The 72,089-nt window shown below is 46.3% G+C and overlaps 2 protein-coding genes, 1 long non-coding RNA gene and 1 pseudogene across 3 annotated transcripts; 2 read left to right on the top strand and 2 right to left on the bottom strand.

The window, feature by feature from the left end:
- Positions 1-2,806: 2,806 nt before the first annotated feature.
- LOC109784707 (cationic peroxidase SPC4-like) lies at positions 2,807-3,890 on the bottom strand (annotated as a pseudogene).
- Positions 3,891-31,669: 27,779 nt separating this feature from the next.
- LOC109784706 (cationic peroxidase SPC4-like) lies at positions 31,670-33,140 on the top strand. The gene is made up of 2 exons (XM_020343307.4): positions 31,670-32,007; positions 32,095-33,140. Exons 1-2 carry the CDS (start codon positions 31,753-31,755, stop codon positions 32,926-32,928), a joined length of 1,089 nt encoding a protein of 362 aa, XP_020198896.2. The 5' UTR covers positions 31,670-31,752; the 3' UTR covers positions 32,929-33,140.
- Positions 33,141-37,391: 4,251 nt separating this feature from the next.
- Positions 37,392-43,074, bottom strand: LOC109784691 (anthocyanin 5-aromatic acyltransferase). The gene is made up of 2 exons (XM_020343293.4): positions 42,323-43,074; positions 37,392-38,370 (listed from the first exon to the last, which is right to left on the bottom strand). Exons 1-2 carry the CDS (start codon positions 42,974-42,976, stop codon positions 37,681-37,683), a joined length of 1,344 nt encoding a protein of 447 aa, XP_020198882.1. The 5' UTR covers positions 42,977-43,074; the 3' UTR covers positions 37,392-37,680.
- Positions 43,075-43,801: 727 nt separating this feature from the next.
- Positions 43,802-53,435, top strand: LOC141021100 (uncharacterized). Its single transcript, XR_012181107.1, has 2 exons — positions 43,802-44,000; positions 53,323-53,435. It is a non-coding gene; the product is annotated as an uncharacterized lncRNA (long non-coding RNA).
- Positions 53,436-72,089: the final 18,654 nt, after the last annotated feature.

The raw sequence follows: 72,089 nt of genomic DNA, 5'->3' as shown, positions 1-72,089 counted from the left end.
ATAATATCCAGTACTGCCAATACAGCACACCTCGTAAGCAAAAGAAACCATAGTTCTGATTCTTATTAAGTATGCATTCATTTGTGTGTAGCAGAAAAAAAGGGGTGACCTAAATACCAAATAGTAATGCCCCGATTTGTTTGCCATACCCCAAAACATGTGAACATATTATTGCAATTTTTGCATGCGTGAATTATTCAGACATTTTTTTGTGATTTGAATTCTTTTGATTCAAGAGCACAAGACCGAAAGAAATCTCAAATTTCATATGGCCCCATTTTATACTTTAGTTCAGCATGGTATTCCAATATTTGCATGCGTGAATTATTCAGATTTTGTTAGCGATTCGAATTCTTTTGATTCAAGAGCACAAGAGAAAAAGCAATCTTCAATTTAATATGGACCTAATTTATACTTTAATTCAGCGTGGTTAATTCTTTAAGATTTATTATTTGGGTACAAGTAAATTTAAATGCCTTTTTAAAACTCTGGTCTAAGCGAACAATCTCAATACCTTTTAAAACTCTGGTCTATGCTAACAAATAAAATGCTCTTACAAGCCAGCCAAGACACAAATACATGACTATGCCCATGTCAATGCTAAGTCTAAGTTCATACCATGTATTCAGGTGTGGTTCAACATTTCAAAGGAAATATCAATATTTCGTCTTTTTTGTGTCAACTTTGCTTCTTTCTGTTTCGAGTATTCTATGTTTCTCTTTCAAGTTGTTTACAAAAAGTAGAAGTTAGAAGTCCCGCGTCAATGCGCTGGGTGTCATCTAATATACACACAAAGCACATATGCAAGGAGAGCATCTTAGCTGTGTGCTTCCTGATCTCTATACACCAGGATTTCAAGCCATTTAGTTTCAAGAGACAAATTTATCCTAGGACCAAATTATTCACATGTATAGGGATTGAGATCCTCTACAATATTTATGTTGATGTAGTGCGGATGACATGTGAGGTCGGGTCCACACGACAGTGACTGTACTGCATGTTGAGATCCTAACCCCATGTATACATATGCACATGTGCCTTTCTTTTGGAAAGGAGGTGGTAAAAAGTGATGGCACTTGCAACTGGTTAAGAGTATGTGCTTATACCATAAGATTCCTTACTAATCTCCACGACACATGTGTCCAAGCATTCTCCTATTTTGGTTTGTCCCATCGATGCTCGCGTCTACTGGCCCCCATGCTCACCGATCATGTCGCTCCTGTGCATCCATGTGTTGTGCTAGCCAAATACGTGTGAAACAGAAGAGGAGCATCGTGTATCTCTATACTACTTAATCTCTATATCTCTATATCTCTACTACTCAAAAAGAATCTAAGGTTCTCATTTCACCTTTCTTCCCACCACCTCTTCGTCCAACCTTTCATATATATGATAATCAATCACCTTAATTTATTTACCTTCTGAACCAATTCTATTTTAATTACCTATCAAACTTTTAATAAAAATATAAGGTAATTCATTGTCAGAATTTCATAAACATTTATTTACATAATCGCATTATTATTGACAGGTAAATCACAAACTAACGTATTAAAATATTTATATCCCGTTGCAACGCACGGGCATTGTTCTAGTACTAGTCGCTACTACTTGAAAGAACGTAAGGGTCCCATTTCACCTTTCTTTCCACCACCCCTTCGTACAACCTTCCATGTATATGATAATCAATCACCTTAATTCACTTACCTTCTGAACCAATTCCACCTTAATTTACTTACCAAACTTATAATCAAAATACATGGTAATTCACAGGCAGAATTTGATGAACATTTATCTACATAATCGCATTATTATTGTCAGGTAAATCACAAGCTAACACACTTAAATATTTGTATCCGTTGCAATGCATGGGCAATTGTTCTAGTACTTAAAAAGAACGTAAGGTTCCCATTTCACTATTCTTCTCATCACCCCTTCGTCCAACCTTCCTTATATGATAATAAATCAACTTAATTACTTACCTTCTGAACAGATTTCCACTTTAATTTACTTACCAAACTTCGAATCAAAATATAAGTTAATTCACGTGTATTTATTTACACAATCGCATTATATATACAGGTAAATCACAAGCCGACATATTAGAATATTTATATCCCGTTGCAACGCATGGGCAATGTTCTAGTAGTCTATAATTTTTTAAGGATAAATCTATATTGTGCAAACTTATGTTGACATCCTTAATTGCCAAGTTAAAAGATTCCCTTTGAAATACTTGGGTGTGCCTATTTGTTCTACTGGTTTAAAGATATCTGGTTGGAATTTTTTGGAGGACAAGTTAATATTTATAAAAAAAAACGTGGTACTTCAAAATGCAATTCCCATGTCCATTGGATCCAGAACCATTATCCTTAATTCTGTGTTAACTGGTATCCCTTCGTATCTCATGTCTTTGTTCCTGATGAATAGTTTTGGTGAAGAAATGAGATAAACAGAGAATGGGTGGAAAACAAAACTTAAGTCTCCTGGTAAAATGGTGGTGACTTAAAACGCATGATGGATTAGTAGAACGCATCTCCATGAGCTCGCTTAGTGATTAATTGTACGTGGTACCACTGTATCTGCGTTGAAAGAAGTTGTACTACCACCTGCTTGTCGTGTTCCACATTTTGAAATAAAATGGAGATCTCGCAACTTCGCCTCTAGAATTATAATCAACTTTACCAGTGGTTTAGAAACAAAGAAACATAAGCTTCGATCAATTGAATTAACTTGTCACCCTATGATCATGGCTTGTCCTGGTCAGTTCTTATTTCGGCATGCATGGTTAACAGCTACTACTACACTAGATAGATTCTAGAACCACGAGGCTCTTGGCGGTGGCGTCGATGACGGTCTGCACGATGGATGATCGCTCGAGGCCATTGACGGTTCCAGGGTTGCGGACGGCGCAGTTGCGGCGGATCTGGCCCTGGCCGCCGTCTGGCCCATCTTGACCATGGACACGCTGAACTGGTAGAAGAAGTCGCGCTGGCTGCGCGCGAAGCGCTCAACCATGGGCCGGGTGATGGCGTTGGTGAAGAGGTCCTGGTCGGACACGAAGAGCCCCTTCCGGTCCAACAGGTTGAGGAAGTACTTGTTGTCGAACACTTTGGGCGTGCCCACGTCGGCGACGGTGCCCTCGGCCGGGCACATCTGCTTCAGCCTGGCGACGAGGGATGGGTTCATGGTGGGGTCCGGCCGCGGGTAGAGCCGCTTCTTGAAGGAGGTGTAGTGCCCGACGCCGATGGTGTGTGTTAGAATAAAACGCTAATGCAAGATCATAGACGACACATCGAGGCATGATATTTGTTAACGAGGTTCATCGATATGGCTACATCCCCGGAGCATGACTACGGGCGCTCCTCCCCAAGATACCGCAACACCGGCCGCCCGGGCGTCGGCACAAGCCGTCGGCTTCCCCGCGTACCTGTTGCTATCAAGTCGTCATGGGTTACAACGTGTGGTGCCCCTCCGTATATAAGAGGCCTAGGATACAATGTGTCTGACTCCTACACGACTCGTACCTAACCACACCAATTACAACTCCAAGTCCACGTAACCCCTTGCGTGCATAATATTCGACACAAATATAACAAACTCCACCTTGACGAATATTCTCCACCACTTAGAGGTCGTCCATGCTCGAACCTCCATGTACTCCGGATTTGGGTTGTCTTCTTGTACTGAGAGCTACCTGACGGGTCAGACCCGCCGCCACCGTGAGACTCCACTGCTACTCGTGCAGCTCCACTCTCCATGGATCCACCTGCAATAGTGCTCCCTTGCAACTTGTAAAGATGCGAAGCCGTCCTCTCTTCTATCATCACAGTCACCCCATCTTCCATGATTTTCATGGTCTTCTTATCCCGATCAGAACGGAATTCCATACCACCATCATGAAGAACACCAAGCGAAGTTAGATTCCTCCTTAGCCCTGGCACATGCCTGACTCCCTAAAACATCCGCTCAACTCCGTCAAACATCTTGATTTTGATGTCACCTACTCCAGCAACACGATAACCTGTGTCATCGCCCACATAGGCTAAACCAAACTCACCAGACTTGTACGAAGAGAATCACTCCCTGTTGGGCGTCGCATGAAAAGAGCAAGCTGAATCCAACATCGACGCTTCAGTTTTTGTTGACCGTTTGTTTGATACTACGAGAACATCATTATCACTGTCCGAGCTATCACCATGAGTAGCCGCATTAGCACTTGCCCCACCCTTCAGTTCTGGGCATTCCCTCTTTATATGTCCCCAATCATTGCACCTGTAGCACTACACCTTTTTCTTCTTTTTCTCCTCTGCCTCTTGTCCCTTCCTGAGCTGATAACCTTTAACTGCCAACCCCAAACCTTGAGTACTCTCCCTTTCTGCAGCATTCTTTTTCTTCATCAACTCATGTCCAAGCAACGCTGCAGTGACTTCCTCCTTATTTGATTGTCTTTCCACGTGTCAATGTAATGACCAAATGCTCATAGGACAGTGGCAACCAAACAAGAAGAAGTAGTGCCTTATCCTCATCATCAGTCTTCACATCCAGACGCGCTAGATCCGTGACCAACTGATTAAATGCATTCACATGCTCCACAAGATCCGACCCCTCCTGCATCTTCATCCCATAGAACTTTTGCTTCAAATACAGCTTATTGGTCGCTGATCCGTGTTGCGAACTGCCCTACGCGGCAGTCGCATGCGTGAGAGATGCGTGCCGTGCGCTGAGTACTGGGCTGAACTTATTGCTACTGGGCTTGAGGAGATCACCATTGGGGGGGGGGGGGCTAATTAGTTCTAATTAGTCCTGATCGTACAAAAATTATGCTATGACACGTTGGTTCGACGCGCAGGTTGGGGGGGGGGCGTGGCCCCCTCGTCCGGAAAGTTAGATGATTTGGAATGATGAGGGGTGATTAGAGATTAGAGGATAAATTGAGCAGTGATGAGGGTGGTGATTAGAGATTAGAGGTTAAAATAATTCAGAAATTTGAAAATAAAAAAAAATTCAAAAAAAAAATTCAAAAAAAAAATTATAAAATTTCCTTTAGTCCCGGTTGGTGTTACCAACCGGGACTAAAGGTGGAGCTCCACGTGGCCGCGGCCTTTAGTCCCGGTTCGTGTAAGAAACCGGGACTAAAGGCCCTTACCAACCGGGCCAAAAGCCCCTTTTTCTACTAGTGATAATGATCGTGGGAGTGTGGATGTGAGAAACGAACAAGAGGTGGAGGTCCAATCTCTTCCTTACGCCCAGATTTAGCATATAGCAGTTGAACACAAGAATTAATCAGTGTCCGCACTCCACGTCTCCACCTTCTCCTTGCCACTAAAAAGTTTTCTTTTTTAGGTTCTTGCCACTGAAAAGTTTGCATGTGAAGGCGAAGGGCAGCCAAAATAGGAGAGTGCTTACATATGTCGAGCAGATTTAGTAAGGAATCTTACGGTGTAAACGCGTACCCTTAATCAGTTGCAACTGCCACCACTTTGTACCGGTGATAGCAAACTGATCGACGCGCCACCAGCCGAGCAGGAACCAAGAATGGTAAGATATATATTCTGAGTCAGTTTAAAGGTAAGTTGTCCGCACTCCACGTTTCCACCTTCACCTTGCCGCTGATAAACACGTACAGTACATATATGTGAAGGCGCGGCAGCAAAAATAGGAGAATGCTTACATATGTCGACGAGATTTAGAAAGGAATCTTAATCAGTTGCAACTGCCACCACTTTGCACCAGTGATAGCTACTAATCGACGAGCAACCTGCCGATCTTAGGAACCAAGAATAGAATACTGAGCTATATATTCTAGTTTAGCCAATGGTAACTTGTGGGAATGGAGGGACGAGAGAATGAAATACATAAAACCACCAAACCAGTGTTCTGATTAGCAAGTATACACCACAATAAAAATTATGACAAAATGCACTGCATACAAATAATTAAGGATAGGCATAGATGAGCGCGTACTTTTTTTCCCGGCTGGTGAGCTTGGTTGACTCATGGCCGAGAGAAGAGATTGTAGACTTGCAGGTGACGCCGGCTGGAAGAAAAATCACCCGAGAGACTGACTGTACGTGAATATAACAGAATCGGCTAATAAACATGAGGTATAATAGAATTGGCCTACGAGATAATAGTCAGAGGATAAGTAGGAGGCAATCTCATCTGATTTATCTCAACGTAGATGACGATGTCAACTGCGCTCCGTTCGGTTAGAAAAACAGTCTTGCTAAGTCTCATTTGGCTTAGACTTTGTTAAGACGTAGTCGATGCTATATGCGTGAGAACTTACATTAAGAACCGTGCAAATTTTTTCTTCAGATTTTTCTTTTCTCTCTTGCATGTTATGTCACTTGACAGAGATTTGGCTAAATCTCAGTTGACCGAGACCTAGCCGTACCCTTAGAGAAAAGAACTCTTTTTCCGATACAACAATAATCCCATGGTTTCTAGGATACTTTGGTTTACAGAACTTTAGTTTTTTGTTGAGGCCATACACATCAAAGTATTCAAAAGCATGTTTTTTCCAGAAACCGCAGTATTCTCAAAAACTTAAAAAAAAAACCTTGCTACCAAACGCAGCCTGATAGTGACAAAAAACACTGACCAAAACGCAGCCTTACGGGGTGGCCACAAGCCTCTCAGGCACACCCTGGGTAGGGGGGCACACCCCTATCAGTACTAGGAAAATGCTTATACACAGTAATATAGTAGTAGCGCTGTGAAGCAGAAACGCGCTACTACTATGTGGGACCAGACGAGGCCATCGACGGTCGCTGGAGTTGTAGCGGTGTACAGAAAAAAGCGCTACTACTAACAGTTTAGTAGCAGCGCTTGGTTTTACTGCGCTGCTACTGCTAGTAGGCCCCACTTAGTAGTAGCGCTTTTCCTGGAGAGCGCTACTACTAAGTCCAATAGCAGCAGCGCTTTTTGAAAAGCAGCGCTACTGCTAGTTGCGGCTAGTGCCACCTTTGTCACCCCCTCCCCCTCCTCTCCCCCACTTTGCCCTCTCTCCCCCTCTTTTCTCCTCTCCCCTCTCCACTCTCCACTCTCCATCATTGTTGCTCTTCTTCTCTCTTCCTCCTACCTCTCTTCTATCCTCATTAATGACACCCTCCTCCATAAATGGCCTCTCTCTTTCTCCTACACCTCTCTTCTCTCCCCCATTAATGCCCCCATCCACCATAACCCCTCTCCATTAATTAGCTAGCTAGATTCACCTCTCCTCCCCAACAGCTAGATCTAGCTAGCTATTTAGCCAACCACGCGTGCTCTCTCGATCGTTCTCTCTCATCATCTAATTAACCACGTGCTCTCGGTCTCTCTCGGGAGATATATAGTTGAGTAAAAAGTTGTTCATTTCAAGAATGGGAATATATGTGTTTGGGATATATATATATATATGGAGAGATTTGTGCTAGTGACATGCCCTCGAGTTGCTTATGTTTTGCCGAAATGTCGATTTATTTCCGTTTCGGTGAATTTCGAGCAAACTCAATATGTCCTATTTTTAGGCAAGGTCATGCCAAAATTATATATATATGACTTTGAAGCATGCATTATTTATTTTATAACCCTTTTTCTTGTTATACCGTGCAGTCGGTCATGAAGGTGAGTGGATGGAAGGTGGAGCAGTACATGCAATCCGCGGTGATGGACATGTATGCAAATAATCGGACTAGGATTAGATGTCCGTGTGCAAGATGCAAGGAAGGAGTCCTTTTGGACCCTTTTGATCATGGCACTTTGAAGGCGCACCTGCTGATGAATGGTTTCATGGATGGCTATACTCAGTGGATAAGTGAAGAAGAAGATGATGACGAGGACGTCCACATGGCACGGAATAACGACATGGAGCTAGACGAAGAGATGACCGATCGACAAGAAGACGATGGCGCCGGACATGTCGGCGGGGAAGAGTCCGGAAATGACGACGGCGGCGGAGAAGATTCCGGACACGGCGAAGAAGAGTCCGTACATGGCGGAGAAGAGGCGGCGGTCACGCCGCAGTCTTCGACGCTACTAAGTGCAATCGTACAGGACCCTCATGTTCGAGACCTCCTTCGCAAGAGTACGACTAGCGAGAGAGCTGCTTCTAGAGAGGAGGCCAAGCTGGCGCAACTTGAAGTAGACTCGAGGACTCCATTGTATGACGTTTGCGATCCTGAGGTGACCCCCTTGAGTTTCACGCTCGAACTTCTAAAGACGAAGGCCAAAAACAAATGGACAGACAAAAGCCTCGATGAGCATTTGAAGTTTCTACATAATAAAGTTCTTCCCGCGGGGAACCTGTGTCCTACTAGTGTCGAGCAGGCCAAGAAAATCGTTTGCCCTTTTGATTTGCCGCACATTAGGTACCATGCATGCATCAACGATTGCATCATTTATCGGGGGGGAGCACGCGGAAAAAATCAGCTGTCCAGTGTGCAATGCTTCTCGATACAAGAAGGCTGGAAAGAAAGCTCCTCAGAAAGTTGTATGGTACTTTCCGGTCACTCCCCGTCTGCAGCGGTATTTCATAGATCCTAAGGAAGCAAAGCTCATGCGCTGGCACGCAGAGAGGAAGAAGCCTGACGATGGAGATGATCCGAGGCTGAGACACCTCGTAGATGGTAGCCAGTGGAGAGCATCCAACGCCGTATATGGATTTGCTGCAGAAGATCCAAGGAACATTGTGCTTGGTGCGAGTACCGATGACATGAATCCGTTTGGAAACCAGAACACCAACCACAGCACATGGCCCGTGTTTGTATGGATGTACAACCTCCCCCCATGGAAGTGCATGAAGACAAAGTACATACACGTGAGCATGGAGATTCAAGGGCCAAAACAACCGAGAAATAGTATTAACCTGTATGTGGGGCTTCTGCAAGAGGAGCTAGACACGTTATGAAAAACACCAGCATGGACATGGGACGCCAGCAAAGGAGAATATTTTCATATGAGAGCCGCGCTGATGACGACGGTGCACGACTATCTCGGTTACGGCTACACCTTAGGCCAGGTGTGCCACGGATACTACGGATGCACGAGGTGCATGGATGATACAACGTCTCAGCAGCTTACGTCAACGAAAGATGGCGGGTCCAGAAAAATCGTGTACATGGGGCATCGTATAGATGGCTCGAGAAGGATGACCCATGGAGAAAGTGTGGAGATCTATTCAATGGGTTGGCTGAGCTTCGGGGACCTCCACGTAAGAGGAGCGGCGCCGAAATCGACGAGCTGTTGAGAAACTGGGAACAATGCCCCGCGCAGGGAAAGATCAAAAAGGCACCGGAGCCGCTGCTGAAGGTATGGAAAACAAGGTCTGTTTTTTGGGACTTGGAGTACTGGCCCAATCACGACACGCCTCATTGCCTAGATCCAATGCATATCACGAAGAATGTCCTTGAGAGCTTGCTTGGCACACTGATGAACATGCCGGAGAAGACCAAGGAGGGGCCGAAGGCAAGGAAAGACTTGGAAGAGTTGAAGATCAGGAAAGATCTCCACCGTAAAAAGTTGATGGAGGAGACGGAGACGGAGATGGAGGAGGGGGAAAGGGGCAGAAAAGTCAACAAGAAGGAGGAGAATTATTGCCCCCCTTCTTGCTTCACCTTAAGTGCGAAGGAGATGGATCAATTCATCAAGTGCCTTATGGGAAGCAAAGTCAGTTCCGGTTACTGTGGGAAGATAAGCAGATTTCTAGACCCCAAGAAGAACAGGTTCAGCGGGATGAAGCCTCATGACTGTCACGTTATGATGACGCAGATACTCCCAGTTGCCATTAGAGGGATAATGGAGAAGCACGTCCGTGACACGCTTACTGGTCTCTGCAACTTCTTCGACGTTATATCTCGAAAGTCCATAAGTGTCAAGCAGCTCCGAAGGCTACAGGAAGAGATCGTTGTCATACTATGTGAGCTTGAGATGTACTTCCCGCCCGCGTTCTTTGACGGATTGGTGCATCTGTGTGTCCACATCGTGGACGACATCATCGACCTCGGGCCGCCATTCCTTCACAGCATGATGCCGTTCGAGAGGATGAATGTGGTCATCAAAGGATTCGTTCGTAACATGTCCCGTCCGGAAGGGAGCATCGTCCAGGGGTATCTGACGCATGAGTGCGTCTCCTTTTGCGAGAATTATATAAGCGTTGGAGACCCTGTTGTTGGTTTGCCCGTCAAGAAGCACGACAGGAAGCTCGAAGGAGATGGTCACAACAACGGCCGGAGGGAATTGCACGTGGACTACTCGGATAGACGGAACGACTTTGACAGGGCTAACTTAGTAGTGCTACAACACCTAGATGTGGTAGATGATTATGTGGCACAGCACAAATTGTGTGACTGAATATATTGAAATGTTAAAAATTGAAAATTGTGTGAAAATGAATGTAGAGTGCTTCTGAAATTGATTGAAATATTAATGGAACTTTTGAAATGGTTGTGATAAATTATAACCTGCATTTGCAACTGTTTTGGAACAATAAAGAGTCACTGAAAAATTCAAACTTTTTGAATTCCAAAAATTTGAATTATTACAATTTCACTGGAATTATCAAAATGTTTTGAAAATATACTAATATCAAATAAATTGCATTTCTAACTCCTTTTCAAACTTTTTTGGAAATTTATGAGGTGGATGCATGCACGATGGAATCAGCCTTGTTGCATGCATGCATGATTGCACGGTATTTTTAAGCTGGCGAGATACGTTCTGAATTGATCGTCACGCATGCACGCGGCGTTTTGATTGCACGTTTTGAGCATGCAGAGGGGCGAGCAATCGTTGCAATGTGGAAACAAGCAGAGATTGACCCTTGGTTCTCGAGCATGCACGCGGCATCTTGATTAACGTGCGTCGGTGACCCTTCGTGCCAAATGCAAATCGCCGCCCGCCCCTTGGAGTCGCCTGTCTTGGGAACTCGCCGCCGGGGAAGCCGAGGCATTTGCCCACGGACCAGTACAAAAGCACCAGCCAGTACACGCGAAAGCCAAACCTGCTCACATTCCTCACCCACGCCTCACTCCCACGCTTCCGCCGCCGGCCATGGACTGGTCCTCCCTCCCGCCGGAGCTGATCGACCGCATAGCCTGCGGCCTGCTGTACACCGCCGACCTCGACTGCTACATGGCTCTCCGCGCCCTCTGCCACAACTGGCGCGCGGCCACCGACGACCCCACCAACTCCATGGACCACCGCTTCCGCCCGCACAACTGGATCATGCTCGACTACCCGTCCCACGGCGAGGAGACCCGCGTCCTGGTGAACACCGAGACTGGTCGCTTCCACGTCAGGGACATCCCAATGCTCCGCCGCTACTTCGTCGTCTCCGTCACCACCGACGGGCTCCTCGTCCTCGCGGAGAAGGAGGCGCCTCACGCCGCGTGTGTCCTCAACCCGTTCACGGGCTACATGGTCCGGTTCGTCGCGTGCATGCGTCCCAACGTGATGGCGGCCGCCGTCTCAGGCTCTTTGCCGCTCTACCTCGTCATCTACTGCAGCGATTCCAATAAGCTGACTGGCCTGGTTGTTTCGTGGTGGAATCCGCTGGAGAAACGCTGATCGTCTTTAAGCTTGAGAATCATCGCATCGAGGTATATAAGATGGACAAGGACGGAAATACGCTCGAGCAAGTGAAGAGCATCGGCAGCCGTGCAATCTTTATAAGCGGTGGTTCCAGGTGCCTTTCTGTCGACGCCGCTCAATTTCCGTCCATTGAAGCCAATTGCATATACCTTACGCCTCATCTGGGCTGGCCGTGCACTGAGATTTATCATCTCGAGCACGGGGCACAAGGTCAGACCAGCGTGAGCCTGATAAAGAAGATGGAGTACCAAGATAATCTTCTTGAGCAGATCCTGGATGGTGAGCTGTTGCTGGAGGACCTGCCCCCCTTTATCTGTAATCCATTGAATGCACATCCTTTGAACATCATTTTTCTTCTTTGCGCCTACACTTTGAGTGCGCAGTCTGTTGAAGTGTCCAAGGTGTTAGAGTACGAAGATAAGCTTCTTGAGCAGCTCCGGTCGGGTGAACTGTCGCGTGAGGACCTTCTTCTCCGAGCCTCGCAGGAGGATACTGATTTCGATGATTGATCATATATCGATCCCTATATATTTTTACAGCTTTGTATGAGTAATCTGTTGCAGCACTTTTGGTTTTCTCCCGTGGTTTGTGATGTGTGCAACAAGCAACTTGTTCTGTCTTCAAAAGTATTGTGAATGCAATGTTCTATCTCTTCTGTTATACAAGCTTCTAAACTGCGGCAATTCAATCTGCGGCGGTAGAAATGTTTGAGAAAATTTTTGGAATTTGTCGTTCTAATACAAGTGTTTCAAATATTTACCTCTCACTAGGGCGCATCGTCGCACACCTTGATCCTACCAACAACCACCCTTGCACGATCGGAGCAGTACAACGCACCCGATCTCCAGTTATCGACATGGTGCTCGCTCTAATTTGCTATCGTCCATTATTTTCCCTGTATGTTTCTGCTCCAGATTCTTTTGTGGTTAATAAGTCAGGCCTTCTGCATTTGAATCGATCAGACAATTGCCTGTTTGTGGGCCTATCGCGCGGGGCAGAATAGATCGAGGTCTTTTTGTCAGGTTAACCATGACACGCTTCGAAAACTAGATCGGTTGTTGAAAACCAATGCCCGAGATCGCTCTTCCCAAACACCATACTTTCATCTATGAAGTGTTTCATTTCTGACCACGTTCCCAAAAAATACACGTCCACGCACGCCTCATGTCCGAAAATTTAGAAGGGCACCAAAGTGCGGGGGCATGCACCTGCCCGGTCACATGATGCTTCGTGATCCCTAAACTCATTTGAAAGATAAAATTGTCAATGCATGTATGTTTGTATTTAAGTAACCTTAGTTTCCCCCCGAAAAAACACTATTGTATGTTTCAATATATTTTGTTAAGCGTTGTATGAGTAATCCGTTGCAGTACTTTCAGTTTGAGGTCCGTCTATGTCATATCTGGATGAGAGATAATACTTCACATCTAAGTATGATGTCAGTGCCACCTCATTTTTTTCATTGCTTGTCATATTTGTTTGATTTTATTTTTTCAAAGCCTAAAACTAAAAAAATGTGCACACCGCATCTGCCTGGGTCGCCGACCTATACGCAAATCTGGTAGCTAGCTCCCATAAAAAAAACCTAGTCGCTAGCTACCCGTACAAAAAAAAAAACTCTGATCGCTAGCTTTTTCTGGTAAGAAAAAACTAAACGCTAGTGCTAGCATCGATTTGTTAGCTTTTGCGTCTGATCGTTATACATTTACATGTACGAAGCTCATCCCTAGCTACTAGGATACCAATGCTTTATTTTTTTATTTTTTTTTGACTTTTGGTTTTTCGTTTTCCACTCCTAAATTTTACAACTAATTTTCAGTAAGGAACAAAGTTTGGTCAAGACATACTTCAAAAAACATGTTCAGGAATTTACATACAATTTTCAAATTAAAAAAATATGTCAAAAAATACAAAAAATGTTCAAATATAAGGTGAACAATCCTTTAATATATGATGATCATTTTCTGAATAGACACTAACTGCAATATACATAGAACATTTTCTTATATACAATGAACTAAAAGACAACTTTTTTATATACATTGAAATAAAAGCGAACAGGAAAAAACAAGAAAAAGGAGAAAACCACATAGAAAAAATAGATAAATAAGAAGAGAACAAAAATGAACGCATTTTTAAAAAAAAATTGATAAACACGAACAAATTGAGAAAAATGAACAAATTTATGAATTTTGGAACATTTATTGAAACTTCTGAATTTATGAAATAGGAAAAAATCTGGAAAAAAGAAAGAAAAATGAGATCAACTTTTGAAAAAAAGAAAAACTAAAAGAAGAGGAAAACCAATGAAGAAATAATGATAAAATAAAATAAACAGAAAAAACTTGACCAAACAAAAAATGTATCCTAGCTACTTGGGCCGGCTCTTCGGCGGTTTGTTCATTGTCGAGGTTACACTCCCAGTGGCAACTTGAGGGTGGACTCGCAATTGGTACTAAAAAAGGTCGGGCCCCAGTTGCATGTCGATTTTGGATTTGTAACTGGGACAAAAGAGGATGGGCCCCATTTGCGAGTCGAGGGTGGACTTGCAACTGTGATGGGAAAAGGTCGAGCCCCAGTTGCGACTCGACGCTGGACTTGCAGCTGGGACAAAAAAGGTCGGTACCTAGTTGTGAATCGAGGGTGGACTTACAATTGGGACATGAAAACTAGGGCCCCTGTTGCGAGTCCAGGGTGGACTTGCAACTCGCATAAAAAGGTTGGGCCCTAGTTGCGAGTCGAGGGTGGACTTGCAACTCGGACAAAAAAAGGTTGGGCCCCAGTTGCGAGTCTAGGGTGGACTTGCAACTTCGACAAAAAAATCTAGCCTCATTTGTGAGTTAAGAATGGACTTGCAACTAGGAAAAAAAGGGTTGGTCTCTAGTTACAAATCAAGGGTGGACTTGCAATTGGGACAAAACAATGTCGGGGTCTAGTTGCTGTTCGAAGTATGTCTTAGAGGCAATAATATTGTATTATTATATTTTCATGTTCATAATTAAGAGTTTATATTCTATACTATAACTGTTATGATCCTGAAATATTCGGTTCAGTGGAAAACTCATATGCACGTGTAGAATGATAAACAACAAGATAAGATTCCTAGTCTCCCCTATAAGACTGGCTCCAGTGTTGTTGATGATCATATTTGATCACATTTTCAGGATCTTAGGATATTGTGAAGTGTAACGATAGTCCTGAAACAATACTAAGAGTATGACATTAGAAGAATGATCATATTGAATCAACCCAAACTTGTTTGTTATACTTTCAGATGATATCGTCCCAAGTCAATTGTTATAACACGAAGTCTTAGGGTGTGTTTTAGTTCCTTAGACAATGAAAGTATCGTAGTCACTTCTTACTGTATGATGAGCTTTTAGGTTGCTCAAACGTCATTTGTAACAAGATGACAAGGGACACGATATCTCGAGAGTGGAATTTGCTTGGAGAGATATCCTTAGGGCTTTCTCGATGTGACGACATCCACCATCGTCTGGCCAGACATAGGTGACTACGCCACGAGGATGTCGGAACATGTCAACGAGAAAGAAGAACAAATCATGTAACGAGGAGACCGGTATAGTGAGCATCCGTATGACTCAAGAGGATACCGACACAACTTACCTCGGGTTTTGTAAAGTATGATGAAGCAAAGGGAACATCACATGATAACCAAAGGTTCACTCAAATATCATTCGTGTAATCATAGGGATTAATATGGACGTCAATGGTTCTGCTATCGGTCATTGAATAAATGGGTTTCATTCATGTCTATGTTTTACCGAACCTACAGGGTCACATTAAAGGAAATAATGATCGAGTGGAATTGTTTCCTTAATATTTGAAATGGTTTCGAGAGGAACCAGAAGTGTTCCGGGGTCACCAAAAAGGTTTCGGAGTTTATCGGGCAATACCGGGTACTACCGATAAATAATATACAGGTGTAAAATGCTTCCGGTGGTGTTGAATTAATAATAAAATACTCTAGTAATTGTTAGGAGGTTTTTATTTTTAATTTAGCATTAACGGGCCTTAAAAGTCCAAGTGGTGGAAGGAGAATTGGGCCACATAGGCCCAATAGGGGAAGGTGGCCCCCTTCCCATGGAGGGGAGGCCAAATTGGACTAGGGTTTCCACTTCCCCTATGGCCGGTGCACCATGGAGGGATTCCTTCCCTCCTTGTATGGCGCCCCCTCCTCCCCTCCAACCAATATACACTAGAGGCTTTTGCACTATTTGAACACACAAATTTTGGAGCCTCCTCTAGTTCTGTAGTTCTAGTTCTAGTTGGTCCTAATTGATCAATTAGAGCTTGAACTAATTCCTCTTATCCTCATAATTAGAAGTCCAGTGTGGTTCTAATCTCTTCACGCTGATTCTCCGGCACGATTAATTGTACGGCGAAGCACTGCAGGATCGTGAAGGTTGTACGCTTGTAACTCGTAGAGAGGCTGTGCTTTCGGTCTTCCATTCGAGGGACTATTCGTGGGCGGTTTGCGGAATCGTTCATCTATGGTTCGAGGGACTCCAGGTTCGATCTACACTGACACACTACTTCCGCTACTACTCGGAGTCGGTAACGATCATGATCCAAACCGTTTATGCATCTTCATATTGTTCCTTGGTGATCGTAGGGTTTTTTTTTCTACTACGTTTCCCTATAGTGGGATCATGAGCGGTTCTATGAGTAGATGCAGGTTACGATATAGTTCAAATGTGGATGTGAGGGTTTGACATTCTTGCTTTGCTTCCCTTGAGCGTTGCTTCGGTTCAGTTCATTGACGACATGATGTAGTTTTTCTCAAAGTTCTAACAATCGATCCGCTCTGACTGTCGACGATCTGCTAACAGTTGTTTAGCCTTCATCATAATCAAGAATAGTGAACCGTCGCAAACACAAAAGGGCAATGAAGATGAACGATCTTCTAGGGTGTCTCACGTATTGACAAAGTTTTGTGTGGGGATAAAGATTTTAGTTAAGTCTCTTCGCTTACACACCCCGAAACTTAATCTAGCAACAATAGTTATCTCCTTGGTGGTGGACGTAGGTAGCTAATGTTATCCAGAAACCCTAGAAGCCACGTACATCAAATTTACCAAACCGATTAGAGGACGTCTAAATTGGTTTTGTAGGTTTGCACGTGACGAAGGCCGTACGCTTGCAACTCGTAGAGAGGCCATACTCGGGCTTCCGTTCGAGGTACTGTTCGTGGGCGGTTCGCAGGATCATTCATCTACGACTCGAGGGACTCCAAGTACGATCTACGCCGGCTCGTCTACTTCCGCTGCTACTCGGAGTCGGTAACGATCATCATCCAACCCTTTTATTCATCTTCATATCATTCCTTGGTGATTGTAGGGCAATTTTTTTTGTTTTCTACTATGTTTCCCAACAGTAGCGAGTCGAGAGTAGAATTGCAACCGGGAATAAAAGCCGGGCCCCAGTTGCGACTCGAGGGTGGACTTGCAACTGGACAAAAAAGGTTGGACACCTAGTAACGAGTTAAGGGTGGACTTGCAACTTGCACAAAAAAGGCCAGGCCCCTGTTATGAGTCAAGTTGGCATTGCAACTGGGACATAAAAAATTGGGCCCCTGTTGCGAGTCAAGGGTGGACTTGCAACTAGAAAAAGGTCGGGACCGGGTTGCGAGTTGACAGTGGACTTGCAACTGGGACAAAAAAAAGGTTAAATCACAGCTGCGAGTCAAGGGCGGACTTGCAATTGGGACCAAAAATGGTCGGGCGCCAATTGTGAGTCGAGCCTGGACTTGGAAGTGGGACAAAAAAAGGCTGAGCCCCAGTTACGAGTCGAGGGTGGACTTGCAACTAGGACAAAAAAAAGGTCGGACCCGAGTTGCGAGTTGAGGGCGAACAAAAGCGAAGCCAAACATGCCTAGGTCAACAATAGGATACACAATAAACAAACAACGACAAGCGAGGCGGAAGATAGAGCGCTTGCATGGAAATTACGCTAACTAAATCAAACTGTGAATTTATAATAGACATATAAAATGTTAAAAATCATGGATTTCAAAAAGATAAAAATATAACAAAAAACAGAAATTTAAAACAAAAAAAGATGGAAAAAAAGCCTTGTTCCAAAAGACCGGTCAAAAACTACAAGTTGGCACCCTAGCTCCCTATAACTCATGGAGTGTACTCTTATACCTTGCGTTGCTTCTCCCTGCTCTTTTTTTTTGTTTTGAGAATGCCTCTCCCTACGCTCAGTTACATTACTTCAGAAAAATGACAGCTGTCAAACACACGGACAATCCAACCCACTAAAAATGGAAAAAAGAAACTGGTTATTTTCATCATTGGGCCAGGGCCAACAACGACAATGTGAAACAACTGAGCAACAAACATGAGTGCATGGGACGTACTAGTGCGAAGGACAGTTGCACGAATCTCATAACAATGTTTTATCCTATGATGATGGACTTAGATAGTTAGATGTGAGGTACTCCCTCCGTCTTTGAAAGAGTGTACTTGCAACTTCGTTGGAGAGTCCAACTATCTCAAAGTTTGACCGAGATTGCGCAAAATTATATCAATGTTTGTGAAACCAAATAGGTATATGATGAATATATATTTTATCATTAATCTAACGCTACTAATTTGATGGCATAAATGTTGATGTATTATCGTATAAATATGGTCAAACATAAAAAAAATTACTTCCCAACAAAGTTGGAAGTACACTCTTTTAAGGACGGATGGAGTAACTATTTCACATGTGGATGTGAAACTGCAAACCCATTTGATTTTTATATCGTGGTTTCTGATGTGTGCAACAAGCAACTCGTTCTGTCTTCAAAAGTAATCAATGTTATGCTTTGTCTCTTTTGTTATGCAAGCTTCTTCATTGTAGAATTCAATCTGCGGTGAAATATATTGTAAGAAAATAATAATAAGTAATTAATTGATCGTTATGATTAAAGTTTTGATACATGCCAGGAAACCTCTCACGGCCGTGCAAAATCCAGTTAGCTGATAGTTTCATATCCATTTATACTAGTAGAATGCCCGTGCGTTGCAACGGGCTTTTAAAATATATTTTGCTGGAGTTATATAATGATAATGCATGTTAAATTTCACATGTACAGACAATATAACATGGGCACAATCGGGTAATAAATGAAGTTCACTTCAGTTGCAATGTAATTTTTTCTGACATGGCAATGTAAATTAATAATAAAAGGCAATTTAACGATGTATAAATATAAAGCGAAGATCCAACTAAAAAACTATTACAAATTAAGATCTACTTGATGCGCTTAAGAAATTCTCGCACAATATCAGAAAAGTTGTCTTTAGCTCCATCCGCACGATGTTTGAGCAAGTATAATAAAAACGGTTTCCTCAACTCACACCCATCCTGCACAAGCAATATGTGTAGTTAGCATGAATAATTCACATGAAAGGTCTTAAAACGTGTAAACGAGAATACTCACCGCGCAAACCAGCTTCACCAGTTCTTTACCGTTCCACCAAAGCATAAAATAAAAATAAAGGTAGACACATCCCTACAATTTCATAGACTAATATATTTAATACAGTGATAACAAAAATAAATGCTGGTATTATGAATTTCATGATAATGAAATATATAAATTTATTACCCATCTATGCTCATTAGAATACCAGACGAAAATAAAAGTTTTTTTTGCGTGGAACACATGTCTCATTTATATCATAAGGATCATAGTACAAGCCACGTACCTCCCGACCTGGCAAAACTGAACAAATAACAGAACGCTAGCCTTTGCGCAAAGGAACAACAACCAAGAAGTAAACGCACAAATAAGACCGAAGAAACCTTTGAGGTTGACACCAACGCCCGACACCTGCCTCTGGCACACCATAGCAACCTCCAAAGGAAAAAAATGACGGGTCACGTCCACACCCGAGCTCGACGCGGCTCCATCGCTGATATGCAGCTTTGCGGACCTCCAAGGTAGCTCGCCAAAGGCGAAAGCATTACCGGTGAACGAATCAGACCGGGGCAACACACCGGCTACACCATCGTACTTTGGATCTGGCACCCCCACAAGACTGCGACATCGGAGGAGAAAACCATGCCTGCCATCCACATATCATGAACCTAGCACACGATCCACCATCTTCCAATGCCGAAGATGCAAACCATAATGTGCATCCGCTTTGGACTACCTCCTAAGATCCGCGCTGATACTGGAGCAAACGCCGGCGCAACGGCGGAGCTCAAGGACATAGGTCCACCACGAGGATGCCACCGTCACATCATCCTTACTTGAACAGACTGGATTCCTAATCCATCCCCAACCATAGGACCAATCGCCTGATCCGAGTAGGATCTGAAAAAAATATATTCAGCATCGCCACCACCGCCGAAGCAAGACGATGTGCAGCCTAAAAACTAAGCTACTTTGGCCTAAAACTATCCACACATGTGGATCCGACGACCCCCTTCATCACCGACGACCGAGGCCATCGGCGGAGGGGAGCCGCCGGAGGATGGCTGCGGGGAAATTCCCTAGGGGCACTGGGGAGATAGCCTCTTCCTTCGATAGGAAGAAAGAGCGACACACATTTTTGCTATGAAAATAAACGTTGCCATCTAGATATATTGGAATCCTAGCTGAGTTGCTTTATTTCGAGTGCTTCTTTGTCAGTCGACATTTTCAAAGCAACATCCGAATCTACCAGTTTTTATTGGGCAGTGCCCGATTTCAACTGAGTGAGATGCAGAGTGCTTTGTAGTTGAGTGAGTGGCACCACAACTTTTAATAAATTGTACGCTCACCTCCAAATCACTTGTTGATGGTTATTCTTGACAGTGGCGTTTTGGCTCCTGGGTATAGATACACCTATTATGAAGCATATATAAAAAACGCATTTCAAAATGTTACAAAAGTTGAGAAAAAAGTCTCGAGTGTACATCCGGACATCCTATGTTCGCACAAAAAAATTTAGTGGAAAACATTTTTTGTGGCATGTATGAAAAAGATAAAGAAAATGCCTCGTGAATAGCTGTAATCAAGCATCGAAAATTGTCTTTTTTACACAACCCACAAAAAATGTCCTTTTTCATCGAAACTTGGTGCACGCACATACAATGTCCGGATTTACACTCGGGATTTTTTCTCCAATTTTTTAACTTTTAAAAATGTGTATTTTGACAATGGGTGCATATACACCTATGAGCCAAAGTGAATTTCTGGTTATTCTTGGGAATCTCTATTTTTTAGGGTATGGTATATTGCGAACGTAAAAAAAAATGTTGCATTTCGCTAGGAGCAAACAACCGATTTTTCCTTTATTATATAAAAATAGTCGGTTATCCGTAATTTCTTGAATCCTTTTAATTTATTTATATAGACTAAGAGAAATTGTCCGACACAAGATAAACACATGCAAGAAGTCCAGTATAAACCAAGTATGTTTTGTTTCTTCTCAGAAATTTGTGTTTATTTGTATGATACTTTGAATATAGATAATAAGTATAAAAAAGCTTTATTTATATGACCCATATTTAATACTTTATTTACTTTACCAGTACATGGAGTCTATATGTTATTTACTTTATTCCTATTATATCCCTCATATGCATCTTTCCTTTTTGACAGGAAACGTTGCTCCCTAAAAAAAAAGACACGAAACGTTGCCGATCCATCTTGCTCTGCCACGCAGGCACACAGCCGGACGCAACACTCGCTCTCCCATTCCCCTCACTTTCTCCACTCCCTCTCCCAATCCCGATCTCGCCGGTGTCACGCACCCCCCTTCCCTCCCTCCGCCCTCAATAGGGAAGAACAAGTGCCACCATCGATCCGAAGCTCGTGCCAGGGGAATGGATTCCCTCACTGCCTTCTAATTCAAGTTAGTAGCCAACATTTTCAGTGGCGGCGACGGTTGTGTGTGGCGTCGACTGCAACCTCCTCTCCGGTGAGTCCATCTCCTACCTCTAGATCCCTCTCTTGTACGGCTGTAGTACCTTGCTCTGTTTCATGGCCATGGGTAATTTGTTTGTGCTTCTTGTGCCTGTGTGTTGCAGTCAAGTTAGCTACTGTCATGGGATAATGTACTGGTAATAGGAAGATTTTACTCTCGTGTCATGGAATAGACGATTCCTATGTACTGTGACGTCTAGATTACAAGTTCTGTTGGAGTAGAACAATGCACGAGATCCCTGTGATTCGGTTTTTAGGGAATGGACGGAAGGTAGTATAGAACACCCAAGAGTACTGTAAATTTTTTATAGCTGAAACAGGGAGTATAGATCATACATGGAGTACAATATAGATGAGTATAAACAAGATTAAATGGGTTACAGTAGGTGAGTAAATTTACATGATTAAATGATTAATGTACTCCATGATTAAACATGATCACAGGGAGTATAAACATGATCACGGGAGTAGATGAGTACAGATGGAGTATAAAAACGACATCTGAAAGTTTAGGAGTGTTGTTTATGCTTGTAGCGCTTGCACTGCTGTTTGTAGATGATGCATGCTGCTGCTTGCTTGAGTATGATTGTTAGATCTTTCATTTTATCGAGTTGTGCAGGATCTGATACTTGTTTATTTGAAAACATATTCTAAAATTATGTTCCTGAACATTGTATTCCGAGTTATATTACTTCGCTGATAAGATAGCGCCAGCATGCACTCTGATTAAGTTTATAGTCTTATTACTAAGCAAAAAAAAAAACGTAGATGATGCCTTGCGCATTGCCGCGAAAACCGCATTAAAACAAATGTATAAGCATGTAGCTAAAAACAACTAAAATTATTGGAAAAAGGAACAAATATAAGAGTGTTCTCAGTTTACTTTTTCAAAATAATAAAATTCACGAAGTATGTGACAAAATGATGTATAAAAAGAACTTTTGAATTGAACTTAATACGACATCATTTCTTAACAAAAACATGAAGCATGAGTTCTATATTTTTAGTTATTCTAATTCTGTAAGATCGAGACTGATTAGCATGCTATAAGCAGAGTGCACTACTTGAAATGCTATATTGTATACTATCAGTTAACACTATACTGTATATCACGTGGCTAATGAGTCGGAAATCGAATTGAACAAAAAAATGCATATGCCTAGGAATTAATTCATGGTTCAATGTTCATATAACTATATCTGCAAGTACATATGTATAACTTTCATTTGATAGTCGCCTCGCATGGAGGACTGATAGAATAACAATCTACAACTGAATTCTGCAAAGCATGATTAAGAAGTAACTGACAAATATAGACTGGACACATGAAAACTCTAGTAACATGACATGGCGATTCATTAGAGATATGCATCTGGGCGAGGCATTGCGATGCATTCAATGCACGGGGTCTTCCGCTTAGCAGCAAGGTCTGCGTTTCGCTGTGCCCGCAATGCCTTCCTCTCATTCGGTGGTATGCTCTGCCTGCATGCTCTTCGACGGGCGTTCATCTCTAGCCTCTGCTCAACTGGTATATTTTTACTCGCTGCCCTTCTACGGGCATTCATCTCTAGCCTCTCCTTGGTTGTCAGATTTTGTCTAGCAACCCTTTGGCTCGCATTCCTATCTTCATTAGTTTTATTTTTTCTAGGTGCTCTCCGACATGCATTCATTTCCTCTCTTTGCTCGGGTGTTAGGCTATCTCGCCTTGCTTTATCACGGTTCCGTCTTACTTGATTTTTGTCTTCTTTAACGCTTGCATTGGAAGCAATATCTTCAGCACCACTCGGTGTTCCTTGAGGTGTTGTAGGGTTTTCTGCATGGCCAGTGTGTAATTTGTTAAAATTCAAGACCCACTTTTTTAGCAATATAACAAACACATGGTTAGACTTAATAAATCTAGATCTATAGATGACCATACTTCAATTGTAAAAACGCCGTGTGAAAGGGTAAATACCATTTGATGTTCCCACATGCTCCCCTGGCTCCAATGCTATCATGGTACTGGCTGTTGGAAGCATTGTAGCTAATTGGGTGGACGGTTCACATATGAACATTCCATATGACTGTTCCACAACAACAGTTAAGATTACAAGATGGTCAGCTACAGATCATCAATTAAGACATTATGTCTACTCAATTTGTTAGAGATTACACATATATTTTTCCCTTATCCTTCGACATCTTATAAGCAAATGTTGGATCGATAATGATTAACGACAAACAAAGTAAAATAGTTGGTGCTATGATTTTAGGCAATAACGATGTTATGAGATAGAATTCAGACAAAAAGGGTAAAAAAATACTTTAGCAGTAAATGGTGCAGGGATAGTGATTATGGCCCTTTGAACCTTCAACACTATGGTTCATAAACAAATAAAAAGAAATAATAATAACCTACATACACAGTTACTCCTCCATGCGCACATTATTGTCTTCTCCAGACATGAACGGCTAAATTTTAATGAATTTCTACAAGTTTGCTTTGTGAGGTTGCATTCTTATTGCCCAAGTTGAATTTTCCTGGAGACCACCAGAATCGATATGTAGGTGACTGTTGTGCTTCATTCTTGAAATTTTATTCAAATTAGGACGTGGCATAGTATTACTTGGTATGTGATTTCGTGTAATTACAACCTATGTGGCCTATGAATTGCAGAAACTATGATAATCATTTTTAGTAGTAGTTCATCATGCATCGTCTTTTGTGCACAGAATAAATTAATAGCGCATTTATCAGGACTATGAAGATCCACAAGAAAGTTGGCAGTCGTCGGAGAAAGAGAAACAGATTGTTTTGTCAAAAGGTGAACTCACCTCCGGGTGATGAAAGCGAGGCTGGCAGGTTGATGATAAACTCATGCGACCTCCATGCGAGGATAGAAACGTGATGGGCGTGGTTGACAATACACTCGTGATTGCTACTACACGTGATCTCCCAGCGTGATCTCCCAGCGATCTCTCGTCTGTGCTTGACGGTGAGTACTTGAGGCAGGGGTCTTCGTGAATGACCAACCCTATAACAGAAACGTGCTACTTAAATACGTACTCTTACCAAATATGGTGGAGATGTTTGATGGCGTGATCAATCTTGTCGGGCTTTCCATAACTTGTGGCTAATTATGACTTTTACGCTGGGAGGGTGAGACGAAGGGGTGGGGAACGAACGAAGGGGAGGCGGGCGAACGAACGACGTACGTACGCACCATCACAACCGCAGACTCCTCCTTTAGGAGTACAGATAATTTACATCGTCAGGTCCTTTCTAGGCACAACAGCACGTGCTACAGACTTGATCATTCTTTTGGACAAGTTTGCATGAAGATTACAGGATTTTCCTTTGGTCATCCGGCGATCACGGGTCGGGAGCCGGACACCCAAGTCTCTTCACGAAACCCAGTCTCAACATCTAAAGCAGTGGGCACCATTACCTGCTCGTCATTTTTGATCGTTTTGAAGCAGCCTCAACTTGTTAACAGGCATTAAAATGGCATATTCAGATTCTGCACACCTGGTTATACTTTTTGAGTTTAGGGATAATTAAATATGATTTAGAAGTTTCATTAAAGCATTTAATGATATTTAATAAATACATCAATTTTAATTTGTCCAAACACGAACGAAAATGACGTGATCATAAAATATACATTTTTATGATCATTTTATAATATGAATGTATTTTTCTGAGCTAGTATGATTTAATTATGAATTTATAAAATTTTATTGGATTTCTGGAATTTCCTGTTCAAAATTAAATCAAATGGAAAATCTCAGAATGCTTGTATACCGAGTGGAACCTAGCCATAGTGTGTGACAGGGAAATACGCTACTGTAGCCAACCCGGTTGTCTTCGATTTGTATGGAATAGAAATAAGTCTATATAGGTAGACAAATAATTCCCTAAAGTCGAATGTGGTATAATTTTCACCTCAAATTTCTAAAACCAGATAAATCACTCCCATAGGTTGGTTTTAAGCTTATTGAAGCGGTATTGGTCTTTATTTCACTATTAGATAGTTTTGCCACTAACTTTTTTGACTAACCTACTAACTGAGTGCCCAACGCCTGTTTATGTTTTTTTTTGTTTTTGCATTTTTTAGAAAAACAATTTTCCAGACACCCAAAAAAAATTAAAAACTATATCGAAGATTTTTCAAGTCCATAAGGTTCCAGGAAGCACCAGGGGCTAAAAGGTTGTGCTCATGGCCAGGGTACAAACTAGGGCCGCGAGGGCCCTACATGCACCCCTCCACTGCGTCTCGACGCCCCTGGCTTTATATTGACATAAAAATCACATCATATTTATCAAGTATTTTTCGCCGGTGCACCTATCTGTTCCGTCGCGATCAAATCTGGAGCTCTAGTACGGTACTTTGTGGGAGGGGGAACTCATCACTGCAAAGATCTACATCAATCTTGCCGCCAGGATGTCCATGTGCAAGCAATCCTATTTGAACTACGAGTTCATAGCAGTAGCAATCTCTCCCTCGTTCTTTAATACGATGATCCCATGAGTTTTCACTAGGGCAGAGATGTCCTAAGACTACACATCTATCGCACATCATTCGACCGAACTATGTGTGATGCATGAACCACAAATGATATGGTAATAAAATCATCTCCAAGAAATTGAATTGTGTGTTCGATGGCTGATCCATCAAGCACGATTCAAAAAAAAGTTGCGTGTGTGATATGCAGCATGCGGTTCATGCATATGAACGGTTTGCGATGGACCAAAATAACACAAACGGTTACCCACAAAAAGATGTGTGCGATAGATGACATACATGTAACTCGGATGAATTGCGATGAGCCAAATTAGCATAGACGATTCACCACAATAATATGTGTGTGATACCCGGCAAACTGGCCAGTAATTGGAATTGTGTGGGAAGACCGATAATAACACTGACGATTCCTGATAATAAGATGTGTTAGTTGTGGAAAAACACTTGCTGGTAAACAATTGTTTGCGATTGTTAAAATCATCACCGAGGTGTTCCTTAGTTTAATCGTTTGCGATGTGATTTGCTCTGTTTGCACAACATTTATGCTTTGTTTACAGAACACCAACATACATACTTAACACATGATAGCATAACCAAATTAAACATCCAATTACATAACTAACACTACAGGAAATATCTAATTTGCCGTCAGGGGACGTCTTTGCCGTCAGCTTTTCGTCGGGCAGACGACAAAGAAAGGGTTTGCCGTTATCAGCAGACGGCAAAGAAAAACTGTCGAGTAAATAGATTTTGCCGTCTACGAAAAAAAACACAAATGACAAAGAACATACTTTGTCGTCTGTAATAGAAAAGGCAAACGGCGACAGCTCACCCACACATCCCCTCCTGCCCCCACGCGCAGCACTCTCTCCCTTATCCACTGCCGGCCACGATCTCTCTCACACCATGATCTCTCTCTGGTTTCTCTCCCTTATCAACACGCCGTCGCCGTTCACCACCTCTCCCACCAGCCCCGACCACTTCCCCCTACGCCCCCGGCCTTGGCGTGCCCGAAGCTCTGCCGGCGTCCGGCCACCACCTCTCCCGCTGGCCCCGGCCACTTCCTCCACCGCCCCCGGCCCCGTCACCACGAAGCTCCGCCAGCGTCGGCCACGACGTCGCCTACCGTCCCCGTCTCCCTTTCCCCTTCACCAGAGCGCCGCCCGCCCCGTCGGCCCCGTATGCCTCCGCCGTCCCCGGCCCCATCCCTCGACGCTGCACCACCTCCCGCCTCGAGGAGCAGGGGCAGCTCCTCGGGCGTCCATGGTGGCGCTGCTCTGTCCGTGGAGAATGAAGGGCGTCCATGGTGGCGCTGCTCTATCCTTGGAGAACTAAAGGGGAAGGGAGAGGGTGAGACTGCTGTTTGCTGCTGCTCCGGCGAGCACGGCACAACATACGGTTGCACGTTGGTGCGGGCGTCCAGATCAAACTCAAGATGGCTTCGCTTACTGGATCTCGGGCTGCTATATCACCCTGTTCTTCTGTAATCTTTTCATGTGTAATTCGTTCGTCTTATGAAATAGAGCAGTTTTGCCTCGGATCAGCAAGTGATGATGTATTATGTGTAAATAGAGTAATTTTGTCATGTGAAATTTGTTCGTTCATCATAGATTCTTGGAACAAAGTGTCGATGTGTATTGTGGTGTGGTGTTCATTGTTGTCCTCTAGGACTGTTGGTTCAGGTTATTTTAACAACAAAAAATCGTTGTTGTCTGTGATTTTTTAGGATAACGGCAAAACCTATTACTTTGTCGTTTGGCATCTGTGAAGGCTGACGGCCAAGCACTTAACGCCGTCCAGTGTTGTTAGTTTGCTTTTTTTGCCGTCTTCCTGGTTTGACTGACGGCAAACTCCAATGACTGACGGGGAAATCTTTGCCGTCATCCCGGCGAAAGGCTGACGGCAAAGTCTTTGCCGTCTGTACTTCCCTGACGGCAAATTAGCAGTAGTTTCCTGTAGTGTAATTAGACATAGCATTTGCACACCTCATCAAATCATCTCCTTTTTCTTGTGACACTTGCCACTGCTCTCCTTGTGGCTCGATCCCTCGCCTTCTTCGGGAAGGAGGCTCTTCGTCATGTCATCGGTCCGCCTGTACATCTCGTAGCTTGTGTACGCGTCCTTAGCCGCGTACTTGAGTTGATCTTCGTCCAGTTTCTCTACCCAGGCCGTGTACCAGGCTGGCTTGTTCTTATTGCAGACATCCTTCATGTCTCTGTAGTAGAGGTCGATGATGACCTCGGCGAGGTAAACCAGTAGTCCTTGTCCTTCTTGTTGTGACTTATCTTGTATTAGTCCTAGATGTCAATAAGCTTCTGGCAGGCGATGCTCGAAGTCTTGAGCACATTTACATAGTTGGTGGTGTCCATTGTAGTGACACTATAGTCGGGGCTATTGACAAACCTGACGAAACGTTCGTAAGGCCTTGTGGCTTGGCAGTAGTGGTAGAAAAGGACGTGATTGGACAAGCACATCTATGCTAGCACAACCACCGGTGCACTCGAGGTTGAACCAGACCACTTTGTACTTGTCCTCATCAAGGAACTACTCCATAGCACTGATGGATATCTCCACTTTGGAATGCAGGGTGAATTGTCGCTCGTCATCATCAGCTGCTGTGAGGGCAATTGGAGCCGCTGGAGATCCTCTCTATATGGGTCGTGGGCAGGGCCGTCTCCAGATATTTGGGGGCCCAGGACGAAACTCAAAATGCAGCCCCAATTTTTTTAAAAATCATATAACTAAACAACTATCCTGAAAATATTGCATACCTACCCAAGAAATACCTGATGAACAGGTTGCTTCGTCCGTGCCTCTTTTATGTGTACACACTCCTGTTGCGGGCATTGATGAAAAAATACATTCATCTTGTTTTTCTACAACATAAAATGAAATTGAAATAAAAATGGGGGCAATTTGAGTTCAAAGGATAATTATTCTTTTTCACTTGAATTTCAGTTCAATGTCCAAGTGCATCAATTTATAAATCAACACATACAACATCAATTTGGAAATCAGCACATACAAATACAACATGTCAGTTCAAGTGCATCTGCTACTGTCATACGTCTTTCTCATTCCAGGAAATTACCCAGCAGTGTGCTCTCAGCTTCCGTGCATCCAGTCCAGGGCTTGCTTATTAATAAGATGGTCGTATGTATCGTTCTGATGCAGAGGCCGGGGGATAACCTCCTTTTCGAAGAAAAAAATCCAGTCCAGGGCAAAGGGAGGCAGGGGAAGGCGATCGGCAGAAGCAGTACGGGGGCTAGGCCGGTCGGGCATACGCTGGGATCACTTGCGGGAACGATGCGGTGGGACTAGCGCAGAGCACCTAGCGGGATGAGCTGGATTAGGGAAGAGCAGCGGCTAGCGCCGGATTGCAGCAGACGAGTAATCGTCGACTCGTCAGCGAGATGAGGGATGGGTAGAGGCGGCGCAAGCGTGCATGGCGGACGGCTGGGGTGGGGGTTGGGGCCTAGGGCTCGGGGCAGTAGCACGCTTGTGCGGAGATTGAGGGGGTGATCGCGTGAGACTCGAGTGGCTCGCAGGCGGACATGCGCAATAGTTTCACCCCGATCGGGGGCCCCACAATTTTGGGGGCCCTGTGCGGTCGGCCACTTTGGCCGCCCTCATCGACGGGCCTGGTCGTGGGTGTGCTTCTTGTGTTGTGGGGCATGATTGAAAGGTCGAAGAGACAAGGTTAAATGTACGCGGGAATACCGTACGACCTGGAATATCGGCACGTTCAGATGGTAGTTTTGCAGTGCGTATATGCATCATGGCACACGTAACTGCATGGTGACGCCGGGCGCGATGCAACCGCATGCATATGACTACCCAACCGTGATCATGTGCCGGCCCCAACCACGCACAGCGCGCAAGGAGAGTCGCGAGAGCATAGCACGCGGAGGCCACAAGCAAAGTGTGTCACGGTCGCCTCAACTGCAAGCAAATCCATGCATAAAACAGTCGAACACGCATAAAATCTTCATTTAATCAAGAAATGCATTGACTGGCATGCAAGGCAATCTGATGGTCCGAGAGCACCTCTCGCTGAAAGAATCTTCTAAGTTCTTTTGTCTCTATCATATCTGCACGTCCTGATTCTCATGCCTTGTACACTACATTCTTTTAGTAGGAGGGCATGGAGTTAAATTTTTTTCCGTTTTAACGCACATTCATATGTGCCATGACCATGTGCTAGTATATATAGATAAAGTGTAATATATATAGATGGGATGGTCTCCGCGTGGTGGATTATTCAAAAGGATCTGTCTAGGACACATCTAGATGTGACATAATTATGTCACATGTAAGCTGATATCCACTTTGTTTGTGGTCTATTTTTCTTTATCCTAGTTTTTATTTATTTCTTGTTGCTGCATTATATGTTTATGGAAACTTAGATGTGACATCCTTAAAAAACATCTAGATGTGAATTAGACAAACTGTATTCAAAAATAAAATCCAATTAGTAGTGCCATTGCCCTGAAATTTGGGAAAAGCTTCCCTTCAACCGGTGGATCGCACGCAAAGCCTCCGTCGCTTTGTACGCCCGTCACGTGCTATGCTAGGCTGCAACCTTATCCCTTTGTCCATGCCTTCTTATCCATTCATTGCAACCATCTATGCCAAGCAGTAAACAGTTCCCGCAACATGATCTTTGTTAAAAAAAATCAGCAACATGGCCTCTGTTGCAAAAAGTTCCGCAAACATTTCCGCAACATGATCTTTTTGAAAACATCCCGAAACATGACCTTTGTTGCAAAAATATTCTGCAACATAACCTTTGTTGCAAAGGTTTCTGCAACGCGACTTCTATTGCAAAGTTCTCTGCAACAATAGCTTTGTTGCAATGATGAAGGTTGTCCGTTAATCACTTGATGGGGCGGGATCTTACGGCTCACGACCCGGCCGATCTTTTAAAAAGATCAGCCAACGAACGCATAGCACGCCCTTGAAATTTACATTTACACAAAAGAAACAAAGGAAGTCGTGATGGTCCTCGTAGTACTAAACTGACAGACAAGGGGACGCGGATGGGGCAGGCCGTATTTCCGGGCGGTGCGTGGTGGTGGTGGCACGGTGCAATGCATGTGTCGTCGGTGCTATGCTCGCCCGTTCCCTGCTTCAGTTCACGCGCGACGCGGCGTATGCGCGTGTGTCGAAGCCATGTCTGCTACCGTACGTGGACAAGCTAGCGATCGAGCCTTGACTTGTTTATAGTCGTCGGACCATCGGCGGACGTGGTATTAATCCGATGATGAATGCGCACCATATACGTATGCTAACAGTTCTTCTTGTCCATCTCCGCCTCCATCCCCTTGGGTTGGGTGTTGGGTGGGTCGCGAGCGGCAACCTGCATGCGCAACTGATCTACGTACGTCTTTGCTGGCCGATTCACACAGTACGGTTCGGCACTGAGTCTGTGTCTTGAACAACTACTAAAATAAACCTTGGATGTAAAGAGGAGGTAAATAGATAGGATCTCTTGTTGGTTTCTCACATCGATCCTCGCGCCGACCCACTCCCACGGTCATCATGTCCGTCCACGCATGCATGCATCCATGTGTCACGCATGCTCCCAGCCTCCCACGTACGTGTCAACCAGAAGCTAGCGTCCGCGTCGTCTATAAAAGCAAGCCTACCTACACGTACGTAGCGGCAGAGCTAGCCGAGTCACGGTGGCACACAGTGAAATACACGGGAGACGACGAGAAGCAAAGCACAGTAGAGAGTATGGCTCGTGGCGCCCCTCTGCTTGCAGCAGCAGTGGTAGCTGTTGTGGCACTTGGGTCTGTAGGGGCGACAGAGCAGGAGGCCGCCGGCTTGAGGCAGCCTCCGGTGGCGCAGGGCCTGTCGTTCGAGTTCTACCGGCAGAGCTGCCCCAGGGCAGAGTCCATCGTGCGTGACTTCTTCCGGGACGCCGTCCGCAAGGACATCGGCCTCGCCGCCGGCCTGCTCCGCCTCCACTTCCACGATTGCTTCGTGCAGGTACGAACCTTTTCTGGCCAGCTCAGTTGATTGCCTCCCATCAACCATTAACCGGTTCATGCATGAACGCGCCGCACATGCATGCAGGGCTGTGACGCGTCGGTACTTCTAGACGGGTCGGCGACGGGGCCGGGGGAGCAGCAGGCGCCGCCAAACCTCACGCTCCGCCCGTCCGCCTTCAAGGCCATCAACGACATCCGTGACCGGCTGGAGCGCGAGTGCCGCGGCGCCGTCGTCTCCTGCTCCGACATCCTCGCTCTTGCCGCCCGCGACTCCGTGGTCGCCTCGGGCGGGCCGGAGTACCGCGTGCCCCTCGGCCGCCGCGACAGCCCCCGGTTCGCCACGGCGCAAGACGTTCTCTCAGTCCTTCCCCCGCCATCATCGAATGTGCCGTCCCTCCTGGACGTGCTCCGCAAGATCGGCCTCGACGCCACCGACCTCGTCGCGCTCTCCGGCGGCCATACCGTGGGGCTCGGGCACTGCACCTCCTTCGACGACCGGCTCTTCCCGCGCCCGGACCCCACCATGAGCCCGGACTTCCTTGGCAGGCTGAAGCGGACGTGCCCGGCCAAGGGCACCGACGCGCGCACCGTGCTGGACGTGCGCACCCCCAACGTGTTCGACAACAAGTACTACGTGAACCTGGTGAACCGGGAGGGGCTCTTCGTGTCCGACCAGGACCTCTTCACCAACGCCACCACCCGGCCCATCGTGGAGCGCTTCGCGCGCAGCCAGCGCGACTTCTTCCAGCAGTTTGGTGTGTCCATGGTCAAGATGGGGCAGATCAAGGTGCTCACCGGCGACCAGGGCCAGGTTCGCCGCAACTGCTCCGCTCGCAACTCCGGCACTGCTGACGGCCTCCAGTGGTCGTCCCTGGTGCAGACCGTCGTCGACGCCGCCGCGGAGGGCCTCGGTTTCTAAATCTAGTGGAGTAGAGTAGCTGTTAGCCATGCATGTCGTAATAAAATATGAGCAGGGCAGCCATGGTTGATGAGGCTGTAATGTACCTTGTCTTGACCCAAACGTCTGCTAGGCTGCTAGCTAGCGGATCTACGGTGACCAGTTAGTCTAATCGATCGATGCTTATGTTTCTTTTTTTCTTAACACAGTAAAGACGCAATTGTTTATATAAACGCGTATGCCCTCGTGTCTATGAATGCACACATTCCTATAAGCACCTATGAAAGATTGAGCCGATATATCATCGTGAGATTTTATAAAGTCAGAGTAGGCGTCAGATTTTATAAAGTCAGAGTAGGCGTCTTATAGTCGACGGAGCCTTCCAATGAAAGCGTGTCGTCGAAATTCCTTAAATAAATTCAGGATAAATGCGAGCAGTGGGTGGGAATACCGATACCATTGTCAACCTACTAATCCCAACTATAAATAAGTGTCATATGTGTGGCATGAAATGCTCTAGCCTGACTTTTTTACAATTAAAGTCGTCAGCTAAAAAATCCAAAAGAAAACTGAAATTTGCTATCTAAAAAGAAAGTTGACAACCAAAGTTGCTATATTCGTGGTACTCAATTTATCATAAAAATGTTCGAAGTTGCGATTTTTTTACAATTAAAGTTGTCAGCTAAAAAAATCAAAAGAAAAACTGAAATTTGCTATCTGAAAAGAAAGTTGACAACTAAAGTTGCTATATTCGTGATACTAAACTTGTCATAAAAATGTTCGAAATTGTGATATGTTCGTTCGTGCCATGTGACACTCAGGATCCTTTTTAACAAGAGACGCGCTATGCTTCGGCCAGCGGAACTTTTATGAGCGGTCAGATCTGGCGCGTAATCTTGTAGTTTTATGTTGCTCACTTTTACCATAGATATTTGCAACAAATGTTGTGTTGTATTTTTTTTTTAAACATAGGTCTTGCTGTCATTTTTTATTTTGCAATGGAGGTTTTTTTGCGGAATTTTTGTGGCAGCTTGCAACAAAGGTCGCGAGGAGGCAGGGCAACGGCCGGGACAGAGGCACAACATCGGGCAGACATCGGGCCAGAGAGCCCGCCTACGCCACAAATCTGGCAGCCGCAAACTCAAAGGGACGAGACCCCCACGGTGAAGGCAAGGCGCACGTCTTCCACCTAGCCGCGAGCACGAACACCCGAGGAAGCCTAGCCACCAGTGACTGGATCTAGCGCATTCGCCGCCACACCACGAGACCTCCGCCGCGGGCGCCCGCACCACGCAGCCCACCGTGCCGGAGACAGAAGATGACGACCCCGTCGCCACAACCGCCAGCACGCCGCCACCACAGACACCAGGTTCACCCAAAGTCGCATCTTCTAATGCCCACACGACCAAAAAGCGACCACCGCCGCCGCCAATACGCGAGGTGAAAGCCGAATTGGCGGCCCACCTCTCGAGGCCGCCGCCCCCTCGTCCAGAAGAGCACCCAACCAAGTACCTACCTTGCACATCGTCCGCTAGCTTGTATAATTCCGATAGAGATGCACACCACAACCCCTGCCTCCCATCCGACAACAAGAGGCCGAACCAGGGAGGCCGAACCGATGATGAAGCCACCACATTTGAGGGGACGGCGGCCATGGCCCCCTAGCCACAGCCACCCATCCGGCTTTGCAGCCAAGGGACGAGACCTCGCTGTTAAAAAAATAATTCGAACAAAAAGCCCGGTGCTAATGTATAGCACGTGCCAACCCGGAGGGTGCAATTGCGCTATTATGTTTACGACTGTGTCCTCATAGGGGATCTTTTCACTGCACTTGCTTTGGTCCGTTCGCATTTATCGGTGCTGGGTCACGGATGGGCTCGGAGGCCATCTTTTCGTCCGTGTGCATTTTTTGGTGCTGGGTCACGTGTTGGACTCAGTGGCCTCTTTTATTTGTGCACTTTGGCATCTTCGCAGCTAACAGCCGTGCACCATCACTGTTGGCGATGCAGTCCCCTAATAAACTGGCCACCATCCTGTTTAAACTCCCGGTACGGTACTAATCTGCGCGTGGATTTCGCGTCCCGCACCGGCCACCCTTAAAAGCTCAGATGAGGCCCAACTTGGCCCGTTTCAGGCTTCTGAGGCCCGTTCGGCCGTTCCCCGTCCACTCTCACCCTCGTCTCATCGCCGCAAGTTTTCTCACCCTCGTCTGCTATCTGGACCTCCGTCGATCCAGGCATCCATCTACCAACTACCCTGCCGGAAGTTTTCTCTCCCCTGCGGAGCCGGCGAAGCCATGGTTTCTCTCTCTTCCGGCGACTCAGCCGTGAAATCTCCGTCGAGCCCTTGCGTGTGTTGCTTCGCTGCCTCTCTCGCGTCTCGGGCGGACCAGGGGGATCCCTACTGATCCTTCCCGGCCTTGGATCCTGCGGAGGTGGCGATCTATAGGCAGGCAACTAGGGTTTCGTTGTTAGTCCGTTCTCGAGATCACGGTGGCAAGCGAGAACTTGGGATCCAGAAGAGGAAGTAAGCAGGAGAGCACGGAGGAACTCTTGGCACGTCTGAATCTGCAAGAGGAAGAGGACGATGTCCCCCGGACCTGCCCAATGCACAACCGGCCTCAGGTATCTGAATTTGAGCATGAGAAACCACCTGGGGTGCAGCCGCCCTCTTCTTTTTGCTCTTGCCCTTTGGCCGGCATCGTATGTATGGAGTGCAGTGACAAACCTGAAGTTCAGAAATCCAAAGTATAGTCGCTTTTGTTTGTTTTCCCGCATTCCTTTGGATCACTTTGTGTTGCCTCCATTGCCCTGGTTTAAATCTTCCTAACTGCGGAGTCTGCAGGAATGAAATCGATTTCTACAATATGCTGCAAAGAATTACTTGCAGATGGCGTCCGCATGGATGATAACGTACATGGGCACATGGTGTTGATCTGTTATCAATTTTGCAATACGTACCTAGATTTGCTTCAGATGGATTTAACCAATGCATCTACTGAATAGCGCTCATCTTGCTTACTAACTGTAGCTAAATGTATATTTTTTCCTAGAGATTGGGACTGAATTTTGTTGATTATGGTTCTGATAGAGCCCAATCATAAAAGAAGAGGAAGCAAACTTAAGCTGGTGTTGAAGTTGAACTCAGTTTCCTACATCTGTATCTGCGTTCTGCGATATGCCAAACAGGCATATTATAATTTTCATCTATTGTGGTTGCTAATGAATTTTGAAATAACAAATATATTCCATGATGTAGCAGAGGCCTTACAATGCAATGTATAATCTTTTGTGTTGCACATTTCAGAGAAGTATACTCAACTATCATAAAGAAAATTACACTATAAATTATGTCATGATTAGGTAATTGATTGGCATTTTCTTCTTTGTACATGTTTTTTCTGTGCAATACCTTTTGTGCAGCTAGAAAAGAATAGGATACCTAACTACAGAGACTTTCCAACCACTCTGCCAAGTAGTCCATTGTATCTAATGCGTAGTTTAAAAAATATATTTTGGCTTCATATAATTTGAGATTAACTCGAACTATCAATAGTTAATCCAATGTTTATTCCATCTTATCAGGGAACATGTTGAGTCCAGTGTACTTGCTTAATCTTCTTTTTTGTTTCAGGGGAACATCCATCAAAATTATCCACGCGCACTGAAAATTGAAGGGTTATATGAAACATATAAGCAAGAAGTTTAAATATCTGTATTGCATCAATAAGTTGTTCCTGCAAATGAATGGCATGCAGCACTGTATGTTCTTCAGCCTTCATGCTACCATTTTCATTTCTTTTCTTTCAGGTAGTCCAGAGGAGCTCAGTGACAGGTGAGCTACTATAACTCCATGAGCTATATATAAGCCTCTGTAAGTTATGCACATATCTATAGAAACTGCAATTCCACCTCCCCATATAAATTAATGAGTATATTGTGTTTCGGGAGTTATGGAATTTCTACATGTGAAAGCCTACAGGTGAAAGCCTCGTATCTAATGCTGATCTATTGTTTTTCGGGTTATGGAAATTCTATACTAAATAGATCACACCGTGTAATTATGCAGTTCAATCTTCTATATACTCCAATACAAGTTGGTACCTGAATTTAATAAGTATGACAGTGAAGGCTGGTGGTAGCGATTTCCGCTTAGTGTAAATGTACGGATATATTCTCTTATTTAAGTTGCATACTTTTGGTAAGCGATGGTTAATGCTTCATTCATACATGCTTTTTTAAACCATATTTATGTTTGTGAAAAATAGACAACCGTTTTGCAAACTACTTGATGCTTATTTCAACACATATATCGATCTATATTACTGTGGTCATTGGTGATTGACCATGATGACCTGGCATTCCAAATTCAAGTATAGTTGAAGTGAAATAATGTACGGGAAAAATACCACATATCCGAGCTATTGGAAAAGACAAGTCGATTCTAAAAGAACACAACAATGGTTGAAATTTTCTGCATGCGTATAATCGCCAACGTATTAACTATTGAAGGAATATTAATCAAGTTTGCTATATACGAATAGAAATTCCTTACATATCTCCAGTTTCGTATAAACAGTACAATCAATATTTTTAGATAAATTTCTACTCAGCATAACTATGTGTGATGCTAGCCTGTGCAGTGGCACGGGCTAGTGACTAGTTTTAATAATGCAAATAGGTAGCAAATTTGATAGTAGTTTACGTGTCTGTTCGGAAACATTCCAATAAAAGCAATCTGACTCGGCAAATGACTACGGGTATCAATTCATGATTAATCAACCAAGCAATTCAGAAAATGTGCGTTGAACGCATCCATGTGATCCGGATGCATGCACACAGACGCCTGCACGCCGCCGCAGCCCCCCTTCGCGGCGATGAGTACCACCTGCCCGTTGTTCACACTGACTAGCTCCGTCCTGCTCGGCGCGCCCCACCCAAAGTCGGCCACCTCGTACGCAGGGAACCGCGTTGAACCAGAGACGTTTACCAGCCGGTCCTGTGGCAACCAGGAGAACAGGTCCAACCAGTTCCACCCGGAGACCGGGTTCTCCGCCGCCCGCCGGACCTCCCCCTGAAGTGCCGCCGCCGCCACAGCGACCCCGTCCTCCGCGAGGAGCTCCGACGCCGTAGCCTTGACAAGGAACCCGGTGATGCATGTCCCGAAGTAGTTGTCGCTCACCTGCGGGTCGATGCCGCGCCGCCCTCGGCAGTCGAAGAAGAAGAGGAGGTAGACGTCGTCAGCGTCGGAGATGGTGACCGGGTGCTTGGACCGGACAAAGGAAACCCAGGTGAGCGCAGTGATGGCCACGAAGCTTGACGGCGCCGCCATGGTGGGCTGCACTGATGGAACCGAGGTTGTGAGATTGACGATGCGTTGCTTCAGGCGGTGGATGAGCTGCGCGGCGAGGGTGAACGTTCGGCGAGGCATATTGATTGGGTTCCTGGCGAACTGCGGGTTGGCCTGCAATGCGAGGATGTTAATATCGGTACTGACCAAATATTTTTGACGAAACTGTAAAGTGAATAGTTTAGATAAAAGATTATCTGAGATGTCTTGCCATATGTAGACTTTCCGCTGTTCTGATAGCTTGTTGAGGGCATAATTGTGCTCTCTAGATAGACATTACTTATTCATGCCAATGTCCGTTCAGAGAACGTAGGTGGTGAATCACATTGCAGCGAAAGAGCGGTAGTTTCAGTTTGTAAAGAATGTCTTTTTTTTCTTCTTCTTTTTTGCGGGTGGGTGATTTTTCTTTCTTTCTTTTGTCCTGGAAGTTTGTGAAGAAATGTCCCTATCTTATCGAACCGTTGTTAGTTTTCTAAGGGCATCTCCAAAGCTAATCCGCAAATGTCTCCGATAGATGTCCGTTTTTATGTCCGGACGTGATCCATGGACATGATGCCGGAGTGAGCCATGCAAAGCTATTCTCAAATTGATAAGGTTATAGAGAGATAGAGAGAGAGAGAGAGAGAGAGAGAGAGAGAGAGAGAGAGAGAGAGAGAGAGAGAAGAGAGGGACCATGCATGTGATGAGATTTATGATGTGGTGTCCGGTTGGGAGGAGAGCGAGGAGAGGGGGAGCATGCATGTGGTGTGGTGTCCGGTTGTGGTGTGGTATAGCAGCTATAACGTCCTTCCATCACAGGTATGTCAGAGGCTACGTTGAAATGGTTATGAACCTAAAATTATTACTATCAGCGTTCGTGCAACTTTTGGGTCTTAAAATTAACTTTCACAAGAGTGAATTGTTGTTTTTTGGAGAAGCCCAAGATGAGGCTTCTTAGTATGCCGAATTATTTGGCTGTGATGTCGAGGAGCGTTTGCAAAAGAGGCCAAGCAGTTGGAAAGGGATATTACAATTTCTCAAAGGAAGAGTAGTTCTCATTAATTTAGTCCTAAGCAATATGGTAGTGTACATGATTTCACTAGTAGTAAAATGTTTATAGTAGATATTCCTCTAGTGGCGTGCGGATTAAATAAGACGTCACAGGTAATTGACGAAACACCCGTGGCAATCCAAAATAGTAGGAGGCCACCAGCAAGACCTTACTTGTGGCGTGCGTATAAAGGTGGACGCCACCACCGTGCGGGACCCATATATCCCACCAGGAGAAAAACACTAGTGACGTCTACGCTATAGAAATGCCACCGATGTAGCCAATACTAGTGGCATCCCACAATACAAGAACGCCGGCAACTGTTAAGCCCGAGCTAGCTTTTGGATCCTACATGATGGTGGCGTTTCATATACCGGAGACGCCACTAGTGTTGTATGTAGTGATGGCGTGTAGGCCGGAGGGCGCACCACCATTAGGTTGAAGAAGATGAGGAGGAATGGCGAGTGTTGCGTGGATAAGGGGCACATGCTGGATAGTGGGTGTTTCTAGATGTTGTGGTGGAGAGAATGGCGAGTGTTGCGTGGATAAGGGGCACACGATGGATAGTGGGTGTTTCTAGATGTTGTGGTGGAGCGACCGGAAGTTGCTAGATCGTGCATCAATTACAATATTTTTTTCCGGATGAGCATCGAGATTATAATTACTTGCTCCCTTTTGTTTCGTAGTTTAATATATTCATGCCGACCACATCTGACGAATACATTATCATATATAATAATTAAGAGTGAGTGAAATATTGAAAAGAAATTCTTAAGGGAGAAGATATTTGGGGCTCACGGGGGGGGGGGGGGGGGGGGGGGGAGCACTCTCCTCCGTTATATCATCTATCCCGCAGCTTTGCACCCTAATCCTGCTCCCCATCGAGGCACGATAATAATGTCTAGGGAAGTGGTCAGGTTGGCGTGGAGGGTGTGCTCCTACTACTGGCCGTGTCAACAAAAGAGCGCCAAGCATTGTAAAATCTTTACTTTCCGGCCATCATGTTTTTGAAGTGGGAAAGTATAAATATGAATTAATGTTAATAGGGATTGTGAGATAGAGGAATTAATATATGATCTATTTGAAGCTGCTGTTACAGATATGCGAATGATGTACAATTATTTTCGCATCGAAGGAGTAGCCACTAATCTACCGGATGCATAAATGTTTAGATTTTTGTAATTATTTTTACGCAAGGTTGCTTAACATCAACAACTTATTACATATAATCCGGTTTTTTTAAGTGCGAGTAGAAGGAGTAGGTTTTATTAGCAGAGAAGAAGATTACCAGCTTTTGGAATACAACGAGATCCTTAGAAAGTGGATCATTAATAGTCTTCAACCAATTTAATTGGAAAATCATGTTATTCACCATGACAGGTAACTTTCAAATACCACACGAACTTTTAGATTTATTTTTGGCACATGATAACTCCAAACATATTTTATGACAAGTTTAATGACGCGAGGATGGCAACTTTAGTTGCCAAGCATGATAACTTTTCTTTTTGGATGGCAAGTTTAAGGTTTTTTTGGGTTAGTTGTTTCTTTTCGGGCGGCAACTTTAGTTGTAAAAAAGCTCAGGATCGAATTGCTTCATGCCACACGTGTGCCATTTATCATTTGGGTTATTTATATCCGTTGCAATGCCCGGGGCTTTTTGCTAGTATAAATATATACATCCTTTTTTTTGCGGGAGATCTATACCTACCAATAAAAGAAATAGGTATTCTTAGTCCGTCATGCTATTTTATAGAAAACCCCCTGATTTTTCTGACATTAAACCCACAGTAGATATCAAATGTTTTTAAAAATACTCATATCTTCTAAATCGTAACTCCAAATTTAACATGTTATATATGAATTTTGATTAGAAAAATATGTAGAATCTGAATATGATGTTATTTTACCTGTTACTAATTTAAAAAAACTACCATCTATGGTGCAATCTTAATCAATAATGCATTATCCGTCTTTCTTTCATACCGGTAGTGATTCGGATTGGGGATGAACACCTCAGCAAAATCAGGATTGGACGCGGAATTGAAGATAAATTTGCTAGAGACACCCAATAAATAAGGACATGCATGACACGAAATAAAAGAAGAACCCAATAAAGATGGGATGTCCGCTATAAAAGAAATAAAAGAGAAAATGCAGAGGAGATCCGATAAAGATGAGATGTTGCGCTATTCTCCTATATATAAGAAAGAAGAAAAAGAGGACATGCATGGCAAAAAGTAAAAAGGAGGCATGCAGGGCAAAAAATAAAATAAAAGACATGTTAGACAAGATATAAATAATGATGAAACATGGACACATACCTATGACATGTATGGCAAGAAATAGTGATGAAATATGGACGCAAGTACCTGCGTCCACATGAGACCATACAACAATGTTCTTTTTCAGAAAAAAAATCTCTTTATGCTTAAAAAATCCTATATCTTTTTAACAACTCTTCATGTATTTAAGAAATATGCATGTGAAAAAAGTGTTCAAGAGTTACTAAGTTGGTGATGCTTAAACTGAAAACTGCCCTTGATGCGCACGTCTCCGTAGTGTGCTAATGTGTCATCGTCTGGTTTTGTCATTTTCCTTTACCGGCCCGTAACAATACCCCATTTCACACATAACATGAATAAATGCATGATCACTTGTCCGTTACTTTGTACGGATTAAATCTATATGTAAGCCGTGTTTGAAATATAATACCTGTGGAATCTTGAACTGCGCTTTTGTAGGCTAAGACCATCTTTATTTGGGCCATAGCTACAAATTCTCATATTATAGACTTTTTTTTTGTAATTTAAGAGCGTGCGGTAATTTTTTTCTTCCGTTACAACGCATGGACCATTTTGCTAGTAAATATATACATCTCTCTGGGAAGCACATACGTACGTGTGATAGGTACGTAGGACCGTCTCTTTTTCTCTTCCCTTTTAGTTACTTTCAATTTAGTTTCAGAATTAGACACACAACAATTGGAAAATTTGATGAACAATTTTCTACACGGAAATTCCAACAGGGACATACCAGTGGCAGATGGGGCGCGTACTTGCGAAGCGTGCTCCTCACGAGCTCCTCGCCGCCGGCAGGTAGCGCGACGTCCGGGAGGTCGAACGTCGGCGGCGCCGCGACCAGGACAGCGTCGTCCCCGCGGCACGCCCCTGCCCACGCCTCCAGGAACCTCCACAGAGACCGGCCGTCGGCCACGGCGTGGTGCACCGCCACGCCGACCGCGACCCCTCCCTTGAGCCGCGTCACCCGCACGGCCAGGACCTCCGCGGGTAGCGCATCGGTCTGGAGCTCCGGGGTGAACGCCCTGAACGCGTCCACGTCGTGGTCCGCGTCCGCGGCAAGCTTTCTCGCGTCCGCGTCGTCCATCTCCGCGACGACGAACCTCACGCCGCCTCCCCCCGAGTATGAGGCGGAGCAGTCGATGGCCGCATCGCCGGTGGACGGCAGGAAGACGACCCTCCCGGCGAGAGGCGGGAAGCGCGCGAGAGTGGCCGTGAGAGACGCGCGGAGGGAGCCGACGAGGAAAGGGAAGGGCGGGAGCTGGCCGCCGGCATCGTCGAAGAGGAGCACGCGCTGGATGGGTGGCACCACGACCCACGGCACGTCCAGCGCGCACAGCCTGAGTACCATGTCCTCCTCCGGAGGGGCCAGCTTCACTGTCGTCGCCATTGCACTGCTCGCAGACGAACGAACGAGCTTGGTGGTGTGACCGGCCAGGACCAGGAGGGCCTCAGCTTTAAGAAGGATTCTGATGGCTAGTCGAGGTCCACGCAGGCAGCAAGAGATGGCTCCAGTATTATTATTTGGCACTTTACTTTTTCTGATCTGATATATATCGATGTCTTTATTTGCGCAGAATAAGCTCACGACTGACAGAGAGGAGCAGTCATGGATCGGAGATTGATTTGGGTTTCCCAAACAAAGGCGGACGGACTCGCATTTGTGATGGAACCGGAGAGACCCTTTCCTGAAAAATTATAAACAATATATTTGTTGTGATACAAAAGAAAAAGTTAAACTCTACTTCCTCCATCACTAGTGTCAAAAACGCTCTTATATTATGGGACGGAGAGTGTCAACAGCGCTCTTATATTACGGGATGGAGGGACTATATATTATTCAACCTGTCCAAGTATCAGATGGTTCTGTAAATACAAATTCATATATAGCACAAAAAAATTAAGTGGTTTAACATTTGCACCGTGCATTTCTCTTCTTTTTTTGCGTCGCACGAGAGTAGCATACTTCATTCGTGTCAAACAATATTTTTGGCCGGCCGTGTACAAAATTACAATTTGCATTTTTTGGGGGGTAAAAATATAATTTGCTCTTTCGCATAATATCAGTCTTTTCCCACTTCTTTTCTGTGGGCTATGGACATTCAGTTCGTGGACCCCTGAAAAGCCCAACTAGTGAGAGATATATACTACTTGAACCCTAGCAAATTCTGGCGAATATTCTAAAAAACAAAAAAAAAATGGGTGAAATGCAGAGGCCACACACACCAACGAGCCGTTGCCACCGCGCACTCTTATTCCAGGGAGGTGTCTTTGTGCGGCTGCCGGTTCAAGCTCGGAATCATCAGCACGACTGCACCAAGCTCCGCCTCCAGCCAAAGAACCTCCTCCCCTCCCGCCGGACGAGCTTCTCCTACACGCCCTACTTCCACCGACCTCCATCGCTCTCTATCCCGGTGAGCTAGCCGTTTGGATTGTTTCTTACGACTGTGTGTGAGCTGGCTTAGCTGATTTGTTGATTTGCATATTCCACTGTTTATAGATGGGTATATCCCGCTGTTAATGATTTGTATGCCCCCTATTAGCTGATCTTCAGTATTGTATGTACAAATATTGACGGAATTTTGTTGAGAGAGCACAGAGTTATGCCGGGGTATGTTTGGCCGGGGTACGTTCCAATTCCATGCTGAAAATTCAACATCATCCGTCCTTAATAAAATTGTCTCTCTCTAGGAATGTACCGGGCATCTGAGAATCAATCACTGTGGTCTCTGCATTATTGAGATGTTGCTGCATGCCAATAAATGCTTTTTCGTACTCGTTTCTCTGAATAAGGTGGCAAGTCATTTTCTAATAATAAGTCATCAGAGGGGTACCCGGAGTTTATCTTGTCTCGCATTCTAATACTAATTTTATTCATTTACATATTGAATATTATTCTTTCCCAAAAGCTACTCCGATATTAACAGGACTCAAAGCAATGCCTGAACTAGAGAAAGAAAGGAAATATCAGTTTTAGCACAAACGAGGGAAATGAAGGAAAGACTTTGTAGGATGAGTCTTACCGCCCGATGTCAGGGTTTGCGTCTAGCCTCACAATGATGCATCATCGCCCTCACCGTGTAGTCCTCCTCCTTCATAGATGTTGAGCCGTCCACAGCCACTGAATGGCGGCCACTATGTCGAGCAGGCATCGGCGTGAGTGACGTTGGTGGCATCGCGGCCGCCAAAAAAATTCAACAAATTAACGCTTCCATTTATAAATAAAGTGATGAATTTTTAAAAAATCAAACAGGAAGTTGGTTGGCTTTTATGCCTTTTCACTTGCTGGACTAGAGTTAAATATGGATATACTAATATGTATAATTAACTAGGATGGTAGTGAAATTAGTTTAGAAAACAGTATATATTTAAGACTAGTGGCCAACCAAATAAATATTTCTAGTACTCATTTTTATGAGTAGGTGGAAAATCATTTTCTAATAATACATTATCAGAGGAGTACCCAGAGTTTTTCTTGTCACAGTCTAATAGTAAATTTATTTATATACGGATCGACACATAACTTCACTCTTATTTTTCCCCAAAAGTTACTCCAATATTAACAGGGCTCGAACAATTGCGTGAACTAGAGAAAGAAAGGACATATCAGTAGGAGTTTTAGCGCAAACTAGAGAAATAAAGGAAAATTTTCGTAGGATGAGTCTTACCACCTGAGATGTGGGGGTTTGTATGTAGCGTGTAGCCTTGCAACAACGCATCATCGCCTTCGCCGTGGAGTCCTCCTTCGTAGATGTTGAGCCAGCCGCAGCCAGTGAATGTCGGCTACTATGTCGAGCTGGCATTGGCGTGAGTGAGATGGAGGCGTCGTGGCTGCCAAAAAAACCAACAAATTAATGCTTCCATTTATAAATAAAGTGCTGATTTTTTTAAAATCAAACAGGAAGTTGGTTGGCTTTTATGCCTTTTCACTTGCTAGACTAGAGTTGAATATGGATATACTAATATGTATAATTAAATTGGATGGTAGTAAAAATAAGTTTAGAAAATAGTATATATTTAAGACTAGTGGCCGGCCAAATAAATATTTCTAGTACTCGTTTCTCTGAGTAGGTGGTCTTATTCTAATAATAACATACCAGATGAGTACCTAGATTATTGGTTATCTTATTCTAATATAATAGTAAATTTATGGACACAAGAAATTCACCTTTAATCTTTCCCAAAGCCACTCCAATATTAGCAAGATATATTCAAAACCAAGCGCGAACCAGAGAAAGAAATGAAAGACTTTCTACAAGGAGTTGACTGGCTAAGATGTTGTAGAGCTTGCGCATAGCCTTACGACGCATCGCATCCGCCATATAGTCATCAATTGTAGATGCCGAGCGGTCTGCAGTCCCCAAATGTCGGCCTCTCCGACGAGTAGGCGTCGAGGCTTTTGGTGTGATTGGCGTGGGAGATCCCAAGCGGGGAGACATAGCATCTGTGGTGTCATCATAAGCGGCGTCACGACCTAAAAAATAAACAACAAATTAAAGCTTCAATTTATAAATAAAATGTCGAGTTCAAAACATTAACGCTATGCACCTTCCAATTTCTTACTCCATAGGTTCCGTATTGTTGCTGTGGTTTTAGTTCAAATTTGAACTGTCCTGAGACAAAATTTTTGGAACCGAGGGAAGGTATTAGTTTCCTGATAAAGTCCAATTTATTCTTACTGATGAGTAAATATTGTAATGATTAATTTGTGACCACTTTTTTTGAACACCATCTTATATTAATTAACCAACCAGACCAGTACACTCATTCGATACAATATTCACCACACAGGACGATACATCATTTACAAGAATACCATCTAATCTATTGTCAAAGCTATACTTAGCGATTAAATGAGCCACCATATTGGCCGTACGGCTAATCTTTGACAATTGAAGATTGTTGATCAACTTCGAGATACTCAACGCTTTCATCTTCAGGTCACGCATAGCAGACCTGTCATAGTCCCCCGATGCAAGAGACGCTACCACAAAAGCACAATCAGTCTCTAAAATTATAGGATTATCAAGAGAAATACCTATGTAGAGACCGGCAATGCAAGCCCTAAGCTCCGCTTCCTCCACGCTTTGACAGGCACCAATGAAATCCCTCGACGAAACAATAACTTCCCCTTCCTCGTCCCTGACCACCACCCCCACACTGGCTTCTCTAATGGACTCCACGAAGCTAGCATCAACATTAATCTTGAACCAACCTGCAGGAGGCGGGGACCAGCCACTACTCGCGTCCAGAGAATTAGGAACTCCGCTAATCCGGACCAACGGACCTTTTCCTTTATTTTGAAAATCCACCGGCATCGGAGAATGATATGCACCAAAGGACGCCCAATAACTCTCCACAAAGCAAGCAGAAGCTGAAACTGATTCCTTTCCTTTACCAAAGATCAAATCATTTCTCAAATGTCAGGTCTTGCAGAATAAGAATATTATTTGGTCTCGCATTACGGGGTTTAATTGACTCAGGAGAATAATAAACCAATCATACCCCGTATATCTGAAAACCTCCTCATCAGGTAGAGCCCAAATGTTCCTCATGGCCATGCGAAGCGCACGCGCCTTCGGGCACAAGACAAGCGCATGGAAGGTATTTTCATCCTCCATGCCACAAATAGAACACGTACTAACAGAGGCTTGATGATGCGCCACTCTATTAACCTGTACGGCCAAGCTATTGGAAGCAACCCTCCATGCAAAAATACGAATCTTATGATGAATGTTTGCCTTCCAAATAATATTCCAAATTTTCCTCTCCGTCCCTACCGCCTCACTGGATTGCCCCTCATCCTCTTTTTTATCCTTAAGGGTGAGCGCTAACTTGTACGCACTCCTAACTGAGAACAACCCTGACTTTTCATAATGTCAAGCAACAAAATCTGCCTCCCCATTTGATTGGATCCGCAACCTCAAAATCTCATCCGCATCATAAGGGTAAAATAAATGCCTAACCAGCTCCTCATCCCATCTCCTTTCTCCACTCATGAACAATTCCTCAACCCATTTAACTCTAGTTCTATTCTTCTTTGCAGAGATTTTAAGTCCAGAAGCTCTAGGAAGCCAATTATCTCTCCAAATATGTATATTAGCCCCATCACACACTCTCGAAATAACTCCGGATTTAAGCAGCTCCAACCCATGCAGAATACCTTGCCATGTGAGAGAAGCCGACTGCGGGAAAGCTGTGTCTAAAATATGCCCCTGTGGATAATATTTTGCTTTGATCACTCTGGCACACAGAGATTCCGGATTCACCACCAGCCTCCAAGCCTGCTTCGCTAAAAGAGCCTGGTTAAATAATCTGAGATCCCGAAAACCCATACCACCCTCTGCTTTAGGCTTTGTCATCTTATCCCAAGCCAACCAGTGAGTCTTCCTTCTGTTTTCCTCATACCCCCACCAGAAATTCCTTATAATCTGAGATAATTCCTCGCACAGAGACGTCGGGAATTTAAAAATACCCATAGCATACACCGGAAGAGCTTGCAGAACAGATTTAATCAACGTTCCTTTCGCCCCACAAGAAGCATATTTCTCTATCCAGTCCGATAGTATTTTGAGAGCTTTGTCCTTAGTGGATTGAAATTTGCCCGCCTTCATTCGACCTTGAGGCACCGGTAAACCAAGATATTTGTCCTCAAATCCTTCGGCGGTAATGCACAAAATTACCATAACAGCCACTTGAACTTCCATACTACATTTTTTACCAAACATGATAGAGCATTTATCTGGGCTGAACAATTGGCCAGTCCCTTTCTCATAGGTTGAAATAATATTTTTAATTGTCAACGCTTGATCAATGGATCCCTTGAAAAATTAAAGACAGTCATCTGCAAACAATAGATGTGAAATACCCGGCGCTTGCCTGTTCACCTTGAATTCTAGCAGCGCTCCTCTATTACACGCATCCTGTAACAACACAGAGAGAGCCTCGGCCACGAACAAGAATAAATAAGGAGAGAGAGGGTCTCCTTGCCTGATACCACATGAAGGCGTAAATGACTCCAAGAGTTGGCCTCAATCTATTCACTAGGCACTTTGAGATAATTTTATAAATGACATTGCAGAGGCTGATAGGCCGAAATTCTTTGATCGATTGGGGGTTCTTTACCTTTGGTATAAGGACAATTACCGTATCATTAACACCTTCCGACATCATACCTGTATCAAAGAACTTTTTAACTGCACGAATAATGTCCTCCTTCAACACTCCCCAATTGCGCTGAAAAAATCTTGTCGGAAAGCCATCAGGACCTGGAGCTTTAAGCGGCCCAATTTGAAAGAGAGCATCACTAATTTCCTGGTCCGTAAACGGTTTGCATAATTCACTATTCATGTCCTCACTGACAAGAGGTTTTACCAATGGAATAATCAGAGAGGGATCAACCATACCATCGCCAGTATACAACTTTTTAAAAAACGAATTAGTGATGCTATGAATTTCCGCCACATCCTCAGTAACCGTGCCATCATTCCCTTTCTGGCTAGATATGAACTTTTTCTTTGCTCTCCAAGTAGCCTTAGCTCTAAAGAATTTTGTATTCCGATCTCCCCATCTAATTTTATCAATCCGCGACCTCTGTTTCCATAACATTTCCTCTTTATAGAGCAACTCATCCATTTCCTTGAGAAGAGCTTTTTTCTCCATCACAGCGGCATGATCATTCCTGTTATAAAGCACCTTGAGTCTGCTCCTAGCCAACTCAAGCTTCCTAGGAAGATAATGAATATATTTTCGACTCCAATCATGCAATTTTCCTAGCATTCTCTTGAGCTTAGAAGCCACATCCTTCAAATCATCAATATACATACCTTTGTTCCAGCAAGATTTAATATGCTCTTCTAACACCACTCCTTCCCTCTCCCAGTATGCCTCGTATTTAAGCTGTTTAACAATATTACCTTGCCGAGGCAACCCTGACAGTTGAATGAGCAGAGGGCAATGGTCAGATCTTGAGCTAATAATATGAGACACCCTGCACTCCAGAAATAGTGCCGACCATTGAGGACACGCAACAGCTCTGTCCAATCTTACTCTAACATTTTTGGAACCCTGTTGCTTGTTGTCAAAAGTCCACGGCGTACCATGAAACCCCAAGTCAAAAAGATTACAATCAGATAGCACACTCCTAAAATCAGCCATCAAAAGAATTGGACCTTTTATTCCGGGAAAAATGTTCATTTTGCCACATCGCTTCATTGAAATCTCCAACCATAAACCAAGGACCAGAACCCATAGGCTTAATTCTCCGCAAAAGTTCCCACATGACGTACCTTTGACTAGCCTTAGGCTCTCCATAGATAAAGGTGCTTCTCCACTTTGCTCCATTAGCAGTACAGATAAACATATCAATGAAATGCTCCCCATATTTGTTCAGCTGTATAGTATAAGAATCATCCCAGAACACCGCAAGACCACCACCTTTCCCTGGAGAAGAATAGGTAAAAACATTACTCATACCCAATCGATAACGCAAACGCTCGACCTAATCTTTATTTTTCCTTGTCTCGGAGAGAAAGATAACATTGGGTTGGTGCGTCTTAGAGAGATACACTAGCTCCTGAACTGTGCGAGGTTGACCCAAACCCCGACAGTTCCAACTAAGTATTTTCATGGCTCCTGACGGGCGCTCACATCCGCGCCCGTCAGTTGACCGACAGCCCCATGGTCGGTAGCTTCCTTACTGATCTCACCTACAACTCTCCCCTCCCCTACAGATTCTCTTTTTTTTCCTTGATTCACTTCCTCTCCCTCATCTACTTCCTTAGTTACATGAGTGACTATACCATCTATCCCAACTATAGCCTCAACTCTCTCAACACACACTCTTTTACAAGCAGAAAAGTCCACACTCTCAGAACTAGCACTGTTCATGTTGATGATGAATTCCTGGCTGCCGTCGGGACCGCGTTTCTTGGGCATCATTGTGTTTTGGAGGATGTCGACGAAGGCAGTTTTGCGGTTGGACAATTCACTCCCACTGTTAGGCGGAGTGGGCACCCTGAACATGGCATGCTTGACGCCGGTGTACTGCACCATAGCACGCTCCTCTATGGACACGCTTCCAGCGTCCCCAAATGGTCTCCCTGCCCTTGGCGTCGAGACTTGGCCGCATCCCACCAGTAGCTTTCGCCTCCGAGTCCGCCTCCAGACCATCCCCAGGAAGTGCAGCAACAATGCCCTGGCCACCACCAGCCTGCTGCACCACCCCAGGTACAGTCTGGAGTTCCGCAGCTCCACCACCCACCGAAATGGCAGGCTCCATCACGCCCTGGCCCTCCAGGGAAGCCGCGCCCAGCGACTCCATCAGTTGCGGCCCGGGAGCATCCACCCCTTGGTCGCGGCCCCCACCAGCAGGAAGCGGCTGCACCCGGGCCGCCCCCTTGCCCGCACCGCTAAGGCCCTCCTGGCCCTGCTGAGCAGCTCTCACAGCTGAACCAGAGGCATCAATGTTGGAGTCGACGATGCCCCCGGCCGCCTGCACGGACGCCTCCTGATGAAGCTTGTCCATGGCCCCATCCTTGGAGCCGGATCCCGCAAGCACCGGTCTCCCCTCCAGGGAATAGCCCAGAACACGCATCCCGGGATCCGACGCAGCCATCGAGCTAGCCTTCTCCCCAAGGCACGCCTCAGCCAGAAGTGGAGCAGCAGCCACAGAAAGCTGTTGGACAGCCGTGGCAACCACCGAGATCACCTTGTCCGGTAGCCTCGCGTTCTGCGCGAACACCTCATCTTCCGAGGCCCCCGCCAGGCCCCAGAAGTCGAAATGATGCCGAACCGACCCACTCCGGGCCGCCGCCTTGAGGTTGGAGGAGTAGATCGCCTTGCGTTGCTCGGCCGGAATACTGCAGTGCTTGGCCGTCATGTGTCCCACGATACCACAAGACAAACAAAAGTTAGGCAGTTTTTCATATTTTACATTGAAGCTGAATTCCTCCTTGCTGCCAAAGGGAGTGAAAGCAACGGACATCCTTAGCTGCTCATCCACCTTGTGAATGATCCGAACCCGAAGATGCTCACCGACAATCTGGTGGTTTTGGTGCGCCATCGCCTTCACCTCACCCAGCTGATCACCAAGAGCCCAGCCGAAGGCCTCAGTCTTGAGTGGCACCGGCAACCCATGGATTTGAACCCAGACTAAAAAGAGTCTAGGCACACATCCACGGGGTTGGTCTTCCCGCCGAGCGCCGCGATCAGCACGGCGTTGTTCCTGAAGTGCCACGGGCCAGCCCGAAGCACGTGCTTGAGGTCACCCTCCTCCGAGAATTTGATGACGAAGCGTCCATCCTTGCTCTCGACCCGCTGAGCCACCGCATTGCCCCGCAGCTTCCAAGGGCCGCGAAGATCGCCGACAACCGCCCTTGGGTCGATCGAGTACGGTGAGAGTACTCTAGCCACCGCAAGTTTCCCGGCGACCGCACGCAAGGCGGCTTCCAAGTCGATGACGAGGGGTTTCATGCCGGCTCTAGAACCGGCAAACACCTTGCTCTTGCCCGCCCTTCGGAGAGGAGGCGGAACCACCGCCGCCGCCGCAAAGCCGAAGGAGGCCGACGGCGTAACAGAGAGGGCCATGCCAGACGGCCCTCCCACTGCAGCCCCCGGCAGGCTCCTAGCAGGCTCAGAAGCCGTCTGAGACAGCGGCGAGACGGCCACCCCACCAGCCTGAACCAGGGCAGCGAGCTGAACGCCCTGAACTGCAGGCCGGTCAAGGCCAGCGCCCACCTCAGCCGCGGTGCCAGCATCCCTGACCGCAGCGCCTGGGAGGGTGTCCACACCCGCCCCATCAGTATCCACCAGCGCCTTTGCCATGTCCTGGTCTCCCATGGCCACCTGAACAACTAAGACAGAAAGAACAGACAGAGGCGAGCAGACACGAGGAACAAGTGCAAACTGAAACCCACCGCCCCCTTCCTTGAAATACACGGGCTTCTCCTCAGAATCCGCCTCCGAATCTCCGAAATTAACAGCCAAATTACTGCATACCTGAAGCCCATTACCTTTGTTCTTCAAATCTGCCTTAAATTCCTTAGAAACAGCCGGCCGATTCACAAATTGGTTCCCCGGATTAGCAGCTGTACTGGAGGATTGAAGGCCAATACTCCCATCCACTGATTCCGCGGGATGAATCCCCTCCAATATTCTCTTGATCTCCACTTGAATTGGACGGGCCTTGAAAATTTCCTCTGCTCTTTCTTGCATCAGCCGCAAACACCGTTGGCGATCTGAGGAGCGAAGGAGAATCTCCCTCCCCCTCCGCCTGAAGGTGCTCCACTCCACGGAGGAGAGGCCACCCAACTCCCATGCGCGAACGCTCCCTCCAGCCCCCGGCCCTCGGCCGGCGGCAGCGCCGCCACCATGCCCGCTCACTCTCAGATCGCCCCTCTCATCGCCAGAGCGTTTCGGTCAACGCGGTCAACCCTCTCAGTTATACTTTTTCTATTATTTTAGGTCACAAAATTAAAATATCGAAAAATCTTCATGTAGAAATTATCATCGGGCTCAAATATATGGGATAAATCATTTTGCAATTGTAATTATTTAAGGAGCCGCGTGAAGGTTCTCGGGCCAGTAATGCTGAGACACAAATTCAAGTAGGTGTGAATTAATTGAGGTCGCCATCATTGTCAATCAGTAGAAAAGATCTCTATCTATGATTTAAGGAGCCAAGCGTAACAAACAAGTGACGTGCCGACACAATATTTCTCTTTCCATGTGAACAAGAGGAGGAATTAAGCCAAGTGGCGCCATTCACGAAGGTTGTTGTCTATAAAAGGAGGAGGAACCAAATTTATGTATTTGTCTGCCAATGAAGCTAGTGTTTCGAAAAAAGAAAATGTACTTACCCTGCATATCTAGGAGCTTCAGATAACGGCATCAGTGATGGTAAGGGATGGAAACAATCCGTAAGTTAATTTGGTGCTTGATTTTAAACAATTCTGAAATTTTTGGACTTGAGTTTATCTTGAATTATATGTATTATTTTATTGTCTAACACAATTGAATTAAGCTCAGAGTAAGGCATCTCTTCCTCTTTGCTACTGTAAAGTATAGCAACGGTTTTAGCTTGGAAGAACCATTGATCTTATGGGGTTGAACTAAATGAGGAGATGCGTTCATCAGGTGGATTGCGGGCTCGGCTCAGTGCTGGTTCAACCGACTCGCTCGATTAGACACCACTAGTTGTAGAAAGTTACTGTATCAGCTAACATGGGGGCATGTGGAGCAATTCTGCGAGATAGTACTGGCATGTTCATCGCAGCAGCGACAGCTAAGCTTGATCATGTAGATGATGTTTGTCGGCTGAGGCTGCAGCTCTGGTGGATGGCGTGAAGCTTGCAAATACAGTTGGTTGTATGCAATCCGGGTGCAATCAGACTGCATGGTTCTATCAGAAGCTCTGCAACAAAACGTGGGGCATTCGATGGTGCCAGGCCCAATTCTGGAGGAATGCCGGTTACTTTTAGTTGGTTTCGGGAAGGTCGTTTTAGAGCATTGTAATCATGATTCTAATATAGTAGCTCATGTGCTAGCTTAAAATGGCCGTGTTGATCCATCAAACTTGTGGTTGGACTCACCTGCTACTTTTATTTTTAAACTTTTAGTGGATGATTTAAGCGTTGTTTAATATTAATAAAACTAGCCATGATGGCCTTTCCTAAAAAAAAAGTTACTCTATCAGCGTTGACACAATCAGGACATGCCTCGGTAATGGCACTGCTGGGTTGCTAGTATCGCCGATAAGTTTCCGTCCATTGAAGCCAATTGCATATACTTCACGCCTCATCTGGGCTGGCCCTACACTGAAATATATCACCTCCAGTATGGGATAGAAGGTCAGAGCAGCGTGAGCGTGATGAATACAGACATGCTAGACAAAATGGTGTCCGGTGAACTGTTGCTTGAGGACTGCCACCTTTATTTGTAATTCCTTGACCGCGCATCCTTGGACCATCATTTTGCTGCTCTCCGTCTACACTTTGAACTCGCAGTCTCGTGCATTGTCGAAGGTGTTAGAGGAGGAAGATAAACTTCTTGAGCAGCTCAGGTCCGGTGAACTGTCGCTTCAGGAACTTCTTGTCCAAGCCTCTCAGGAGGATGCTGATTCAGGCGATTGATTCTGTGTCGTCCTCATATTTTGTTAAGCCTTAGCAGTGATGAGCGACAACCGGCAAGGCAAGGATACCAGAGGTGCTGGAACCCACTGACTGCGAAGCTGCAATTGGCCATGCGATATGCTGGAAGCAATGCCTCCTGGTGCTGGAACCAGATGTTGTTGCCGCCCTCTCTCTCGCCTCTGCACTCGCCTTGCACTCGAGAAAGAACCAGGTCCAGCGCCTCGACGCGGTCCACTCCCGCGGTCCCGACGCGCCCGACGCGTCCAGTGCGCACCCATAACACGCACCGGTCGCGCCCGGCTCGCCGCCGCAACTTATTCACCACGCTCCGCACGCCTCCAGCTCGCGCCATGATCGCGCTCCGACGCGATCAACGCGGCCGATCCGGCGTGTCCAGGAGCTCGGTCTTCTCTCCGCCGAGCCACGCCGCGCCACCGCAGCCTCCATGTCCGCTGCGCGCTCCGCGGACGCCGCCGCGCGCCACGGCCGCCCCTCGAACTTGGCTCTAAATACCAATTGTTGTTGCCGCCCTCTCTCTCGCCTCTGCACTCGCCTTGCACTCGAGGAAGAAGAAGACTGGAGGAGGAAGAAGGACACAAGACACAAAAAATTCCGGGCCGGCGCACGAACGCCGCCGTGGGCGCCCGCACGCCCTAATCTTCTTTATGTTTCAATGGCTACATGGCTGGCTCTCCACCAACAAAAACATGGAGTAGTCTATGGGTTTTATACCCGGGCTGGTGCTCATACACGCTGCACCCCACCCCGCCCTGCTGCATGCCCACGAGCTGCATGCGCGCGCCCACGACACGCACAACCGTGATCGGCTCGCAACAGACTCGCGCACACACGCGCGCCTGGCTGCTGCACCCGAGCGATCCGCTCGGCCTCGCGCACAACGCGCCGGACGCGGGCAGCTCAACAGACTGAGCGCACACACACACGCTACACACACATGCGCACACACACCCGAGCCCGCCCCGGTCGGACCTGACGCGGCCACCGCACGCACGCACGCGCACCGCGCCTGACCCGTCCGAGCCATGGCTTATTTGCCCAACACCAGACACTGCTGACACGTTTTTTTTTTCTGGAAAAAGCAATTTTTTTTGTAACTGGTTTTTTGTTTTGCTACATCGACTACTGCAGATTACTGCAATTGTTGCTACTGATATTTTTTGCCGTAACCAGCGGCATTTTTTGCTGGAACTCGCTAATTTGTTTGGCACAATCAACTACTGGAGTTTTTTCTACATAGATTCTTTTGCTGGAACAGTCATTATTTTTTGTTGGAACCAGCTAATTTTTTGCTTCAATCGAGTCCTGGAGTTTTTGTTGCATTAGAAATTTTCCCGTTGACACAGCGGTGCATGACGCTATTGATGTTGCAACCATGGCAACTGCGCATTGGAAAACGACGACGCTAGAGTTGCATCCATGGTATTCGCACGGTGGGACCAACTGGCGGCCGTGCTGCAATTCTAGCACCCATGGGTAGGACCTCTCCACACCTCTGTCGGCCATGGCCATAACCGCACGTGCCAAACGGGGGGGGGGGGGGGGGGGGGGGTCCGAGCGCACTTATCGGTGCTGGGTCACGACTGGGCTCGGAAGCCATCTTTTCGTCCGTGTGCACTTTTGGTTCTGGGTCACGGGTTGGGCTCAGTGGCATCTTTTATCGGTGTTGGGTCACGGCTAACAGCCGTGCACCATCCCTGTGTTGGCGATGCAGTCCGTAGAATTCTGCTTAATAAATTGGTCACATCTTGATTAAACTCCTGGTACGGTACTAATAATCTGCGCAGAGATTTGCCGGGTGGATTACTCGTGCCGCACCGGCCACCCAACTGGGCCAGTTTCAGGCCCCCGAGGCCCGTTCCCCTTCCCTCGTCTGCTCTGTGGAGCGCCCACCCGCCCAAGCTTCTCGATTTTCTTAAAAAAACAAGCTGGTCGAGGACGGAGACTCGCATCGTCCCCGAGCTCATGCTACTCATGGTGGATCTAGCACCTCTGTGTGCGCGTCGTCGTCGTCGTCGCAGCCAAAAGCATAGCCGCCGTCAATAGCATAGTCGCCGCCAATAGCATAGCCGCCGCCAATACTCTGGTAAGTCTTCAAGGTAGACTTCCAAACCTTCACAGACTTCGTTCAACGGTGATCCACAATGACTCTTGGATCATCAGAACGTGACGTTTAACAGGCGAGGATACACAGTCCTCAAGTGTAACAAGTCTTCAGGTCACGCGGACAGAAAGACTTCAGTGATGCCTAACACTCTTTGGCTCTGGGTGTTTTGGGCTTTGTCCTCGCAAGGATATCTCTCTCAAAGGCTTCGGAGGTGGGTTGCTCTCAAACGACAAAAGTCGTGCACTAACTCTGAGCAGCCACCAATTTATGGTGTAGGGGGTGGGCTATTTATAGCCAGGAGGCAACCCGACCTGATTAAAGGAAATATGCCCTAGAGGCAATAATAAAGTTGTTATTTATATTTCCTCATATCATGATAAATATCTATTATTCATGCTAGAATTGTATTAACCGGAAACTTGATACATGTGTGAATACATAGACAAAACAAAGTGTCCCTAGTATGCCTCTACTAGACTAGCTCGTTAATCAAAGATGGTTAAGTTTCCTAACCATCGACATGTGTTGTCATTTGATGAACGGGATCACATCATTAGGAGAATGATGTGATGGAAAAGACCCATCCGTTAGCTTAGCATAATGATTGTTAAGTTTTATTGCTACTGCTTTCTTCATGACTTATACATATTCCTTTGACTATGAGATTATGCAACTCCCGAATACCGGAGGAATACCTTGTGTGCTATCAAACGTCACAACGTAAAAGGGTGATTATAAAGATGCTCTAAACGTATCTCCGAAAGTGTTTTGTTGGGTTGGCATAGATCGAGATTAGGATTTGTCACTCCGAGTATCGGAGAGGTATCTCTGGGCCCTTTCGGTAATGCACATCATAATAAGATTGATATATTGGACGGAGGTATTCGGACACCGGAATGGTTTCGGGACATTACAGATATTTATCGGGGTACCGAGGGGTTACCGGAACCCCCGGGGAAGAAATGGGCCTTCATGGGCCATAGGGGAGAAAGAGAGGGGAACCCGCAGGGTGGCGCCCCCTCCCAAGGGAGTCTGAATTGGACAAGGGGGATGGGGCGCGTGGCCCCCTTTCCTCTTTCCCTCTCCCTCTCCCTCTCCCTCTCCTTCCCTTTTCCCTCCGATGAGAAAGGAAAAAGAGGGGGGTGAGGGAGTCCTGGATTAGGGGGTCCTCGGACAGCCGGACTATATCCTCTGGCCGGACTGTTGGACTATGAAGATGCAAGATTGAAGACTTCGTCCCGTGTCCGGGTGGGACTCTCCTTGGCGTGGAAGGCAAGCTTGGCTATTCAGATATGTAGATCTCCTCCCTTGTAACCGACTCTGTGTAACCCTAGCCCCCTCCGGTGTCTATATAAACCGGAGGGTTTAGTCCGTAGGACAACAACAATCATACCATAGGCTAGCTTCTAGGGTTTAGCCTCTACGATCTCGTGGTAGATCAACTCTTGTAATACTCATATCATCAAGATCAATCAAGCAGGAAGTAGGGTATTACCTCCATTGAGAGGGCCCGAACCTGGGTAAACATCGTGTCCCCCGCCTCCTGTTACCATCCGCCTTAGACGCATAGTTCGGGACCCCCTACCCGAGATCCGCCGGTTTTGACACCGACATTGGTGCTTTCATTGAGAGTTCCATGGTGCCGTCACCGCAAGGTTTGATGGCCCCTTCGATCATCAGCAACGATGCGATCTAGGGTGAGGTTTTCCTCCCCGGACAGATCTTCATATTCGGCGGCTTTGCACTGCGGGCCAACTCGCTTGGCCATCTGGAGCAGATCGAGAGCTACGCCCCTGGCCATCAGGTCAGGTTTGGAAACTTGAACTATACTGCCGACATCCGCGGAGACTTGATCTTCGACGGATTCAAGCACATGTCAGGTGCGCCGCACAGTCACGACGAGCACGACTTAGCTCAGTCGCTGGACGGTGTTCAGAAGATAACACCTATGCCTACTCCGGTCCTAGATCCGGAGTCGATTACGCCGTCCGAGGACGGGTGGATGGACCCCGCCTCGGAGGCCACATATGTTGGGGATCGTAGCAGAAATTAAAATTTTCTACGCATCACCAAGATCAATCTATGGAGTTTACTAGAAACGAGAGGGGAGGAGTGCATCTACATACCCTTGTAGATCGCGAGCGGAAGCGTTCAAGAGAACGGGGTTGATGGAGTCGTACTCGTCGTGATCCAAATCACCGATGATCCTAGCGCCGAACGGACAGCACCTCCGTGTTCAACACACGTACGGTTGGGAGAGACGTCTCCTCCTTCTTGATCCAGCAAGGGGGAAGGAGAGGTTGATGGAGATCCAGCAGCACAATGGCGTGGTGGTGGAAGCAGCGGGGATCTCGGCAGGGCTACGCCAAGCTCAGCGAGAGGGAGAGGTGTTACGGGGGAGAGGGAGGCACCAGGGGCTAGGGTACGCAGCCCTCCCTCCCCCCTCTTTATATAGGGGCCCCCCGGGGGGGGGCGCCGTCCCCTAGAGATCCAATCTCAAGGGGGGCGGCGGCCAAGGGGGGAACTTGCCCCCCAAGTCAGGTGGGGCGCCCCCCACCCCCAGGGTTTCCAACCCTAGGCGCAGGGGGAGGCCCATGGGGGGCGCACCAGCCCACCAGGGGCTGGTTCCCTTCCCACTTCAGCCCATGGGTCCCTCCGGGATAGGTGCCCCACCCGGTGGTCCCGGTACAATACCGGTGACCCCCGAAACTTTCCCGGTGGCCGAAACTGGACTTCCTATATACAAATCTTTACCTCCGGACCATTCCGGAACTCCTCGTGATGTCCGGGATCTCATCCGGGACTCCGAACAACTTTCGGGTTACCGCATACTAATATCTCTACAACCCTAGCGTCACCGAACCTTAAGTGTGTAGACCCTACGGGTTCGGGAGACACGCAGACATGACCGAGACGACTCTCCGGTCAATAACCAACAGCGGGATCTGGATACCCATGTTGGCTCCCACATGCTCCTCGATGATCTCATCGGATGAACCACAATGTCGAGGATTCAAGTAATCCCGTATACAATTCCCTTTGTCAATCGGTATGTTACTTGCCCGAGATTCGATCGTCGGTATCCCAATACCTCGTTCAATCTCGTTACCGACAAGTCACTTTACTCGTACTGTAATGCATGATCCCGTGACCAACCACTTGGTCACATTGAGCTCATTATGATGATGCATTACCGAGTGGGCCCAGAGTTACGTCTCCGTCATACGGAGTGACAAATCCCAGTCTCAATCTATGCCAACCCAACAGACACTTTCGGAGATACCTGTAGTGTACCTTTATGGCCACCCAGTTACGTTGTGACGTTTGGTACACCCAAAGCACTCCTACGGTATCCGGGAGTTGCACGATCTCATGGTCTAAGGAAATGATACTTGACATTAGAAAAGCTCTAGCAGCCAAACTACACGATCTTGTGCTATGCTTAGGATTGGGTCTTGTCCATCACATCATTCTCCCAATGATGTGATCCCGTTATCAATGACATCCAATGTCATGGTCAGGAAACTGTAACCATCCATTGATCAACGAGCTAGTTAACTAGAGGCTCACTAGGGACATATTGTGGTCTATGTATTCACATATGTATTACGATTTCCGGATAACACAATTATAGCATGAACAATAGACAATTATCATGAACAAGGAAATATAATAATAACCATTTTATTATTGCCTCTAGGGCATATTTCCAACAGTCTCCCACTTGCACTAGAGTCAATAATCTAGTTACATTGTGATGAATCGTACACCCATAGAGTTCTGGTGTTGATCATGTTTTGACCGTGGAAGAGGTTTAGTCAACGGATCTGCGACACTCAAATCCGTATGTACTTTACAAATATCTATGTCTCCATTTTGAACATTTTCACGAATGGAGTTGAAGCGACGCTTGATGTGCCTGGTCTTCTTGTGAAACCTGGGCTCCTTGGCATGGGCAATAGCTCCAGTGTTGTCACAGAAGAGAGTCATCGGCCCCGATGCATTGGGAATAACTCCTAGGTCGGCAATGAACTCCTTCATCCAGATTGCTTCATGTGCTGCCTCCGAGGCTGCCATGTACTCTGCTTCACATGTAGATCCCGCCACGACGCTTTGCTTGCAACTGCACCAGCTGACTGCCCCACCATTCAAAATATACACGTATCCGGTTTGTGACTTAGAGTCATCCAGATCTGTGTCGAAGCTAGCATCGACGTAACCCTCTACGACGAGCTCTTCGTCACCTCCATAAACGAGATACATATCCTTAGTCCGTTTCAGGTACTTCAGGATGTTCTTGACCGCTGTCCAGTGTTCCATGCCGGGATTACTTTGGTACCTTCCTACCAAACTTACGGCAAGGTTTACATCAGGTCTGGTACACAGCATGTCATACATAATAGACCCTATGGCCGAGGCATAGGGGACGACACTCATCTTTTCTCTATCTTCTGCCGTGGTTGGGCATTGAGCCGTGCTCAATCTCACACCTTGCAATACAGGCAAGAACCCCTTCTTGGACTGATCCATATTGAACTTCTTCAATATCTTGTCAAGGTATGTGCTTTGTGAAAGACCTATGAGGCGTCTCGATCTATCTCTATAGATTTTGATGCCTAATATGTAAGCAGCTTCTCCAAGGTCCTTCATTGAAAAACACTTATTCAAGTAGGCCTTTATACTTTCCAAGAATTCTATATCATTTCCCATCAATAGTATGTCATCCACATATAATAAGAGAAATGCTACAGAGCTCCCACTCACTTTCTTGTAAACACAGGCTTCTCCATAAGTCTGCGTAAACCCAAACGCTTTGATCATCTCATCAAAGCGAATGTTCCAACTCCGAGATGCCTGCACCAGCCCATAGATTGAGCGCTGGAGCTTGCATACTTTGTCAGCATTCTCAGGATCGACAAAACCTTCCGGCTGCATCATATACAATTCTTCCTTCAGGAAGCCGTTAAGGAATGCCGTTTTGATGTCCATTTGCCATATTTCATAATCGTAGAATGCGGCAATTGCTAACATGATTCGGACGGACTTTAGCTTCGCTATGGGTGAGAAGGTCTCATCGTAGTCAACTCCTTAAACTTGTCGATAACCCTTAGCGACAAGTCGAGCTTTATAGATGGTAACATTTCCATCCGCGTCCGTCTTCTTCTTAAAGATCCATTTATTTTCTATCGCTCGCCGATCATCGGGCAAGTCTGTCAAAGTCCATACTTTGTTTTCATACATGGATCCTATCTCGGATTGCATGGCTTCAAGCCATTTGTTGGAATCTGGACCCGCCATTGCTTCTTCATAGTTCGAAGGTTCACCGTTGTACAACAACATGATTTCCAGGACAGGGTTGTCGTACCACTCTGGTGCGGAACGTGTCCTTGTGGACCTACGAAGTTCAGTGGTAACTTGATCATGATCGTCATCATTAACTTACTCTCTAGTCGGTGCAGGCACCACAGAAACATTTTCTTGTGCTGCGCTACTTTCTGGTTCGAGAGGGGTCATCTCATCAAGTTCCACTTTCCTCCCACTTACTTCTTTCGAGAGAAACTCTTTCTCCAGAAAGGACCCATTCTTGGCAACGAAGATCTTGCCTTCGGATCTGAGGTAGAAGGTATACCCAATGGTTTCCTTAGGGTATCCTATGAAGATGCATTTTTCCGACTTGGGTTCGAGCTTTTCAGGTTGAAGTTTCTTGACATAAGCATCGCATCCCCAAACTTTAAGAAACAACAGCTTAGGTTTCTTTCCAAACCGTAATTCATACGGTGTCATCTCAACGGATTTCGATGGAGCCCTATTTAAAGTGAATGCGGCAGTCTCTAAAGCATATCCCCAGAATGATAGCGGTAGATCGGTAAGAGACATCATAGATCGCACCATATCCAATAGAGTGCGATTACGACGTTCGGACACACCATTACGCTGAGGTGTTCCAGGCGGCGTGAGTTGTGAAACAATTCCACATTTCCTTAAGTGTGTGCCAAATTCGTGACTCAAAAATTCCCCTCCACGATCTGATTGTAAGAACTTTATTTTCCTGTCACGTTGATTCTCAACCTCACTCTGAAATTCCTTGAACTTTTCAAAGGTCTCAGACTTGTGTTTCATTAAGTAGACATACCCATATCTACTCAAGTCATCAGTGAGGGTGAGAACATAACGATAGCCACCGCGAGCCTCAACGCTCATTGGACCGCACACATCAGTATGTATGATTTCCAATAAGTTGGTTGCTCGCTCCACTGTTCCGGAGAATGGAGTCTTGGTCATTTTGCCCATGAGGCATGGTTCGCACGTGTCAAATGATTCATAATCAAGAGACTCCAAAAGTCCATCTGCATGGAGTTTCTTCATGCGTTTGACACCAATGTGACCAAAGCGGCAGTGCCACAAGTATGTGGGACTATCATTATCAACCTTACATTTCTTGGCATTCACACTATGAATATGTGTAACATCACATTCGAGATTCATTAAGAATAAACCATTGACCAGCGGGGCATGACCATAAAACATATCTCTCATATAGATAGAACAACCATTATTCTCGGATTTAAATGAGTAGCCATCTCGCATTAAACGAGATCCAGATACAATGTTCATGCTCAAAGCTGGCACTAAATAACAATTATTGAGGTTTAAAATTAGTCCCGTAGGTAAATGTAGAGGTAGCGTGCCGACGGCGATCACATCGACCTTGGAACCATTCCCGACGCGCATCGTCACCTCGTCCTTCGCCAGTCTCCGCTTATTCCGCAGCTCCTGCTTTGAGTTACAAATATGAGCAACCGCACCGGTATCAAATACCCAGGAGCTACTACGAGCGCTGGTTAGGTACACATCTATAACATGTATATCACATATACCTTTGGTATTGCCGGCCTTCTTGTCCGCTAAGTACTTGGGGCAGTTCCGCTTCCAGTGACCGTTTCCCTTGCAATAAAAGCACTCAGTCTCAGGCTTGGGTCCATTCTTTGTCTTCTTCCCGGCAGCTTGCTTACCGGGCGCGGCAACTCCCTTGCCATCTTTCTTGAAGTTCTTCTTACCCTTGCCTTTCTTGAACTTAGTGGTTTTATTCACCATCAACACTTGATGTTCCTTTTTGATCTCCACCTCCGCTGATTTCAGCATTGAATATACCTCAGGAATGGTCTTTTCCATTCCCTGCATATTGAAGTTCATCACAAAGCTCTTGTAGCTAGGTGGGAGCGACTGAAGGATTCTGTCAACGACCGCGTCATCCGGGAGATTAACTCCCAGCTGAGACAAGCGGTTGTGCAACCCAGACATTTTGAGTATGTGTTCACTGATGGAACTATTCTCCTCCATCTTACAACTGTAGAACTTGTCGGAGACCTCATATCTCTCGACCCGGGCATGAGCTTGGAAAACCATTTTCAGCTCTTGGAACATCTCATATGCTCCGTGCTGCTCAAAACGCTTTTGGAGCCCCGGTTCTAAGCTGTAAAGCATGCCACACTGAACCAGGGAGTAATCATCACTACGTGACAGCTAGGCGTTCAGAACGTCTTGAGTTGCTGGGAAAACAGGTGCATCACCTAGCGGTGCTTCAAGGACATATGCTTTCTTGGCAGCTATGAGGATAATACTCAGGTTACGGACCCAGTCCGTGTAGTTGCTACCATCGTCTTTCAGCTTGGTTTTCTCTAGGAACGCGTTGAAGTTGAGGGCAACATTAGCGTGGGCCATTTGATCTACAAGACATATTGTAAAGGTTTTTAGACTAAGCTCATGATAATTAAGTTCATCTAATCAAATTATTAACGAACTCCCACTCAGACAGACATCCCTCAAGTCATCTAAGTGATACATGATCCGAGTCAACTAGGCCATGTCCGATCATCACGTGAGACGGACTAGTCATCATCGGTGAACATCTTCATGTTGATCGTATCTGCTATACGACTCATGTTCGACCTTTCGGTCTCTTGTGTTCCGAGGCCATGTCTGTACATGCTAGGCTCGTCAAGTCAACCTAATTGTATTGCATGTGTAAATCTGGCTTACACCCATTGTATGCGAACGTTAGAACCTATCACACCCGATCATCACGTGGTGCTTCGGAACAACGAACCTTCGCAACGGTGCATAGTTAGGGGGAACACTTTCTTGAAATTTTAGCGAGGGATCATCTTATTTATGCTACCGTCGTTCTAAGCAAATAAGATGTAAAACATGATAAACATCACATGCAATCAAATAGTGACATGATATGGCCAATATCATTTTGCTCCTTTTGATCTCCATCTTCGGGGCGCCATGTTCATCATCGTCACCGGCATGACACCATGATCACCATCATCGTGTCTTCATGAAGTTGTCTTGCCAACTATTACTTCTACTACTATGGCTAACGGTTAGCAATAAAGTAAAGTAATTACATGACGTTCCAGTTGACACGCAGGTCATAAATAAATTAAGACAACTCTATGGCTCCTGCCGGTTGTCATACTCATCGACATGCAAGTCGTGATTCCTATTACAAGAACATGATCAATCTCATACATCACATATATCATTCATCACATCCTTCTGGCCATATCATATCACATGACACTTGCTGCAAAAACAAGTTAGACGTCCTCTAATTGTTGTTGCAAACTTTTACATGGCTGCTATAGGTTTCTAGCAAGAACGATTCTTACCTACGCCAAAACCACAACGTGATATGCCAATTTCTATTTACCCTTCATAAGGACCCTTTTCATCGAATCCGATCCGACTAAAGTGGGAGAGACAGACACCCGCTAGCCACCTTATGCAACTAGTGCATGTCAGTCGGTGGAACCTGTCTCACGTAAGCGTACGTGTAAGGTCGGTCCAGGCATCTTCATCCCACGATGCCGCCGAATCAAGATAAGACTAGTAACGACAAGTAAATTGACAAAATCGACGCCCACAACAACTTGTGTTCTACTCGTGCATAGAAACTACGCATAGACCTAGCTCATGATGCCACCGTTGGGGATCGTGGCAGAAATTAAAATTTTCTACGCATCACCAAGATCAGTCTATGGAGTTTACTAGCAACGAGAGGGGAGGAGTGCATCTACATACCCTTGTAGATCGCGAGCGGAAGCGTTCAAGAGAACGGGGTTGATGGAGTCGTACTCGTCGTGATCCAAATCACCGATGATCCTAGCGCCGAACGGACGGCACCCCGCATTCAACACACGTATGGTTGGGAGAGACGTCTCCTCCTTCTTGATCCAGCAAGGGGGAAGGAGAGGTTGATGGAGATCCAGCAGCACGACGGCGTGGTGGTGGAAGCAGCGGGGATCTCGGCAGGGCTACGCCAAGCTCAGCGAGAGGGAGAGGTGTTACGGGGGGAGAGGGAGGCACCAGGGGCTTGGGTACGCAGCCCTCCCTCCCCCCTCTTTATATAGGGTCCCTGGGGGGGGGGGGGGCGCCGGCCCCTAGAGATCCAATCTCAAGGGGGGGCGGCGGCCAAGGGGGGAACTTGCCCCCCAAGTCAGGTGGGGCGCCCCCCACCCCCAGGGTTTCCGACCCTAGGCGCAGGGGGGAGGCCCATGGGGGCGCACCAGCCCACCAGGGGCTGGTTCCCTTCCCACTTCAGCCCATGGGGCACTCCGGGATAGGTGGCCTCACCCGGTGGACCCCCGGGACCCTTCCGGTGGTCCTGGTACAATACCGGTGACCCCCGAAACTTTCTCGGTGGCCGAAACTGGACTTCCTATATACAAATCTTTACCTCTGGACCATTCCGGAACTCCTCGTGATGTCCGGGATCTCATCCGGGACTCCGAACAACTTTCGGGTTACCACATACTAATATCTCTACAACCCTAGCGTCACCGAACCTTAAGTGTGTAGACCCTACGGGTTCGGGAGACACGCAGACATGACCGAGACGACTCTCCGGTCAATAACCAACAGCGGGATCTGGATACCCATGTTGGCTCCCACATGCTCCTCGATGATCTCATCGGATGAACCACGATGTCGAGGATTCAAGTAATCCCATATACAATTCCCTTTGTCAATCAGTACGTTACTTGCCCGAGATTCGATCATCGGTATCCCAATACCTCGTTCAATCTCGTTACCGACAAGTCACTTTACTCGTACCATAATGCATGATCCCGTGACCAACCACTTGGTCACATTGAGCTCATTATGATGATGCATTACCGAGTGGGCCCAGAGATACCTCTCCGTCATACGGAGTGACAAATCACAGTCTCTATCTGTGCCAACCCAACAGACACTTTCGGAGATACCTGTAGTGTACCTTTATGGCCACCCAGTTATGTTGTGACGTTTGGTACACCCAAAGCACTCCTACGGTATCCGGGAGTTGCACCATCTCATGGTCTAAGGAAATGATACTTGACATTAGAAAAGCTCTAGCAGACGAACTACACGATCTTGTGCTATGCTTAGTATTGGGTCTTGTCCATCACATATTCTCCCAATGATGTGATCCCGTTATCAATGACATCCAATGTCATGGTCAGGAAACTGTAACCATCCATTGATCAACGAGCTAGTTAACTAGAGGCTCACTAGGGACATATTGTGGTCTATGTATTCACACATGTATTACGATTTCCGGATAACACAATTGTAGCATGAACAATAGACAATTATCATGAACAAGGAAATATAATAATAACCATTTTATTATTGCCTCTAGGGCATATTTCCAACAACACACTCAGTGGCGATAGAGGCGAATACTGACTTCACCTCCTATGAGACCTGTGTCACTGGATCCTCGGATTCATCCCCAGCCACAGGCCCCAAACCGCCTGCGTCCATGCCTATCGAATCTGATTGGGCGCCGATCATGGAGTTTACCTCCGCGGATATCTTTCAGCACTCGCCTTTTGGCGATGTGCTAAATTCATTAAGGTTTCTCTCCTTGTCAGGAGAACCTTGGCCGAACTATGTCCGGCTAGGATGGGATACGGACGACGAAGAAATTCGCTCCCCACCCACCACCCACTTAGTAGCCACTGTCGACGATTTAACCGACATGCTCGATTTCGGCTCCGAAGACATCGACAGTATGGACGACGATGCAGGAGACGAACAGGAACCACCGCCCACAGGGCGCTGGACTGCCACCTCATCATATGATATATACATGGTGGACACCCCCAAAGAAGGCGATGGCGATAAGACAACGGAGGATAACCCCCCCAAGAAGCAATCCAAGCACCGACGCCAGCGGCGCCGCTCTAAGTCCCGCCATAGCAAAAGCAGCGATACCGGAACAAGAGACAATAACGCTCCGGATAGTGCCGAAGACGACGACAATCCCCTCCAGCTAGACCTCGAGTGGGAGGATGACAAGCTAGCCCTCCAGAACAGGCAGCAGACGGAGAATTAGAGAATGACAATTACATTCCTCTCTCCGAAGACGAAGTGAGCCTCGGCGACGAAGAATTTATCGTGCCTGAGGATCCCGTCGAGCACGAGCGCTTCAAGCGCCGGCTTATAGCCACAGCAAACAGTCTGAAGAAAAAGCAACAACAGTTTCGAGCTGATCAAGATCTGCTAGCGGATAGATGGACTGAAGTCCTGGCGGCCGAGGAATACGAACTCGAGCGCCCAACCAAGAGTTACCCAAAGCGCAGGTTGCTACCCCAACTCAAGGAGGAAGCACTGAAACCTACATCGCCAGCGTATGATGCGGCTGATCGGCCACCTCGTGGCCGAGACAGAGGGGCATACCAGCCCGAAGTCCAGCCCGCACCCCGCCGCCAGTTAAACAAAAATACCAAGGCCCGGGGCAACACGCGGGACCTGCGAGACGTACTGGAAAACAAAGCGGGACACGCAAGATCGATCTACGGATCACGGGGGCGCGCCCCAACGCGGGACGATGACCGTCACGCCGGATATACTAAAAGCAAATCCGGCCGGGCCGAATACAGCAGACAAGACTCGTATGAACTGCGTCGTGATATAGCCCGGCACAGAGGCGCCGCACACCCCCTATGCTTCACTGATGAAGTAATGGATCACGAATTCCCAGAGGGTTTTAAACCCGTAAACATTGAACCATATGATGATACAATAGACCCCGCGGTATGGATCGAGGATTTCCTCCTCCACATCCACATGGCTCACGGTGATGATCTACACGCCATCAAGTACCTCCCACTAAAACTCAAAGGACCAGCTCGGCATTGGCTGAATAGCTTGCCAGCAAACTCCATTGGCAGTTGGGAGGATTTGGAAGATGCATTCCTTGACAACTTCGAGGGCAGTTATGTGCGACCACCGGATGCTGATGACTTGAGCCATATAACTCAGCAGCCAGGGGAATCGGCCAGGAAATTCTGGACCCGGTTCCTAACCAAGAAGAACCAAATTGTCGACTGTCCGGATGCAGAGGCCTTAGCGGCATTTAAGCATAACATCCGTGACGAGTGGCTCGCCCGGCACCTCGGTCAGGAGAAGCCGAAGTCTATGACAGCCCTCACGACACTCATGACCCGCTTTTGCGCGGGCGAGGATAGCTGGCTGGCTCGCAGCAACAACACATCAAGAAGTCATGGCAATTTAGATGCCAAAGATAGTAACGGCAGACCACGTCGCAACAGACACAAGCACCGCAACAACCGCATACTCGATCGCTCGTGTCAAATTCACGGCACCCCCGATAAGCCAGCCAATCACACCAACATAGAATGCTGGGTGTTAAAGCAGGCCGACAAGTTGAATACCAAAAACAAGGAAAAGGGGCTGCATAGCGACGATGAGGAGGAGTCCTGGCCGCCGAACACAGGAGGACAGAAGAAATTTCCTCCCCAAGTGAAAACGGTGAACATGATATACGCAATCCATATTCCCGAGAGGGAACGGAAGCGTGCACTAAGGGATGTCTATGGGATGGAGCCAGTCGCCCCAAAGTTCAACCCATGGTCTTCTTGGCCGATCACTTTCGATCGTAGGGACCACCCCACTAGTATCCGTCATGGCGGTTCTACCGCATTGGTCCTTGATCCCATCATTGACGGATTTCACCTCACCCAAGTCCTTATGGACGGTGGCAGCAGCCTGAACCTGCTTTATCAGGATACAGTGCGTAAAATGGGTATAGACCCCTCGAGGATCAAACCCACTAAAACCACCTTTAAAGGTGTCATCCCAGGTGTAGAGGCCCGTTGCACGGGCTCAATCACACTGGAAGTGGTCTTCGGATCTCCGGACAACTTCCGAAGCGAGGAGTTAATCTTCGATATCGTCCCGTTCCGCAGTGGCTATCACGCACTGCTCGGACGAACCGCATTTGCCAGATTCAATGCGGTACCGCATTATGCATACCTCAAGCTCAAAATGCCAGGACCTCGTGGGGTTATAACAGTCAATGGAAACACAGAACGCTCGCTCCGCACGGAGGAGCACACTGTGGCCCTCGCAGCTGAAGCACAAAGCAACCTTTTAAGGCAAACCGCCAATTCGGTGATAAAGCCCCCGGACATTGTCAAGCGAGTCCGGAGTAACCTGCAACAGGATCGTCTGGCACGTTCAGAGCTCGCCTAGCAATTCGGCCTCCGTCATAGTCCCAGTCAAGCGACGAAATCTGTGCCGCGCGTACATAATTACGCACTAAAAATACCATGGGCATAGGCGGGGGCACGGCCAGGACACGTCCCACAATGCGGCTCAACCGCCCCAGGGCTGTATACCTTTATCATTTTCTCTCTTTCAGGACCTTACTCTCTGGAAGCCCTTTTCCACAGTCTGATTGCTGGACGCATTACGGGAAGGAAATACCAAGGAAGCAAGAAGCTCTGACGTACCAGGGAATCCCCAGGTGGTCTCTGATAACGATCGCAATACCTGTTTTAAATACCCATACGCAGCTTGCCCTTGGATAGGACATGTCAAATAGTCCTATTTTTTGCCTATTGCATTACTTGTATTCGTACGCTTCGACGTATTATTTATAACAATGCATAGCGTTAGTCTATTATTGCATTACCCTTTCTTTTTTTCCTTGTCTGCTTATTTACGACAAATTGCACCCGTACATTCTGGTACGACCAGTATGCCAGGGGCTTCAGTATACCCCATAAATACGGCGTGAGAAGTCCGAACACTTTCGACAGTGCGGCACCCCGAACTTATAGCACTATATGCATCAGCTCCGAATCATGTCTTGGGTCAATAGTTGGGTTTTCCCGGCTCCCATGTTTTGGTACCTTACGTTCCACAATATCGGCTAAGGTAGCACTGGGAGAACTACTGCGATTGTGTCCCGGTTCTTCCGGACGAGCACCTCAGTAGAGAAAGCCGACAACTGACTGTCATGATAAGGCGAGAGCTGGTCGCTGTTCGAGAGGTCTCAAGTCCTTAAAGACTTTTTGCGCTTCGGGCGAGGAGTCGGCCTTGCCCGACTTAGGCGTATATAGCGCCCCAAATTCGGCCTTCTGAATACTAGGGGCTTCACCAAAATTTAAAATTGTAGACTTCTATGGTTAAGTGAGAGTGATAAAGCCTTATAGTCCAATTGCCTGGTTCGTTGTGCTGAACACCTCCTTCGAAGGACCCAAAATTGGAATAAAGAGTGCTTAGGTTTATCCCGAACACCTCAGTACTAGTTACATGGGGGCAGAAGCCGACGACTGGCCAACTCTCAGATTTTATAAACGGCTGCACAGAAGGTAATATTTTAAATTCACAAGCGTTGCATAGCGCAAATGAACTCGTTTCATATTACAGGATCACATGAGTACATTTATTCAAATATTACATCCTTAGCACATTCCTCCGCCACAAGGCGAGCACCCTTCAGGACACTTTCATAATACTTTTCGGGGTGGCGATGCTCCTTGCCCTCCGGCAGCCCCTCCTTCACCAGCTTTTCGGCGTCCAGCTTCACCCAGTGCACCTTCGCCCGGGCAAAAGCCCTGCGCGCACCCTCGATGCAGACGGATCACTTTATGACTTCAAACCGTGGGCAGGCATTCGCAAGCCGCCTCACCAGACCGAAGTAGCTACCAGGCAGGGGCTCGCCAGGTCACATCCGGACTATAAGACCCCTCATGGCCTGTTCGGCCGCCTTGTGAAGCTCGACCAGTTGCTTCAACTGGTCGCTCAAGGGCATTGGGTGTTCGGTCCCAGTATACTGAGACCAGAACAACTTCTCCGTCGAGCTCGCCTCCTCGGCCCGGTAGAACTCCGCGGCATCTGACACACTGCGGGGTAGATCTGCGAACGCTCCTGGAGAGCTCCGA

This window comes from Aegilops tauschii, chromosome 3 (genome assembly GCF_002575655.3).
Source record: "Aegilops tauschii subsp. strangulata cultivar AL8/78 chromosome 3, Aet v6.0, whole genome shotgun sequence".
NCBI classification, from domain to species: domain Eukaryota; kingdom Viridiplantae; phylum Streptophyta; class Magnoliopsida; order Poales; family Poaceae; genus Aegilops; species Aegilops tauschii.
Note: the sequence above shows the minus strand (reverse complement) of the source record. Positions and strands in the feature narration are given on the sequence as shown.

Bases quoted from the DNA above. Each gene is read 5' to 3' on its own strand.
- LOC109784706 (XM_020343307.4), top strand. From the start codon at position 31,753: ATGGCTCGTGGCGCCCCTCTGCTTGCAGCAGCAGTGGTAGCTGTTGTG. The intron at 32,008-32,094 runs GTACGAACCTTT...ACATGCATGCAG, and splicing joins TCCACGATTGCTTCGTGCAG to GGCTGTGACGCGTCGGTACT.
- LOC109784691 (XM_020343293.4), bottom strand. From the start codon at position 42,976: ATGGCGACGACAGTGAAGCTGGCCCCTCCGGAGGAGGACATGGTACTC. The intron at 38,371-42,322 runs GTATGTCCCTGT...CTCGCATTGCAG, and splicing joins ACGCGCCCCATCTGCCACTG to GCCAACCCGCAGTTCGCCAG.